Source organism: Carcharhinus amblyrhynchos, unplaced genomic scaffold (assembly GCF_965287045.1).
Source record: "Carcharhinus amblyrhynchos unplaced genomic scaffold, sCarAmb.v2.hapA scaffold_39, whole genome shotgun sequence".
In the NCBI taxonomy this organism is placed as follows: domain Eukaryota; kingdom Metazoa; phylum Chordata; class Chondrichthyes; order Carcharhiniformes; family Carcharhinidae; genus Carcharhinus; species Carcharhinus amblyrhynchos.
In genome coordinates, this window is record NW_027649780.1 from 3,636,083 (window position 1) to 3,708,171 (window position 72,089).

Consider the following 72,089-nt stretch of genomic DNA (forward strand, 5'->3'; position numbering starts at 1 on the left):
GATTGGGTAAACTGAGGTTGTTCTCCCTGGAAAGACGGAGAATGAGGGGAGACCTAATAGAAGTGTACAAAATTATGAAGGGTATAGATAGGGTGAGCAGTGGGAAGCTTTTTCCCAGGTCGGAGGTGATGATCACGAGGGGTCACGGACTCAAGGTGAGAGGGGTGAGGATTAACTGAGACATTTTTAACACAGAGGGTCGTGGGGGCCTGGAATGCGCTGCCAAGTAGGGTAATGGAGATGGACGTGCTGGGGTCGTTTAAGACTTAGCTGGATAGTCACATGAGCAGACTGGGAATGGAAGGATACAAACAAATGGACCAATGAGGGGCACAGGCTTGGAGGGCTGAAGGGCCTGTTTCCTGTTCTTTGTTCGTAAATGTGAGGAGGCAGGCAGAGTTTTGAATAGTAATGGATTGGAGCATGGGCTGGGGGTCCTGTTCGTGGGGGAGAAGGTAATGCTTGGTAATGGGAAGGGGGGCTAGGTAATATCGTACTTGCTGCACCCCTGATAGTTATGGGTTTCCCCGGCAATTGTCCAGAAGGCTTATTCCGCTGGAGAATTGTGCTGTGCTTGTCACCATCTGGCAAACTGATTTCAATCGCTTACTTCAGATCATAGTTAGACTGAAAGAAATAGAAGGCGGTGGGGGGGGGACCTCTTGTAACTTCGGAATTTATTTTAAAGATGCAGACGGTGCCCCATATGGGACAGCTCCACACACCCTACCCCCCACCCACTCCGCTCCCCACCCCAACCAACCATCGGCATTCCATGTACATCCAGCAGAAGGGATTCTTCAGTTCTTGGCAAGAAAATGAAGCAAAACTTACTCCAACGTGTAAAGCAAACAAAATGCTTTAATAAGGAAACTTCAAGACTCTAACACTCGAGTCCTCTCCCTGGGCCATTCCAAGCTCCCACAAACCCCAGCACCTTCTTACTTGTAGTGGTCAGCTGACCACCACATCATTTTCTCATTGGTTAGATAGCTTTCAGCTTGTTCCCATTGGTCACTATAACAGATCTAATGCCATCCTGCCGGTTGTTACATTGGTTCCATTCTAACATTCCACTCAAACCCACCTCTGCCATGACCTGATCCCTGCCAACACTGAGCACTGGTGAGGCCACAGCTGGAGTACTGTGTGCAGTTTTGGTCGCCGCACTTGCGCAAGGATATTTTGGCCTTGGAGGGAGTGCAGAGGAGGTTCACTAGGCTGATACCGGAGATGAGGGGGTTGAACTATGAAGAGAGGCTGAATAGACTGGGTTTGAACTCGTTGGAGTTCAGAAGGATGAGGGGGCATCTTATAGAGACGTATAAGATAATGAAGGGGATGGGTAGGGTAGAGGTAGAGAGGTTCTTCCCGCTCAGAAAGGACAGCAGGACTAGAGGGCACAGCCTCAAGATAAGGGGGCAGGGGGCAGTTTAGAACGGAGTTGAGGAGGAACTTCTTCACTCAAAGGGTGGTGAATCTCTGGAATTCTCTGCCCATTGAAGTGGTGGAGGCTACCTCGCTAAATATATTTAAGACACGGGTAGATAGGTTTTTGGTAGGCAAGGGAATTGAGGGTTATGGGGAGAAAGTGGGAAAGTGGAACGGATCCACTTCAGATCAGCCATGATCTTATTGAATGGCGGGGCAGGCTCGAAGGGCTAGATGGCCTACTCCTGCTCCTATTTCTTATGTTCTTACGACCAACCCAAACCCATCACTTCCCCGTCATTTCCCAGTTACTGTGATCCCACCAGTTCACCAGATTCTACTTCTCTTCCCTGTTCTTGGTGTCATCATTGTTTGAGATCTGACCCACTGCAGTGGTGTCAGCAGCAAACTTGGATATCAAGTTGGAGAGGAATTTGTCTGCACAGTCATTGCTGTATAAGGAGTATAGTAAGGGGCTGAGGACAAAATGTTGTGGGACACCGCTCATGAGGGTGATTGTGGAGGGGGTGTTCTGACTGTCCGTATTTATTGCTGTCTGTCAGGATCAGATTGCAGAGGTAGGAGCCTAGCCCCAGACCACCGACTTTGTACATGAGTTTCATTGGAATAATGATGTTAAAGGCTGAGTTGTAGTCGATAAACAGGAGTCAGTGTTACAATGTTGACTGTAGGGCCAGGAAGATTGCATCTGTGGACTTGTTGCAGAGATAGGTGAACTGTAGTAGACCCAGGAAATCTGGGAAGCTGGAACTGACTCACGCTGTAATTAATTTTTTGCTGTATCATATAATAATGGATATAATTGTCACTGGACAATAGTCATTAAGGCAGGCTGTTTGGTTTTACTTTGATAGTGTCGTGGTTCCCCAAGACGACAACTTATTTAACCCGATTGAAACAGAGAGTCTGAGTTGTAATCCTCCAAGCAGTAGACTTTATTTTCCAGCACAAGAGAATAAAGCCGGGATGTCCGGAACACTCCAACGAGCCATCGGCTTTTAAGCACATTTCAGCTCCATACCTCAAGATCCTTATCTCGCTTTTACGACCCACTGACCCTTTATCTGTTTTGCTTGAGATTGGTCACTCCCTGTTTCCTCTCTTTTCTTCTTGAAACCATGGTGGTTATATCCCTTGCTTTTATCTTTACGACTCTGCTTGTATAATAATAGTGGTTTAGCTGACTTAGGCCGAATGTGAAGAAAAACATGCTCACTTTATTACTTCCTTTTTATTACGGTCAATCTCAAGCTGGACAGCTGGGTTGTGTCCATTGTCCCCCCAAGGGACTATTGGTTGCATTTGCTAATAAGTAACTGCTATACTACTTCTCTGGGTCTCCTGCTTTGATCACATTTGCTACACTTGATTATATTAGGTTACAAATCAGCTATACTTGATTACCCATCCTAATTCTACTTCAAGGAAGACATTCTAATACTATCCGTGCTTCCGTATTTCATATCCAGTTTAGGTACAATTATTCAGTACAAATTCTCTAAGTACTAACATGCTTACATATTGAGTACAAATTCCTTACAATAGCAGCCTTGGTTTGAGCTTTTCTTACCTGGTGCATAGATCAGCAACTTTCCTACTGAAAGAGGACTCACTGTGCTTCATGGGCATAGTGGGGCAGCAGCATATACACTGGGCACTATGAACGGTAGCTATACACTGAACCTTGAAGCTTTGAAAGCACACCCTGGTAGTTATGTTCTGTACCATTCGAGTGCGAGCTTACTATTTCTTCCTGTGTTGTGCAAACAGCGGTCACAATGCTGAGGTTTCCAGGGTACAGTCCTGTGTAAATATAATAGAGATTCTGAGCCATCGAGTCATTAGGATCTTGCTCTGCCAACTGCTGGTACTGTCTAGAGGAAAGGGTGAAACCAGCACTGTTTGGTACCAGCTCTGTTGCAGGGGTTGTCAGTAAGCTGTCTGAAAGGTGACAGGTTATTACTTACAGGACTCCAATCTGATTTTTTTTTTCAGGGTTACCCCCACAACCTTCTCACTCTCCAAATCCCCCACAAGGTAGAGAGACTTTTTACCTGCAGCTGAGTGAGGGTCAATGCTGAGGACCCCCGGAAAACTCTTTCCAAAATGAATACCATGTTGTCCCTACCCTAGAGCAGCATGGTGGCACAGTGGTTAGCACTGTGACTCACAGCATCAGGGACCTGGCTTCAATCCCAGGCTTGGGTTACTATCTGTGTCAAGTTTGGACTTTCTTCCCGTGTCTACATGGGATTGTCCAAATGTTCCACTTTCCTCTCACACTCCAAAAGACGTGCTAGACCATAAAAAAGAGATTTAAGTGATTCAGTGTATGTGCACGTTTTTTAAAATTTTGTCCCAGCTTCAGTCTAAATGGTAACTTCTTCCCCTGAATCATATCTAATTTTATCTTTTATTTCCTTCCTGACAGTGAACGTAATCACAGTTGTGACACTGACAAGCAGAAACTGTGGTCTGTCCAAATGTGTCACTTGTTACCTAGTGGCCATGTCAGTGGGGGATCTGCTGGTTGTCATCCTCGATCTGATATTGAGACACATTCCCATTGTTTATTGGGAAACGTTTTATTTCCTGCGCTCGGTCCCCGTGTGTAACATCCACGCTGTCCTGCTTTATGCAGCCACTGACTGTTCTGTCTGGTTCACCGTCACTTTCACCTTTGATCGATTTGTGGCCATTTGCTGCCCCAAGCTGAAAAGTAAATATTGCACTGAGAAATCAGTGTCTCTGGTTCTGGGAGCAGTGACAGCGCTGAGCTTTTTAAAGAACATTTTCTGGTATTTTATGTTATTAAACACATATCTGCTGGCGAACAATCCCTGGTTTTGTGATTTCACATGGGATGTTGTGTATTCTCCGGTCTGGACAGCAATCGAGTTCCTCCACAACATTCTAACCCTGCGTGTCCCATTCGTCCTGATTCTGCTGCTCAATGCTCTCACCGTCAGACACATTTTAGTGGGCAGCAGAGCCCGCAGGCGACTCCGGGCTCACAGCAGTGGGGAGACTCCTAGTGACCCAGAGATGGAGAGTCGAAGGAAATCCATCATTTTACTGTTTCTTATCTCAGCCAATTTCATTGTCTTATGGTCGACATTAATGGTTTATTCAATATGGATGCGGATGTATGGTTTGGGCTATCAGTCAGTAAATTTGCATCTTTTTGTTATGGAATTGGGTTTCATGCTGCAACTCACAAGCTGTTGCACAAACACTGCCATTTATGTTGTGACACAGACTCATTTCAGACAGCAGCTAAAAGATCTACTGAAATGCCCCCTTACTGCAATTCTTCAACTCAATACACACTGACAGGAGACTACAACCGCAAGACCCCTGCCTCTTTCTGTTGGGCATTCATGCTGTAAACAACAAAACACCCTCACAAACAGAAATAGTTAGAGATAGAGAGAAAGGAAGAGGGAGAGAGGACAGTGTTAGCAACAGTGAGAGTAATAGCGAGAGATTGGCAGAGAGAGGGAAAGGCATAAACACATAGAGAACAATTGAATTGAAAGAGTTTCTAACAGGTACAGGGAAAGAAACAGACAGAGAAAAAAGAAACAGTCAGAGAGACTTTCATAGAGCAAGAGAGACAGGGATAGAGAGTGGAAAAAATGGCGAGGGTGATATGCAGGGAATGAGAAAGGGAGACAGAGGAAGGCAGGCTGGAAGTTGTAATAAGAGAGACGGAGATGAAGTGGTCACGGAAGACAAGAAGCGAGGCAGAGGGAAATAGCCAGAGACAGGAGAAACAGAGATATAGAGAAATAGAGCGGGAGGGAAAGGGAAAGAGTAAGACTGAATGAGTGCAATGGAAACAACAAGAGCAAAAGATAGAGTGAGAGGGAGAGTGAGGGGGGGGAGGGGGAGAGGGGGAGAGAGAAGGAGACGGACAGACAAGTAAGTAAAAGGGGGTCAGAGAGTGAGAGAAGTAGACTGAGACTGAGAGGGGGCAGGAGAGACAGAGGAATAGGGTAGAGAGTGGGAGAGTGGAGGGGAGGTGAACAGACAGAAAGAGACAGACAGAAACATTGAGAGACACAGAGGCACAGAGGGACATAGAGAAGGAGTGACAGAGAGAGTGAGAAGCAGAAAAACAGAAAGAGGCAGCTAGATATGTTTAATGACTTTAACGATAACCATCAGGTGGAATTATTGGAATATGAGCTCCCTGATTGAAGAAGATAATGCTGTCCAATCCGGGAGCCCTGCAGACTTATATAATATGGTGTGTCTTGGTTACCGGAATTCAGGGTGTGTACACTCAGGATGTGGACTGGTGTTTTTTTTCACTCGACTATTAATACAGAAACTCAGCTAATGTATTGGGCACCCGGGTTCCAACCTTATCACAGCAGATGGTGGAATTTGAATAAATCGATCTGGAATTCAGAATCAGCTGGTGACCATAAAAACATTGTTGATTGTTGGAAAACCCCAACTGGTTCATCAGTGTCCCAGGGAAGGAAATCTGTCGATATTCTGAACCAGATGAGGTTTCTCACCTGTGATACTTTGAAGAACAGATGTGTGCAAACTCGTGGAGGATTTGAAAATGGGGAGATCACTCCCCCATCCTTCACACAAACAGCCTAACCCCCATTCCTCAGCACCCAAACCTGTCCCCAAAACACTACCCCAAATTCCCTGCACTTTGATCATATTCCAAATGCTCCTTATGTCCACCTGTACCCTTTTTTCCCCATGCCGTAAGATACAGGAACAGAATTAGGACACTCAGCCCATTGCGTCTGCTCTGCCATTCAATCATGGCTGATATTTTTCTCATCCCCTTCTCCTGCCTTTTCCTCATAACCCCTGATCCCCTTATTAATCAAGAAGCTATCTATCTCTGTATTAAATGCACTCAATGGCCTCCACAGTCTTCTGTGGCAAACACTTCCACAGATTCACCACTTTCTTTCTGAAGAAAGTCCTCTTCATTTCTGGTTTAAAGGATTAGTGTGAGGTTGTGCCTCTAGTTCTAGCTTTTCCTACTAGTGAAAATATCCTCTCCACATCCGCTCTATTCAGGCCTCACGTATCCTGTAAGATTCAACAACATCCCCCTCATATTTCTAAACTCCAACGAGTACAGACCCAGAGTCCTCAACGACAAGTTCTTCATTCCAAGGATCATTCTTGTCAATCTCTTCTGGACCCTTTCCAAGGCCAGCACATCCTTCCTTAGATATGGGGCCCAAAACTGCTCACAATACTCCAAATGCGATCTGACTAGTGCCTTATAGCCTCAGAAGTCCATCCCTGCTTCTGTATTCTAGCCCCCTTGATATTCCATTTGCCTCCCTAATTGCCAACTGAACCTGCATATTAACCCTACGAGAACTTTCAACAAGAACTCCCAAATTCCATCGTACATCTGATTTTCTAAGCATTTCCCCATTTAGAAAATATTCTATGCTCCCATTCCTTCTTTCAAAGTGCATAACCTCACAATTTTCCTCATTATATTTCGTCTGCCACCTTTTTGCCCACTCTCCTAATCCGTCCAAATCCATCTGCAGCACTCCCCACCCACCCCCGCTTCTTCATTAATACCTGTCTGTCTACATATCTTTGTATCATCTCAAACTTAGCAACAGTGCCTTCATTTCGTACTTCCAAATCGCTAATGTGTGTTGTGGAAAGTTGTGGTCCCAGCACTGACCACTAGGGCGCACCACTAGTTATCGGCTACCACCCTGAAAAAAAACTCCTTCATCTCCACTCTCTTCCTTCTGCCAGTCAGCCAATCCTCTATTCATGGAAGAATCTCACCCTCAACACCATTGGCACCTTACTTATTTAACAGTCTCCTGTGCTGGAAATCTACATAAATCACATCTACTGGTCCTCCTTTATTTAATGTTCTTGTTACCTCCTCGAAGAGCTTTAACAGATTTGTCAGACATGCGCTCCCCTTGACAAATCTGTGCTGATTCAATCCTACTTTATCATGCACTTCCAAGTACTCCGCAATCTCATCTTTAATAATAGACTCGAAAATCTTGCCAATGATCAAAGTCAGGCTAACTGGCCTATAACGTCCCGTCTGCTGCTTCCCTCCCTCCCTTAATCAGCGGTGTTACATTAGTCACTTTTCAGTCCTCTGGTACCATCCCTGCCTGCACTGATTCCAGAAAGATAACCACCAACGCCTCCACAATTTCCTCTGCTATTTCTTTTAGAATGCTGGCAATGTAGTCCATCCGGTCCAGGTGACTTATCCACCTTCAGACCTTTCAGTTTCCCCAGAACCTTCTCCTTAGTGATGGCCACTACACTCGCCTGTGCCTGCGGACTCTCCTGGAGATCTGGCATCCCACTGGTATCTTCCACCATGAAGACAGATGCAAAGTAACTGTTCAGTTCCTCTGCCATTTCTTTGTTTCCTATTATTCCTTCTCCAGCCTCATTTTCCAGTGGTCCAATGGCTATTTTTGCGTTTCCCTTAGCTTTTATGGATTGAAAAAAAACTCTTCCTGTCTTATTTTATATTACTAGCTAGTTTACACTCATATTTCATCTTCTCCCTCCACCTCCCCCCCCACCCCGCCCATTGCTTTCTGGTTGTCCTCTGCTCACTTTTAAGGGTTTCCCAATCCTCTGCCTTCCCATTAATCCTTGCCACTTTGTATCCTTCTCCTTTTGTGTTTATGCTGCCCTTGACTTCCCTCATCAGCCATGAATGCCTCATCCTCCCTGTGGCATGTTTCCTCCTCCTTGCAATGTATTTCTGTTGCGCCTCCTGAATTTCTCTTGTGTCTCTCAATAACTCCTGCCATTGCTGTTCCACTGTCGTCCCTGCTAGGCTCCCTTTCCAATCAACTCTGGCCAGCTTCCCCCTCATGTCCTTGTAGTTACCTTTATTTAATTCGAACACTGTAGATCTGATATCAGCTTCTTCCTCTCAAACTGGTGAATTCTACAATTTGCAGACACTGCTCCTTCACCTTAAACTTCCTGATCAATTCTGCCTCAATACATATCACCAAATCCAGAACTGCCTATTCCCGAGTAGATTCCATCACAAGTTGCTTCAAAAAGCCATCTCCTGGACATTCCACGAGTACCTTTTTGTTGGGATCCGCTGCCTACCTCATTTTCCCAGTCCACCTATATATTGAACACCCCCCATGATTATTGTATCGTCGCCTTTTGTACAGGCCTTTTCTATCTCCGGATTTATTTTCTGCCCCTCATTCTCTCGCTATCCTCATCACTACCCTGAGCCCATTATTCCGCCAATCATTCCTGACATTTACATTTGAAGCCCAGCTTCCAATGTTCAAAGTCTCTCCACTTCTCTTTCTCCCTTTCCCTTGCCTCCTTTTATTCCCTTTGCCCTGTAATTCAGATCATTTTAATTATTTTGCTCGCTGTTCGTCCATTTCCTTTCTCCTGTAATTCAAAGAGTTTAAATTATTTTTCATATCCAGCCAGCTTAATTTGTAACTGAATTCTCGCCAATTCCAGTGAGTTCCTCCACCCGCAAAAAACTTCTGGACCTCTGAAAGAGCCATTAATCCAAACCACACTCCCTATTTAAACGTTAATACAGCAGCTGAAAAGAAAACACAAATCTGTGCACCACTCACTGTCCAAATCAATCAAGATATACAGATTTCAATTCTGGAGCCCCCAAATGTTATGTCAGATTGGATGCTTCCAGGTGTTCCACGACTGAACTGTAATGCTTTACATTGAATTTAGCAAGAAGGAGCATGAGAGGTTTCAAAAGAACATGAGAACTAGGAGCAGGAGTAGGCCTTCTGGTCCCCCGAGCCTGCCCCGCCATCCAGTAAGATTATGGCTGATCTTTGTGCGGCCTCATCTCCACTTACCCACCCACTCACCATAACCCTTAATTCCTTTAATTTGGTCCTTGCCTTAAACAAAGAAAAGTGAGGTAGCCTCAACTGCTTCATTGGGCAGGGAATTCCACAGATTCACAACCCTTTCTGTGAAGAATTTCCTCCTCAACTCAGTCCTAAATCTGCTCCCCCTTATTTTGAGGCCATGCCCCCTAGTTCAGGTTTCACCCGCCAGTGGAAACAACTTCCCTGCTTCTATTTTATCTATTCCCTTCATAATCTTATATGTTTCTATATGATTTCCCCATATTCTTCCGATTCCCAATGCATATAGAACATAGAACATAGAACATTACAGCGCAGAACAGGCCCTTCGGCCCACGATGTTGCGCCAACCAGTTAAAAAACAATGACCCACTAACCTAAACCAATCCCTTTTCATCCATAAACCTATCCACAGATCTATCCCTGAGGCACATCACTCGTAACCGAACTCCATGACGAATATTTACCATCAACCACCACCCTCTGTCTCCTATCTGCTAGCCAATTCCTGATCCAATTTCCTAGATTACCCTCAATCCCATACATCTGCATTTTCTGCAGAAGCCTACCATGGTGAACCTTATCAAACGCCTTACTAAAATCCATATATACCACGTCAACTGCCTTACCCCCATCCACCTCTTTATATAGCCCCAGTCTACTCAGTCTCTCCTCATAAGCCAACCCTCTCAACTCAGGAATCAACCCAGTGAATCTCCTCTGCGACCCCTCCTGTGCCAGTGCATCTTTCTCAAGTAAAGAGACCAAAACTGTACACAGTACTCCAGGTATGGCCTCACCAGCACCTTATACATCTGCAACATAATGTCGCTTTTTTAAAAAACTTCATTCCTCTAGCAATGAAGGACAAAAATCCATTTGCCTTCTTAATTACCTGCTGCACCTGCAAACCAACTCCTTGAGATTTCTGCACAAAGACACCCAGGTCCCTCTGCACAGCAGCATGCTGTATTTTTCTTTACCATTTAAATAACAGTCCATTTTGCTGTTATTCTTAACAAAATGGATGACTGTATATTTCATTTCGGGTGAGTGAACTAACAAACGAAGAGCTTTTATTCAAAACAAAGTTTACTTAAGAATATTGTTGACATGTATAGTTTAGATAGATCGCAAGATCTTTTAACAATTACAAACAAGAACCACGATAACCACGATAATGTATAACTGTGAAGGAAATATCTGTAGTGTGCTCCAAGCAAAGCCAACATCAGATCCATAAAACCCTCCAAATCACCAACATACAGCATAGGTTAATGCCTGCGTATTAAAGGTGTCCAGCCTCCTGCACTGAATGCTCAAAATCCCTTGGAAAGAAGCTCAGAAGAGGTTGTGTGTGAGTTTGTGTGTGTGTGTGTACGTGTGTGTGTGTGTGAGAGAGAGAGAGCGCGTTTTGGGAGAAACGTGTCGTATCTTAAGTCAGAGTGCTGTCGGTTCCATGGTGCAACAGTTCACACTCTGGCCTCTCGCCCGAACTCTTGTTTAAATTGGGACAGATGAGTGAGTGAATGACACGACACATGAAGATGGACCCCCCTGTCTACTGTCGCTTCCCTGCCTCTCAGCACTTTGTCTTCCTGAACAATCATCTTCTGGGGCTAATGCAATGACGCCAGGAGAGTCATTCGCTTCATTCTGCAAAGTGATTGCATGGAAATTGCTCAGATTTTGTTAATGCTTAAACTTCCACTTCCTGAGAAGTTAAAATAAAATGCCCCCAGCAAACACATCATCGCCTTTAGCGAAAAAAAAACAAAAATCCGCCACGATTCAAGCGCCAACAGTTAGGTTCTGTGGTGTAATGGTAAGCACTCTGGACTTTGAATCCAGCGATCTGAGTTCAAATCTCAGCAGGGCCTGGTTTTAATCTGTCAATGCTGATTTGCTGAAGGACATTTCGTTCAGGTTTTTTTTCACGAAGTAAGAATCGAGAGGAAATTTGTCAGGCAGTTCAACTGCTATTACAATGCACATTGCTGAGCCTCTGGAGCCAGATGTCTGCAACATCTGTGTTTGTTTTTCATCTTTTCTCTTCTCTTTAATTCATCTGTTGAAAAAAATGAACAGTTAGTGTCACACAGCAACAACCATTTGAGTGGAGTCTGCCAATTATTGAGGAAGTGTGTGTGTGTGTGTGTATGTGTGTGTGTGTGTGTATGTGTGAGTTTGTCTACGATGTGTGCGTGAGTGTGTGTATGTGTGCTTGTGTGTGAGTTTGTGTGTATGTGTTTTGTGTGTGTGTGCGTGTGAGTTTGTGTATGAGTGTGCATGAGAGTGTGTGTGTGAGTTTGTGTGTATATGTGAGTGTGTGTATGACTGTGTGTGTGTGTGTGTGAGTTTGTGTATGAGTGTGCGTGAGAGTGTGTGTGTGAGTTTGTGTGTATATGTGAGTGTGTGTATGACTGTGTGTGTGTGTGAGTTTGTGTATGAGTGTGCGTGAGAGTGTGTGTGTGAGAGTTTGTGTGTATATGTGAGTGTGTGTATGACTGTGTGTGTGTGTGTGAGTTTGTGTATGAGTGTGCGTGAGAGTGTGTGTGTGAGTTTGTGTGTATATGTGAGTGTGTGTATGACTGTGTGTGTGTGTGAGTTTGTGTATGAGTGTGCGTGAGAGTGTGTGTGTGAGAGTTTGTGTGTATGTGTGTGTGTGTATGACTGTGTGTGTGTTGTGAGTCTGTGCATGTGTCTGTGTGTGTCAGAGAGACTGAGTGTGTGCGTTTTGGGAGAAAAGTCCGGTGTCTTCGGTCAGAGTGCTGTCGGTTCCACGGTGCAACAGTTTACACACTGACCTCTCGCCGCCCAACTTTGTTTAAATTGGGACAGATGAGTGAGTGAGTGACACGACACATGAAGACGGACTCCCTGTTCATTGTGGCTTCCCTGAGCAATTATCATCTGGGGCTGATGCAATGACACCAGGAGGGCCATTCGCTTCACCGTCTGCAATTTGATTGCGTGGAAATTGCTGAGATTTCGTCAGTGCTGAGATTTCCATTTCCTGAGAAGTTAAAATAAAATGCCCTTCAGCAAAACCATCATCGCCTTTAGCAAAAAACAAAAACAAAAACCCGCCACGATTCCAGCACCAATTGTTGGGTTCCGTGGTGTAATGGTCTATACTCTGAATCCAGCAATCCGAGTTCAAATCTCGGCGGAACCTGGCTTTAATCTGTCAATGCTGATTTGCTGAAGGACATTTTGTTCAACTTTTTCACAACTTACGATTCGGGAGGGCAAGTGGTCAGCCAGTTCAACTGATATTACAATGCACATTGCTGAGCCTCTGGCGCCAGATGTCTGCAACGTCTGTGTTTTTCTTTCCATATTCTCTTTTCTCTTTATCTCCACTGTTGAAAGAAATAACAACATATAACAACAAGCCTTCAACTGATGCCTATCAATTATTGAGCAACTTTGTGTATGTCTGAGATCTGGGTGAAAGGTTTCCTGCCTTAAACCATGGTGTAACAGTTAGCACTCTGGTCTTTGATCAGATAATCCGATTTTGAATTGCGGTGGAACCAGAATGCTCATCGATCCAACTCTAGATTAAATTGAGACAGATGGCTCAGTGTTCGGCATCGGTAGGGGAACCCTGACTTCTGTGGCTCTTCTGGTACGGTGGCAGAGTGGTTTGCACTGCTGCCTCACAGTGCCAGGGACAGGGTTCAGATCTCTCCTCACGTTACTGCCTGTGTGCAGTTTGCACTTTCTCCCCGTGTCTGCGTGTGTGGAAGGAAACTGAGCACCCGGTGTACAACTCAGTGAGGTGTGGGTTCCATTGATTGGCCGTGCTAAATTGCCCATAGCGTCAGGGGGATTAACAGGGCAAACACCTGGGGTTACGGGGATAGGACCTGGGTGGAATTGTTGTCAGTGCCGTCTCGGTGGGTCGAATGGCTGCCATGTACACTGTAGGGATTCTGTGTCTGAGCGTTTTGTCTTCTTGAGCAATCGTTCTCTGGGGCTGAAGAAATGACATCAGGAGAGTCATTCGCTGCATCATCTGCAATGTGATTGCGGGGACATTTTCTGAAATTTCCTCAGTGTTTAAAATACCACTTCCCGAGAATTTTAAATAAAATGTCTGTCAGCAAACCCATTACTGGCTCCACCCTGAGCAAAGATTCACCACTTTCTGACTAAAGAAATTCTTCCTCATCTCTGCTTTAAAGGGACATCCCTTCAGCCTGAGGTTGTGCCCTCTGGTTCTACTTTTTCACAAGAGTGGAAACATCCTGTCCACATCCACGTTATCCCGGCCTCGCAGGACTCTTAAGTTTCAATGAGATCCCCATCTCATCCGTCCAAACTCCAAAGAGCACAGAATTCTCAACCGTTCCTCATACGACAAGCTCTTCATTCCAGGGATCATTCTTGTGAATCTCCTTTGGACCCATTCCAAGGCCAGCACATCCTTCCTTCGAGATGGGGCCAAAACTATTCACAGTATTCAAATGGGGTCTGACCAGAACAGTGTAGAACAGTAGAAACCCTACAGTGCAGAGAGAGGTCATACAGCCCATCGAGTCTGCACCGACAACGATCACATCCAAGCTCTACCCCTACACATTTACCCGCTAATCCCTCTAACCTACGCATCCCGGGACACTAAGGGGCAATTTAGCTTGGCCAATCCACCTAACCCACATACCTTTGGACTGTAGGAGGAAACCTATGCAGACACGGGGAGAATGCATGAACTCCACACAGACAGTGACCCGAGCCAAGAATCGAACCCAAATCCACAAAGCAGCAGTGCTATATGCTCCCGTGCCGTCCACATTATGCAGCCTCAGAAGTGCATCCCTGCCCTTGAATTTGAGCCTTCTCGACATCAATGGCAACATTGCATTTGCCTTCCAAACTGCCGACTGAATCTGCACGTTAACATTAAGAGAATCTTGGACAATGACCCCCAAATCCCTTTGTGTTTCTGATTTCCTCAGCATTTCCCAATATGGAAAATAGTCTGTGCCTCCATTCCTCCTTCCAAAGTGCATAACCTCTCATTTTCCTACATTGTATTCCATCTGCCACTTCTTTGCCCACTCTTCTGACCTGTCCATGTCCTTCAGCAGCCCCATTGCCCCCTCTACATATCGTTACCATACTTACCCTCCATTCTCACAGTAATGTACCAGTCTTGAATTGCTATCAACTTACACTTGAAAGCCTCCCACACGTCAGATGTTGTTTTGCCTTCAAATATCTGCCCCACATCTATACTATTTAGTTCATACCCAACATTGTTGTAATTAGCCGTTCCATGAATTTAGTACCTTCACTTACACTTAATGTCCACCATTACCTTAAAGCTTCCTGAATTGTGGCCACTGTTTCCGAACTGCTCCCCTATTGAAATGTCGACCACCTGGCCAGACTGATTCCCCAATACCAGGTCCACTACGGCGCCTTCCATAATTGGCCTATCTGTACACTGTTTCAAGTAGCCGTCCTGTTTGTTCCTTCCAACCTCTGTCCCATCCACACCACTAGCACTAAGTGTGTCACAGTCAACATAAGAAAGTTAACATCTCCCACCACAACAACACTGTTACTTTCACACTTGCGAAAATCTGCCTACATATCTGTTCCTCTATCTCCCGATGGCTTTTGGGCGACCTGTAATAAACCCCCAGCGTTCTGACGACACCGTTCTCATTCCTGAGCTAGACCCAAATTGCCTCACAATATGGGCCTTCTGAGGTGTCCTCCCGCGGCACAGCTGTGATATTCACTTAACCAATAGCCCTGCTTCCCCACGCCTTTTACATCCCCCTTTATCCCAAGTCAAACATTTGTACCCTGGAACCTTAAGCTTTTACTCATATCACATTGAAACAAATGCACTTCAGTCCACCTTTTTAGTTAGCAGCCAACCCTGCCCGCTCTTCCTCTGAGTCTTACTGTCTCGAGTCTACAGTTCCCCTTCAGTTAATTCACCTTTGCTATGGTTCCCTCTTCCCTGCCAAACTAGGTTAAATCCTCCCGTGTGAAACTAGAAAAGCCCTTGGACAGATTATTTATGTCCCTTCAGTTTAAATCCAACCCATTCTTCTTGTACAGATCTCACCTCCCCGGTAGAGATCCCATTGTTCAGATATCAGAAACCCTCTCTTCAACACCAGCTGTTTAGCCATGAACTGAACTGAAGTTTATTCTAATTACTAACCTCATTGGCACTTGGCACAGGGAGTAATCCTGGCAATACAAACTTAGAGGTCCTTTTTTTAAAACTTTATACCTAATTCCCTAAACTGCTGCCGCAGGACCTCGTCACTCTTCCTTCCTATGTCGTTCGTACCAAAATGGACCATGACTTCTGGCTGCTCACCCTCTCCCTTCAGAATGCTTTCTGCCCGTTTAGAGGCATCTTGGACCCTGGTACCAAGAAGGAAACACCTGAAGTCTCGTTCATGTCGACAGAAACGCCCATCTGTACCTCTAACCATATAATTCATTTTAACTATTGCTCTGGTACGCTTTGTTCATACTCACTTAACACCAAAGCAAGCCACGGTGGCACTGCCCTTGGTGCTGCTGCTGTTATCCCCCAATAGGCCATCCTCCCCAACAGGATCCAAAACGTTATAATTGTTATCTAGTGAAGATTAGAAAATCGTCCTCAGAGCATCTGCTACCTCACCCCTGATCTCGGCAGGGTGGCAAAGTGGTTAGCTCTGCTGCTTCTTAGCGTCAGGGACCCGGGTTTGATTCCCGAGTTGGGTCTGTGTAGACTTTGCACATTCTCCCCGCGTGTGCATGTGTTTCCTCCGGATGCTCCGGTTTCCTCCCAGTCCGAAAATGCGCGGGTAAACTGGATTGGCCGTGATCAATTTTCCTTCTTGTCAGTGGGATTAGCTGGGGTAACTGCATGTGGTTTCGGTGATAAGGTCTGGGTGGGATTGTGGTCGGTGCAGACTCGATGGGCCAGATAGCCCCCTCCTGCACTGTAGCATTCTATGATCCTCATTCAGCAGCCTCAGAAACAGTCCATCTGGCCCTTTGAGAAATTCCTTACGATTATTCTGTCCATTATCTTAGCGTGTTCCTCCTGGACGCATTAATCTGCATCACACTGTTCCATTGCAAATATGGAGACAAAATATTCATTCAAAATTCTTCCCACGTCCTCTGCGTCTCCACATGAGCTTCGTTCTTCATTGCTGATAGATCACAGATTTGCCTTAACTTTTACCATTAATATCTTGGCAAAACATCTTTGGGTTTTCTTTAACTTTATTTGCTATTTTTTCATGCCGTCTCTTTGGTTTCCTTACTTCCTTTTCACTTTGCCCCCGCAGTTCCGATATTCATCGAGGCTATTAGCAGTGATTCCTTCTTAATGCCTATCATACATTTTATTTTCCTGTTTGATCATCCCCTGCAATTCTTGTAGACAACCAGGGGATCTAGAGTTCGCAGAACCAGTCTTATTTTTGGAGGGAACATGTCAACTTTGTACACTTTCTCAAAGCACCAGGGACCCAGATTTTATTCGGGCCTTGGGTGACTGACTGTGTGGAGCTTGCATATTCTCTCCGTATCTGCTTCTATTTCCCTGGGTGCTCCAGTTTCCTCTAATGGTCCAAATATGGGCTGTTTAGGTGAGTTGGCTACGACTCAAATCACCTCCTTCTGCAGTGTAGGGATTCTATGATTCACAATCTCACTTTTTTCGTGTTTCCCACTGTTTTCCACTGATTTATCCCCTAGCAATGCTGTCCAGCACATGTCAGCCAAGTCTCATCTCATTCCTGCAAAATTTGCCCTATCTTAGTTCGAAATTTTTATTCCTGCTTTATCTCTGTTCTTTTTCATGGTAAGGCTAAATACAACTGAATTGTGATCACTATCCCTGATATGGTCACCAACTATCACTGCACCCACTTCCCCTTCTTCGTTCCCAAGGCGAGGTCTAGAATTGCATCTTCTCTTATTGGGTTTTGGTTGAAAACATTTCCTGGATACACGGAATGAATTCTCTCTCAGTGCCCCTTATATTGTTTGAATCCCAGTTGATAACCCAGCCCAAAGATGTGCTGGCTCGGTTGATTGGCCATGCTGAGTTGTCCCTTCGTGTTGGGCAGTTCCCATGCATAGATGTGCTGTCTGTTATGCCTTGTGAGACTCAGCCACGTTTTACACAGTCCCTGCCAAACCTTCCCCAACACCCATCAGACTTTTAGTGCAAATGCCCCCCACTCGCACTGATTGTCCCACAAACTTGTGCCCCCCCAAGCCAAACTGCTATGTGGGCCAAGTTGGCAGCGTGCATTTGGAGAACATGTCGGAGTCCAACTTGAATGGCACCAGGGGCAGGATCCCAGTGAGCACAACCGTGAGTCGCCGTCATCCTCCAGCCTTCAACCAAGACTCACAACCATTGCCAACCCAGGCCCATTAACAGGTTTGGATGTTTCTGGGAGACAGAGTGCTGGGATGACGGGATTGGGAAGGGTGATGTGGTTGAAGGCCCAGGTCACTTACAAGATGGAATGGCGGCTGCACTTCCCACTGTGGGAATGGTTTCTCTGTCCCGCTACTCTGTCCAGGTGTCTCAGAGTTTTAAAATCTCTCTTGAACCCTCTCTCCACACTCTCCACTCGTGCTAACAGTCCAACTGTTTCCACAGTCTACCCACAGAACGGTACTTCCTTATTTCTGAAGTTATTTTTGTGAACCTCTTTCACACTCTCAGCCATACTTTCACACCCTCCCTACAGTACAGTGTGCCGAATTCGGAATAAAAAATGTTCTAGTTGAGGCAGAAACAGTTTTTACAATCGTGTAAATTATATTTTAACTCATTTGCGCACATACATTAAGATATTCTCTTTATACCTTCCTCATTAGCAAGCACAGACTGTTAATACACGAAAGAATCATATTGGAAAGCAAATCTCATACTGATATAAACCTAAAGCTCTGATCAACCTAGACAGCTGAGAGCAAACAAAGCGGGTTTTTATTTGGAGTGCAGTCAGTGTTGCAATGTTAGACATGGCACAGCTAACTCGGTGCAGACTCGATGGGCCAGATAGCCCCTTTCTACACTGTAGCATTCTATGATCCTCTTTTAGCAGCCTCAGAAACAGTCCTTCTGGCCCTTTGAGAAATTCCTTACGATTATTCTGTCTATTATCTTAGCGTGTTCCTCCTGGACGCATTAATCTGCATCACACTTTTCCATTGCAAATATGGAGACAAAATATTCATTCAAAATTCTTCCCACGTCCTCTGCATCTCCACATGAGCTTCGTTCTTCATTGCTGATAGATCACAAGATTTGCCTTAACTTTTACCATTAATATATTGGCAAAACATCTTTGGGTTTTCTTTAACTTTATTTGCTATTTTTTCATGCTGTCTGTTTGGTTTCCTTATTTGCTTTTCACTTTGCCCCCGCAGTTCGTATATTCACCTAGGCTATTAGCAGTGATTCCTTCTTAATGCCTATCGTACATTTTATTTTCCTGTTTGATCGTCCCCTGCAATTCTTGTAGACAACCAGGGGATCTAGAATTTGCAGAACCAGTCTTATTTTGGGAGGGAGCATGTCAACTTTGTAAATTTTCTTAGAGCATCAGGGACCCAGATTTTATTCGGGCCTTGGGTGACTGATTGTGTGGAGCTTGCATATTCTCTCCGTATCTGCTTCTGTTTCCCTGGGTGCTCCAGTTTCCTCTAATGGTCCAAATATGGGCTGTTTAGGTGAGTCGGCTATGACTCAAATCACCTCCTTCTGGAGTGTAGGGATTCTATGATTCACAATCTCACTTTTTTCGTGTTTCCCACTGTTTTCCACTGATTTATCCCCTAGCAATGCTGTCCAGCACATGTCAGCCTTCTCATTCCTGCACAATTTGCCCTATCTTAGTTTGAATCTTTTATTCCTGCTTTATCTCTGTTCTTTTTCATGGTAAGGCTAAATACAACTGAATTGTGATCACTACGCCTGATATGGTCACCCAACCGTCACTTCACGCACTTACCCTTCTTTGTTCCCAAGGCGAGGTCTAGAATTGCATCTTCTCTTATTGGGTTTTGGTTGAAAACATTTCCTGGACACACAGAATGAATTCTCTCTCAGTGCCCCTTGTATTGTTTGAATCCCAGTTGATAACCCAGCCCAAAGATGTGCTGGCTCGGTTGATTGGCCATGCTGAGTTGTCCCTTCATGTTGGGCAGTTCCCATGCGTAGATGTGCTGTCTGTTATGCCTTGTGAGACTCAGCCACGTTTTATACAGTCCCTGCCAAACCTTCCCCAACATCCACCAGATTTTTGGTGCCAATGCCCCCCTCTCGCATTGATTGTCCCACAAACTTGTGCCCCCCAGGCTAAACTGCTATGTGGGCCAAGTTGGCAGCGTGCATTTGGAGAACATGTCGGAGTCCAACTTGAATGGCACCAGGGGCAGGATCCCAGTGAGCTCAACTCTGAGCCACCGTCATCCTCCAGCCTTCAACCAAGACTCACAACCATTGCCAACCCAGGCCCATCAACAGGTTTGGATGTTTCTGGGAGACAGAGTGCTGGGATGACGGGATTGGGAAGGGTGATGTGGCTTGAAGGCCCAGGTCGCTTACAAGATGGAATGGCGGCTGCACTTACTCCTGAGGTGCGATGGATGTGTGTTGGTTGTAGCCTCCTCATTGTACGCCAGCTACGTGAAGCGGGCCACGTTTAAGGCACCGTTCATTGCCCTTCCCTGCCGGACACCTTCTATCGCTGCCTGTCCCGTTTCCCCTGGCTCGTCATATGGCAGGATGTCCACCCCACCCCCTCGCCACCCTTCCTCCTCCTCCTCCTTCTCCAGCTTGCCTCCCCACTGCTGGGCAATGTGGGCGGCACAGTGGTTAGCACTGCTGCCACACCCAGGTTTGACTTCCAACTCGCATCACTGTCTGTGTGGCGTTCTCCCCGTGTATGCGTGGGTTTCCTCCATTTGCTCTGGCTTCCTCCCAGAGTCCAAAATTGTACAGGTTAGATGCATTGGCCATACAACATTCTCCCTCTGTATAGCCAAACAGGCGCCTGATGGGGCAACTCGGGCATTTTCATAGTAATTTCATTGCTGTGTTAATGTCAGTCTACTTGTGACTAATAAAGAAAGCTTTTAAAAACTCTATGTGGTGCAGAACGCAGCAAACTATGATTAAGCATGAAGCACATACAGGGTCCCAGCAGGTGAACCGCATTTTAAACAGGTCGATGCACCACTCCACTGTGGACTGAGAGGCTGTGTGGGCCTCGTTGTACCAGGTTTCTGACTGGGTCTCGGGCCTCTGCACAAACATCAGCCATGACCTTAGGTGGTAACCCTTGTCACCCAGTAGCCATCCCAGCAGCATGGGCTGGTCTTGAAAGAGATCAGAAGTATCCGACTTCCTGAGGGCAAAGCTGTCATGGGTACTCCCCGGGTAGAGACCATCGACATGCATGATCCACATGACATGGTCACACACCATCTGCACATTCAGGGAGTGGATTCAAAGTTTATGTACTGTCCTTCCCAGTCACAAAGGACATCTGTGACCTGCCACACTCATCTGGCAGGATGGAAAGCCTGTGTACCCCACTAAGGTCTCCATTGGGTGCCCGAAATGACCCGATGCAAAAATGTTCAGGGCAGCCGTCACTTAACCTCCACACTGAGTCGATGACCATCCCACCCCTGAGGTTCCAGATCTGCCTCCGAGACAGTCTCAAATAAATTCCGGGGCCTGTACCTCCTTCCCAGCTGCACCCTCCACCTTCTATGCACCCTTTTGGGAGACTGCTCACCCACCTCCTGGACCTCAGCGGCAGACCCCTGCCCTCCTTCCCGAGGGACTGGTATTGACTGCTCACCACACCTTTCACCTCCTGAGCCACCTCCTTTGCCTCCCGATCCACCACCATAATGGCCCGGTCCAAATCTATCAAGGTCCGTCTGTCTAAGATCCATCTGCACAATGGGGTTTGGAAAGAGCAAGGAATGACAGATTAATGTCATTGGCTGCTTACACCCAGCACCATCCCAATCCTCACTTGGGCCAGCAATCCCACTTGTGGGTGCTGTCATCACCACACAATCCATGGTGCCACGCGTGACCTGATTAGGGTCTGTGAAATGTCCCATCATGACAAATGCTGGCACAGATTATGCATGTGACTGTGAAGGTGTGGGCACTGCGCACCTTGAACAATTGCCATGCTCCGTTGCGGGTATGGCCAGTGTTGCAGGGCAGAGGTAGGCTTAAGTCATCACCAGATGGGGGCCCGGTGACAACAGATGCTGTGCACTCTGTGTGTGAACCTCGGCACCCCGGGTCGGCAGTACAAAGATCGAAGATGTATCACTGAAGATGCTGGACTGGTGTTGGTCAAGGCCCAGTGTGTTGCCAAATTAATTAGAAGCCAACATTGTACACTCAGTGACTTTCATATGCAGCCATATACACAGACAGGAGTTGGGAGCAATCTGTAACAAGAAGCATAGTGCAATGACCATTTGTATTGGAATCTGTAACCCACCATTCAGGCTCCTACTGACAGTCTCAGTCCAATGGACTGGAGCTAATTTCATCGTGCTGTTAATGGTTACAGGTGTTTTGTATGCTTCTGAACATGACCTGGACTGAAGAAGGTTGCGCGCTAGTTTGCAGTCTTTCTGTCTCATTTCAAATGGAATTATCCTCACCCATTCTGTTTATCTGTATTTAACTTCTAACTTGGGAGTTGCTAAAACATTGGGATGATGATCTGGGATGAGCTGCAGAGCTTGATATATGGAACCTGAGTTAACCTGAGAGGGGATTAAGGGTTATGGGGAGAAAGCAGGAAAGTGGAACTGATCCACTTCAGATCAGCCATGATCTTATTGAATGGCGGGGCAGGCTCGAAGGGCTATATGGCCTACTCCTGCTCCTATTTCTTATGTTCTTATGTGGTTAGGCCTCTGTCAGCACATGGTGCACTCGGAAGCATCCCCCCCACCACCCATGCTCCCCCGGCACCCCAGCACTCAGCGCAGTCCCTAATCACACTCCAGGCAGACAGTGCTACTCAAGGGGGAAGGTTGAGCAGTACTCGTTCAGGCCTCTTCATCACTCAGGGAATGGCTGAGCAAGACATCAGGGCCCTTGCCCCAGTGAGCTGTAAGGAAATGGAAGCCTCCCGCCGCCACCCCCACCCCAGCTATCACTGGTCCACCAGCCAGCACCTGGAGCCAGCCAGGAGGAGGCTCAGGAAGTATCTCCAGGGATTGCCTGGAACATCCCCCTGCTTGCTTTTGGTCAATAGCACTCATGAAGCTCTGCAGAACATTCCTTCAGCCTCACTAGATCCAGGGGGGCGACACTCCCAAAAGAACTGAAGTGTCACATTCACTGGAATAATGCATGCTGGGTTAATGATGGGATTTAGAACATAGAACATAGAACATAGAACATTACAGCGCAGAACAGGCCCTTCGGCCCACGATGTTGCGCCGACCAGCTTTAAAAAAAAAACAACACTAACCCACTAATCTAAACCAATCCCATTTCGTCCATAAACCTATCCACAGATCTCTAGGCGCATTTACAACTGCAGCTGGCAGGGCATTCCAGTCCCTCACCACCCTCTGGGTAAAGAACCTACCCCTGACATCAGTCCTATAACTACCCCCCCTTAATTTAAAGTCGTGCCCCCTCGTTTTGTTGCAAAACAGAGGCCACCAGACTGAATATCATTAAATTTCAGGGGGTTGGGATCTTGTCACAACAGAGAGGCTGAGACAGCAAACTGCTCTGTCAACCATGGCTGGTTAGTCCGAGACCCCCGCAGTGCTGCAACCCCCAAAACTCCCCACAGCACTAGCGTGCTCCCCACCCATGTAGGGACCAGTCCCGAACCCCCCCCCCCCCCACAACACCATCCCTCTGCCCCCGACCCCGTCGCAGCCCGATCTCTAGTCCACCCTCCCCCCCCGTCCCCTCACCCAATTCCCCCATCAGTGATGATCTGCTCCACTCCTTGGCAGGCAGATACCTCCCCCCCCAAAAAAAAAACCCAGACGGCAGATCCTACCCCCAGAGGAGGCAGATTCCCACCGGCAGGACCCCCCCGGCTGGCCACGCTCTCCCAATCCGCTCCCATCGCCAGGCTTCCTCCTGCGTGCACCAGATCCCAATATAGAGTGGCAGTGGGATCCACATGCCCACCGATTGCCCTTAGACCCTACCACCAGCTGCCCCCACCCCCCCCATCCCCAGGCTCTTTGGCACTTATAAATACTATTTAAATGCTCGCCGCGCCTCCCAGCAGATTCGCAGCGTGGTACAGACACTGCTGGAGATCCGGGCCCGGGAGAAGCAAACACAATGCAAACGCTTTCGGGAACCCCACGAATCGGCCGTTGCGTGTTTCTCCCAGTCCGCTGTGCTGTCAAAAGAATCAGGTTTCACAAGAGAACCTCAGCAAACAGGCCCCTCCCGTTGACCTACAATCTTTACTCTTCCATCAAATATCCAATTTTCTTTCCAAGATGTCAATTGATCCTGTCTGCACTAAATTTTCAGAAAGAGCCATAGGGAATCTTAGAATTGGGCATGTGAAGATCTTGTTCTTGTCTCATTTCTCCCTTTTTTCGCCAATGACTTTCAATCTGGATCCTTCCCACTGTGGGAATGGTTTCTCTGTCCCGCTACTCTGTCCAGATGTCTCAGAGTTTTGAGATCTCTCTTGAACCCTCTCTCCACTCGTGCTAACAGTCCAACTGTTTCCACAGTCTACCCACAGAACGGTACTTCCTTATTTCTGAAGTTATTTTTGTGAACCTCTTTCACACTATCAGCCATACTTTCACACCCTCCCTACAGTACAGTGTGCCGAATTCGGAAAAAAAAGTGTTCTAGTTGAGGCAGAAACAGTTTTTACAATCGTGTAAATTATATTTTAACTCATTTGCGTACATACATTAAGATATACTCTTTATATCTTCCTCATTAGCAAGCACAGACTGTTAATACACGAAAGAATCATATTGGAAAGCAAATCTCATACTGATATAAACCCAAAGCTCTGATCAACCTAGACAGCTGAGAGCAAACAAAGCGGGTTTTTATTTGGAGTGCAGTCAGTGTTGCAATTTTAGACGTGGTACAGCTATGTTCTGCAGAGTAATATCGCGCAAACAGCAATGTGAGACAAGGGGATCAACTTTTTTTTTTATCTTTCAAAGCTATCGGCGTGGAAGCACTGATTGTCCCCAGGAAACAAAAGCAATGTCACAACACTTACTCATCGCCCTGTTCACAGTACTGACCCTGTGACCTTCACTGAGTTACAAACTGGAGTCTAATCAAAGGTTTTCGAGCGGCTTAAATGTAGACTGAGCTGGGAGTGAATTTGTAATTATCTCCCTTCCCAAGTCTATCCTGTTTCCTTACACTGTTGTCTTAAGTGTCACTTCCTCAGCTTCTGCTGAATACGTGACTGCACTTCGACCATCAGATCCCTGTCGGTTGAGGAGTTGGTAGTCAGCATCTTTTGGTCTTTTCATCAGTTTTGCGTATGTTGAGTCTTGTACCGCCGGGGGAGTGTCAGGCTTAGCCTCATCCTGCATTTGGACGTTTGCAGCAGACCCAGCCTCAGTCTGCTCTCTTATTGACCCTGTGCTAGGCCCAGTCTCGGCCTGCTTTCTGACACTTGCAGCAGACCCAGCCTCAGTCTGCTCTCTTATTGACCCTGTGCTAGGCCCAGCCTCAGCCTGCATCCTGAGGCTTGCATCAGCCCCAGTCTCGGCCTGCTGTCTTATTGACCCTGTCACGCCCTGCATTCTGCGTCCTGCAGCAGGCTCAGCCTCGATCTCCACTGTCAGTTGGGAAGACTCCTTTGTCCTGCCCTGCCCCGATTTGCCAGTGGCCTGGAGTTGTTCTTTGGTGTCAGGTTGAGTTTCAGGACCTAGCAAATCGGAATAAATTCCTTCTTCTCCTGCAAAGAGAAAAGATTAATTTCAGTCGGAAAAGAGAAAGAACAAGGAGCAGTTGGATGCCGTGAGCTTGGTTCTCCTGATGTGTTTTTATTATGCTGATCCTATCAATTCTACTCTCCCATCCCCTCCCAATTCACTTTGAGAAAATGCCAAAAATCTCTCAACATCTGTCTTGAATCTACTCAATGACTGATCATCTACCGCTCACTGGTTAGAGCATTCCAAAGACTCATAAGAACATAAGAACATAAGAAATAGGAGCAGGAGTAGGCCATCCAGCCCTTCGAGCCTGCCCTGCCATTCAATAAGATCATGGCTGATCTGTCGTGGCTCAGTTCCACTTTCCCGCCCTCTCCCCACAACCCTTAATCCCCTCTCTTATCAAGAACCCATCAACCCACTTCTTAAAAATATTTAGCGAGGCAGCCTCCACCACTTCAACGGGCAGAGAATTCCAGAGATTCACCACCCTTTGAGTGAAGAAGTTCCTCCTCAACTCCGTTCTAAACCGCCTCCCCTTTATCTTGATGCTGTGCCCCCTAGTCCTACTGTCTTTTTTGAGCGGGAAGAGTCTCTCCACCTCTATCCTATCCATCCCATTCATCATCTTATACGTCTCAATGAGATCTCCCCTCATTCTTCTAAACTCTAACGAGTACAAGCCTAGTTTATTCAGCCTCTCCTCATAGTTCAACCCCCTCAACTCCGGTATCAGCCTAATAAACCTCCTCTGCACTCCCTCCAAGGCCAAAACATCCTTGCGCAGGTGCGGCGTCCAAAACTGCACACAGTACTCCAGCTGCGGCCTCACCAATGCCCTATACAGCCGCAGCATGACCTCCCTACTTTTATATTCAATCCCCCTCGTTATGAAGGCCAGCATCCCATTCGCCTTCCTGACCACCTGCTGCACCTGCAGGCTGGGTTTTTGCGACTCATGCACAAGGACCCCGAGGTCCCTCTGCACCGTCGCCTGCTGCAGTTTTTCGCTCTCTAACTGAAAGGTCTGAATTTTGATTCCTTAACCTGAAACTGTGACCCCCATGTCCCAGACTCTGCCCGTGATTATTTTTTTGTGTCAAAATGTGAGAGATCTGCACACGTTCCAAATAGATCACCTCTGACACTTTTACCTTCCAGAATACTAATCTCACATCAGACAACATCCCTCAGCCCTGGGGTCAGCAGCAAAATGATTTTATCTGTCTGGCTGGAAGGTGAGTTAATTTGGTAAGGAGACCAAAACTGCTCACAGAATTCGAGGTGTGACAATACTGTGGCCAAACGGGCCAGCTAAAATGGTGTTTTGTAAAGCACCCTGGGACCATTGGGAAGAAACTAAACCGACAGGCTGCAGTTTAAAGACAGAGACAAACAGGCTGCAACCCTGACGAGTGAATACACAGGACATGGGTCTTCTCCAGGACTTTACAGCCACATTGGTTTGTTTCATCGCCAGGGTGAAAGAGACTTTCTGGTCACACTGGGGGTTGTGTACCAGACATAAGGGCACTGTGAACCCTTATTTACCTCTGTGCCTCCAACACCTACAGACATGGCCGCTGGGGACACACCCAGAGATCGGTGCGGTAGCACCTGATTGGACTCTTATCGATCAGGGGGATCAGGTCCTGATCGATTGATTGGCAATGGCCAAAAAGGGGCGTGAAACCAAGCGGGGTATAAAGGGTGCTGCACAACCAGGAATCTCTCTCTCTCTCTCTCTGACCCTACGAACAGGCTACAACAGTGGTGAACATCGCCAGCAAGAGGAGAGCCACCACACCCGAGAAGGAAGGAAGAAAGACCACAGCCAGACCAGACCAAAGGACCAAACTACGCAGACAACTACCAAGACCAGCACGGAGATAAAGGCCAATATCTGTCTGGGTACTTGCCAGTAACGCAAAGTTAAGTCAAGGTCTTGTATTGGACTTGAATTCTAGTATTTTATGTAAGATAACTTATTGTTGGTCAGGTGGGTGATTATTGATTGTGTGGGTTTAAATAAATATTGTTTGTACTAATATGACATCTACTCATTGTTATTTGTCCACTGTATAAGGGTTAAAACACACTGAGCAGCAGGCAACAATACAAAGTAGCTATACCAACAATACCTCACTCTAGTACACCAAATGTTTGTGTAAAACAGGCAAAAATGTTTCAAACTGATTCCTGTACCCGCCTGTTGGAAAATCTCCAGGCAAGGGAGATCGGGAGGCAGATTGACACAGAGACAATGTGAGCATCACCAAAATGATAAAATTACACTCAGTGATCTGATCAAAATAAAACTCCCTCTTACACTGACCCACAATCAAACATTCCCAGAACAGGAACAGCGCAAATCACGGTGTACGCAGTTCCCATCAAACACTCCCAGGACAGGTTCTCCACAGGGTTAGATGCAAAGTAAAATCCCTCCACACTGTCCCCATCAAACACTCCCAGGACAGGTACAGCACGGAGTTAGATACAGAGTAAAACTCCCTCTACACTGTCCCCATCAAACACTCCCAGGACAGGTACAGCACGGGGTTAGATACAGAGTAAAGCTCCCTCTACACTGTCCCCCCATCAAACACTCCCAGGACAGGTACAGCATGGGGTTAGATAAAGAGTAAAGCTCCCTCTACACTGTCCCCCCATCAAACACTCCCAGGACAGGTACAGCACGGGGTTAGATACAGAGTAAAGCTCCCTCTACACTGTCCCCCCCATCAAACACTCCCAGGACAGGTACAGCACAGGGTTAGATACAGAGTAAAGCTCCCTCTACACTGTCCCCCCCATCAAACACTCCCAGGACAGGTACAGCACAGAGTTAGATACAGAGTAAAACTCCCTCCACACTGTCCCCCCATCAAACACTCCCAGGACAGGTACAGCATGGGGTTAGATACAGAGTAAAGCTCCCTCTACACTGTCCCCCATCAAACACTCCCAGGACAGGTACAGCACAGGGTTAGATACAGAGTAAAGCTCCCTCTACACTGTCCCCCCATCAAACACTCCCAGGACAGGTACAGCACGGGATTAGATACAGAGTAAAGCTCCCTCTACACTGTCCCCATCAAACACTCCCAGGACAGGTGCAGCACGGGGTTAGATACAGAGTAAAGCTCCCTCTACACTGTCCCCCCATCAAACACTCCCAGGACAGGTACAGCACGGGGTTAGATACAGAGTAAAGCTCCCTCTACACTGTCCCCCCATCAAACACTCCCAGGACAGGTACAGCACGGAGTTAGATACAGAGTAAAACTCCCTCTACACTGTCCCCCCATCAAACTGTCACCGTTTTACTGGTAGGAAACCCCTGACCTTCTCCTAACAATAGAAAGGAACCATGTAAATCAGAAAGAGGCCATTCGGCCCATCGAGTCTGCACCTACGACAACCCCACCCAGGTCCTACCTCCGTATCCCTAAATATTTACCGGCTAACCTAAGCATCCCGGGACACTAAGGGGCTATTTAGCATGGCCAATCCACCAAACCCGCACATCTTCGGACTGTGGGAGAAAACTGGAGCATCCGGAGGAAACCCACGCAGACACGAGGAGAATGTGCAAACTCCATGGACAGTGACCCGAGCCGGGAATCGAACCCAGGTCTCTGGAGCTGTGAAGCAGCAGTGCTAACCATTGTGCTACCGTGCCGCCCAGACGTGTGTCCCTACGCACAGTAACGGGTAGCAGCTTGTTAGTTAGAGTTAGACAGTTTTGGGATACCCACTGGATTGAGCACATACCTTGCTTCTGCTTCCTTTTCTTTTCATTGTTGCCTGGACACAAGAGGCAAAATAAGAGAAAGTCAGTATCAGATGGTATTGAATCTGTGTAATCTCTCCCTCCCTCTCCCCACTCTCTCCCTCTGCTGCCACCACCCCGCCCCCCCCCCCCACTAAAACCCCAGTCCCAGTGCAAGATCTCCTTGCCTTTCATACACCCAGTGCTAGATGCCCTGTCTCCCAAACCCGCAATGCGAGATTCCCTGTCCCTCACACACCCAGAGGGAGATCCCCTCTCTCACACCCCCCCGTATGAGATCCCCTGTCTCTCACACCCTTGTGCGAGGTCCCCTGCCTCTTCTATCCCCAGTGCAAGATCCCCTGTCTCTCACACTCCCAGTGCGAGATCTCTCACTCTCAATGCTCAGGAAGCATTCTGAGATTAAAAGGAGATTGTTTGCTGCTATGAGAACCGACCCAATACTTAACTGTTCTGCTGACGGCACAGATAGAAGGTGATCAGCAAGGCTGCCATATAAGCGGCCAAGAAAATTGCAGTAAGAATAATCTTCACTTTCTGGTACTGAATTGAGGAAATGTCTGCAAATAGAACAATATGAAGAAAGGAACTCGTTCAATAGCAAATGACAACAGCAGGATATTCTCTCACATGCAGTGTGTATGTGCTCCTGTATATGCGTACACGTGTGTGTGTGTGTGTGTGTGTGTGTGCGCTGCCTTCTTGAAACGCTGCAGTCCTCGTGATGTGAGTTGACTCACAATGTTATAGAAATTGATAAAATTGAATGTTTCGCTGGGCTATTTCTAGCAGCAGTTGAGAGTCAACCACATTGCTGTCGCTCGAGTCACAGGTAGGCCAGTTAGGATAAGGACGGCAGAGTTCCTTCCCTAAAGGGCAGTAGTGAACCCAACGTTTTTTTTCACAATGGTTTCATGGCCATCAGTCGATACTTAAATCCGGATTTGTTTTTATTACTGAATACAAATTCCACTGTCTGTGAGTGAGTGTGTGTGTGTGTGTGTGTGTGCATGCACGGGTCTGTGTGTACGTGTGTGTGTGTGTGCATGCACGGGTCTGTGTGCACGTGTGTGTGTGCATGCATGCACGGGTCTGTGTGCACGTGTGTGTGTGTGTGCATGCACGGGTCTGTGTGCACGTGTGAGTGTGCATGCATGCACGGGTCTGTGTGCACGTGTGTGTGTGCATGCATGCACGGGTCTGTGTGCACGTGTGAGTGTGCATGCATGCACGGGTCTGTGTGCACGTGTGAGTGTGTGTGTGTGTCTGTGTGCACGTGTCAGTGTGTGTGTGTGCATGCACGGGTCTGTGTGCACGTGTGTGTGTGTTTCTGTGTGTGTGTGCATGCACAGGTCTGTGTGCACGTGTGTGTGTGTGTGTGTGTGCATGCATGGGTCTGTGTGTACGTGTGTGTGTGTGTGCATGCACGGGTCTGTGTGCACGTGTGTGTGTGCATGCATGCACGGGTCTGTGTGCACGTGTGTGTGTGTGTGCATGCACGGGTCTGTGTGCACGTGTGTGTGTGTGTGTGCATGCACGGGTCTGTGTGCACGTGTGTGTGTGTGTTTCCGTGTGTGTGTGCATGCACGGGTCTGTGTGCACGTGTGTGTGTGTGTTTCCGTGTGTGTGTGCATGCACGGGTCTGTGTGCACGTGTGAGTGTGTGTGTGTGCATGCACGGGTCTGTGTGCACATGTGTGTGTGTTTCCGTGTGTGTGTGCATGCACGGGTGTGTGTGTGTGTGTGTGTACGCGTGAGAATATGTGTATGAATGAAAAACAACACTCACAGTCCTGACGCTGTGCCTCCTAGATGGTGGACAGACTTTGGCGAATTAGGAGGCGAGTTAATTGATACGATACTATTTCATAATGTCTGAGCCCTATCCTTCCACATATCATGATACAGAATATATTACAGTGACGGTGGTACAATCGATCATCAACCCCCAGGACAGGAGGAGATTGTTGGTAACGTCATTCAATAGCAAGGGGTTGTTCCTGCATTTGAGATGTAGTAAAATGATAGGTTGTTACCTGATAGAAGTTTGACATTGTTGCTATAGCCACACGTTTCTCCCAAATCAACCGTCTGTTCGATTCCTGCTCCAGCTTCCTTGCATGTATAGACCGTCTCTCCAAGCTGGGAATCTAGTGCGACATCCAAAGTCATCCCACCAAACCCCACCTTATGCTGCTGATCATCGACAACCTTCTTGCCCCCTCTGAACCACTCAACAGCCGAGTCATCCAAGCTGGAACACGTCAGTTCCACTTTGCATGTCCCACTGCTGACCTGCTTTCTCTCGAAGCAAACCTGATGCGCCCCAGCAGTACCTAGTGTGAAAAAAAAGATTAGTACCTCGAGCAGCTGGCTGCAAGCAAAGATGTATTTTCATTCTCTCACAGGATGTGGGTGTCGCAGGCTAGATCGGCATTTATTGTCCATCCTCTTGAGAAGGTGGTGGTGAGCTGTCTTCTTGAACCGCTGCAGTCCCCGTAATGTAGGTATACCCACAGCGCTGTTAGAGAGTGTGTGACCCAGCGACAGTGAAGGAACAGTGATCTATTTCTAAGTCAGGCTGCTGAGTGATTTGGAGGGGTACCTCCAGGTGGTGGTGCTCCCATGTATCTGCTACTTTTCTAGACAGTAGAGGTTGTACAATTGAAGGGTGCTGTCTAAGGAACCTCAGTGAGTTCCTGCGGTGCATCGAGCTGAGGCTACCAATGACTGCCACTTTGTGTCAGTGGTGGAAGGAGTGAACGTTTTTGGAAGGGCTGCTTTAGTTTTGGTGGCGTTAACCTCTTTGGGTGTTGATGGAACTGCACTCACCAAGGCAAGAGGAGACTATTCCATCATGCTCCTGACTTGTGCCTGATGTTGGATCTATCTTCACAAAGGAAGACATGAATAATGCACCAGAATCTCTGAGAGAAACAAGTTTTAATGAAATGCTGAAGGAGATCGGTAATAATAGAGAAATGGTTTTGGTGAAAATAATGGGATTGAACAAAGAACAAAAAAAAATACAGCACATGAACAGGCTCTTCAGCCTTCCAAGCCTGTACCGACCATGCTGCCCGACTGATCTAAAGCCCATTACCCTTCTGTGCACATAATCCCTCTATTCCCATCCTATTCATGTCTTTGTCAAGTCACTATCATATCTGCATCCACTTCCTTCGCCAGCAGCAAGTTCAGGCACTCACTACCTTCTGTACAAAAACAAAATGCCTCATACGTCTCCTTTAAAGCTTACCCCTCGCACCTTTAACCTATGGCCCCGAGTAATTGACTTTACAGTATGGAAAAAAAAGTCTGACTATCCATTCTGTCCATGCTCCTCATCATTTTATAGACATCGATCAGGTCGCCCCTTCAACCTCCGCTGATCCAGTGTGGAAAAAAAACTAAGATTCTCCAACCTCTGCTCACACCTAATGTCCTCCATACCTGGCAACATCTTGTTAAAAGGGTGGCAGGTAAGAAGATAGGACAGGATAGGGTAGGATGGGATAAAAACAGCAAAGAATGACCAAAAGATTAATAAAGAGGGACAATGAGTGAAAGTTATCTGGAAATATAAGAAATTGAAATATAGTATATAATTTAATAATTTCCACAGATACTTAGAAAAGAAAAGTCAACAAAGTGAGCATTGTTCAGTATAGAAAGTATGTCTGGGGCATTGAAAACAAAAAAAAAGGAGATAATAGATGAACTGAACCATTTAAAAAACAGTTGGTGGCACAGTGGCACGTTGGTTCGCACTGCTGTCTCACAGTACCAGGGACTTGGGTTCAATTTCGGCCTCAGGTAACTATTCATGTATTTGTCAAGATGTCCCTGAAAAGTCACTACTGTATCTGCTTCCACTACCTTCTACTGTCTATGTGGAATCTGCATGTTCTCCCTATGTATGTGTGGGCTTCCTCAGAGTGCTCCCTTTCCTCCCACAGTCCAAAGGTGTGCGAGTTAGGTTGATTGGCAATGGTAAATTGACCTTCTGGTCAGGGGAATTAGCAAGGTAATTAAGAAGGAGGAGGGGAATACGGTCTAGGTGAGATTGTAGTCGGTGGCAGACTTGATGTGCTGAATGGCTTCCTTCTGCACTGCAGGCATTCTATTCCATGCAATTTCTTTTGTACCCTCTCCAAAGTCTCCACATGTTCCTGGTAGCGTGAAGACCAGAATTTAACACCATATTCCAAGTGTGGAATAAGGTTCCATAAAGTTGCAACATGTCTTGCCAAAATTTAAACTTAATGACTCGGCCGATGAAGGTAATCATGCCGTATGCTTTCTTGATTAACTTCTTCACATGCATTGATACTTCCAGTGACCTGTATATCTGTACACCCACATCCCTCTGCCTATCAATATTCTTAAGGGCTCTGCCAGTTACTGTATATTTCCCATTTATACTAGACCTCCCAAAATGCATTACCTGATATGTGACCATTAAACTCCATCTGCCATCTCTCCGTCCAAGTCTCTAACCGATATATATCCTGCTGTATCATCTGAAAGTCCTCATTGCTATCTGCAATTCCTCCAACTTCTGTGTCATCTGCAAACTTACTAATCAAACCAGTTACATTTTCCTCCAAATCATTTATATATATGATGAAATATATATCGAAAAGCTCGATTAACTAAGCGAGACACGGCCTCCCCATCACAAAACTATGTTGTGTCTCACTAATACGCACAGCTATTTTCAAGTGGGAGTAAATCCTGTCTCGAAGAATCCCCTCTAATAATTTCCCCACCATTGGCAGAAGGCTCACCGGTTTATACTTACTACCCTTCTTAAACAAAGGAACAACGTTCTCCCATCTTCTGGGACCTCCGTCATGCCAGCGAGGATACAAAGATTTCTCGCAAGTCCCTAGCAACTTCCTTCATTGCATCTCCCAGTATTCTGGGGTGTTTCCCATCAGGTCCTGTGGACTCATCTAATTTAATGTGTCTCAAGAACCCCAATATCGCCTCCTTTTTGGTCTCACCATGACCCAAACTATCTACTCACGCTTCCCCAGACTCATCATCCATCAAGTCCTCTAATGGTGAAACCTGACGCAAATTATTCATTTAATGCCACGCCCATTTGTTTCTTCTTTCCCCTCCAGCTCCACGCATAGATTCCCTCCCCTTTCCTCTCCCAGACTAATTGTTTGCTCTTTATACACGCATAGAAAGGATTGTCCTTAATCCTGCTGGCTAATGACTTTTCGTTTCAGCCCTCCTTACTCCTTGCTTAAGTTTATTTTTACTTTTCTTGTATTCCACTTTTCCTTTGGATGTTCCCATTCTCCTAGCCTTGACAGATGCTTCATTTTTCTCCAGCCAAAAGAGAAAATGCTGGAAAATCTGAGCACGTCTGGCACCGTCTGTAAGGAGAGACAAAAAAAGCTGACGTTTCGAGTCCAGAAGACCCTTTGCCCAAGCTAAAAGACATAGAAAGTGGGAGATATTTATAGTGCATGGTGAGGAAATGAAAAATGAGTCATTGCCACAGGAATCATGGACTTCCTTTTTTCTCTTTGACTAGGCTCACAATATTTCTTGCTATTCGAGTTTGCCGAAATTTGCCATAATTATCCTTCTTCCTTGTAGAAATGTGCTTGTCCTGAGTTCCTATCAAATTGCGCTTGAAAGCCTCCCACATGCCAGACATTGATTTGCCCTCAAATATGTGCCCCAACCAACATTCTTTAATTCCTGCCTGATAATGTTGTAATTAGCCTTCCCCTAATTTAACACCTTCACTTGAAGACTGCACTTATCTTTATCCATCAGTACCTTAAAGCTTACTGAATTGTGGCCACTTTCCCCAAACTGCTCTCCTCCTCAAACGTCGACCCCTGGCCAGGCTCATTCCACAATACCAGGTCCTGTACATCTCCTTCCCTAGTTGGACTATCTAAATAATTCTTCAAGAAGCCCTCTTGGATGTGCCTTACAAACTGCCCCATCCACAGCCTTAGCACTAACTAGTCCCAGTCAGTATAGAGCAAGTTAATAACTCCCTCCACAGCAACCATGTTACTTTTACACTTTGCCAAAATCCGCCTACATACCTGTTCCTCTATCGCTGGGTGTTGGGAGGTCGACAGTAAACCCCCAACATTGTGACTACACCCTTCCTATTCCTGAGCTATACCCATATTGCCTCACTGTATGAGCTCTCTGAGGTGTCCTCCCACCGTATAATTTTCATATTCTCCAGTAGTGTAACTCCCCCATCCCTTTTAAATCCCCCTCTATCCCACTGAAAACATCTGTATCCTGCCACGTTAAGCTGCCAATCCTGTCCTTCACTTAATCAAGTCTCTAATGGCAACAACATCAGAATTCCAAGTATTATTCCAAGCCCTAAGTTCTTACCTGTTACACTTCCTGCATTGAAACACGTGTATGACAGTCCACCACACTCTCTTCGATTAGTAAGCACACTCTGCCTGCTCTTTCTCTCAATCTTACTGGCCCTACTCTCTAATCCCCTAAAGCGTGCGGCACAGTTGCACAGTGGTTAGCACTGCTGCCTCACAATGTGAAGGACCGGGGTTTGATTCCCTGCTTGGGTTAGTGCCAGTGAAAGGCCAAAGTGCCCGTTTCTGTGCTTGTATGGTTCTATGCATAGAAAGCTGGGTAGCAGGCAGGAAATAAAGAGTTAGCATAAATGTGCTTTTTTTTTCGATTAGCAAGCAATGACTCGTGGTCTACTGCAGGGACCTGTGCTGGGATCCCAACTGTTCATTTTATAGATTGTTGATTCGGAAGAGGGAGCAAAATGTATTATCTCCAAATTTGCAGATGGCAAAATATGGTGGGAGGGTGAGCTGTGAGGAGGATGCAGGGATTCTTTAACGTGATTTGGATAGGTTGAATGAGTGTGCAGATGCAGTATAATGTGGACAAATGTGAGATTATCCACTTTGGTGGCAATAATAGGAAGACAGATTATTATTTGAATTGGCATATATTGAGAGAGGTGGATTCTCAGTGAAAACTTGTTGTCCTCATGCATCAGTTACCAAAAGAAAGCACTCAGGGACAGCAGGCAGTAATGAAGGCAAATCACAGCGAGAGGATAAGCGTGTTGGAATAGGGATGTTTTATTGAAATTGTGTAGGGTGTTGGTGAGGCCACACTTGGAGTATTGTGTGCAGTTTTGGTGTCCTTATCTGAAGAACAGCGTCGTTGCTATAATGAGCAAACAGCAAAAGTTTACCAGGATCATTCCTGGATTTGCAGGTCCGTCATGTGTGGAGAGACTAAATCAGTTAGGCTTAGATTCACTGGAGTTTAGAAGAGTGAGAGTGGAACTGACAGAAATTATTAAATTCTAACAGCATTAGTTCGGGTAGCTTCAGAATATTCCCAAAGGTGGGGGAGTCCAGAATTAGGTGTTGTACTTTGAGGATAAGGAATGTACTGATTCAGACTGAGGTGGTTAAAAATGTCTTCACCCAAAGAGTGGTGAATCTATGGAATTCAATATCTCAACAAGAATTTAAGGCCAAAACATTGTGTGATTTCAAGGTATTAGATATAGCTCAAGGGTTCAATGGATATGGGGGGTGGGGGTGGGGGGGGGGAGGGGTGATCAGTTTCTCAGTACCTGACTGAGAAGATGAGGGTTAGAGATTATGCTGTAACAATGACAGGCAGACATAAGAAATATTTTCAATAATCAACAAATGAGACCACCATCAAATAAGAATTTCAAATTGAGACTGAGAGAGTTTTTTTTAATTAAAGAGATTTCAGGAAAAGATGAGTAGATAGATTTTGATTCCCAAAGTAGATAAGATCACATTATAGAACTCATAGAACCCTACAGTGCAGAAAGAGGCCATTCGGCCCATTGAGCCTGCACCAAACACAATCCCACCCAGGCTCTACCCCCATATCATACCCACTAATCCCTCTAACCTACGCATCCCTGGACACTAAGGGACAATTTTTTAGCATGGCCAATCAACCTAACCTGCACATCTTTGAACTTATCGAAAAGCTTAACAGCTTTGTACTGCCTGTCCTCAGATGCCTCATACTCAGACCCTCCCTCACACTCACATAACGTCCCTCTCACCCTTCTTCACACACCCTCTACCTGATAAGCAACTTCCATCACAAGCTCACCACCACCCCCTCACATCGTTTCCCTCAGACACCCCTACCCCTTCTCCCATTCTCCTTTACCCCTTCAAACACCGTTCTTTATGGACCCTCATTTACACTCTGACATGCCCTCACAATCAGGCCCACCCTTGCACACTGTCCTTCTCGTACATTCTCCGTCCCTCACACCCTTTCCTTCACACCAACTTCCCCATGTGTGTTCTCTTTCATACTTCCCCCTCTGCCACACTCTCCCCCTTCCTCTGCCTCATACTCACACCATCCTTCAGACTCACTGTACTTCTCCCTCTCACACATTCACTCACGCTGGTGCTCACTCACAACTCACACCCATTTCTCTGATACCTTCTCCCACCGTCATATCCTTTCCTGCACATTCGCCCTCCTCCACAACTTCGCCGTCCCATGCCCTCATCCCCTCTCCCCACCCTCACCCTCTCTCCCGCACTCTCGCCCCCCCGTGCCCTCACTCGCCCTCACACCCTCCCCCACCCTTCCCTGCACTCACCCCTCCCTCACCCCTACCCTCCCGCTCCCTCACTCCGTTCCCCACACACTAAAGTTGTGGGTTTCATAGAAACATGTCCTCCTGCCCAAACTGTCCTTGCCGCTCCTTTTTAAACCAGGAAGCTCATCCCAAATGCTTGCATTTGGCCCATATCTCTGTACACCCATCTTAACCATGTAGATTTCTAAATGTTTTTTTAAAGACAAAATTGTACCCTTCTGTACTACTATCTCTGGCATCTTTATCCAGATACTCATCACCCTCTGTGAAAAACTTGCCCCTGGACCCTTTTATATCTGTCCCCTCTCACCTTAAACCTATGCCCTATAGTTTTCCCCTACCTCTGTGAAAATATGTTGATTATCTAACTAATCTATGCCCCTCGTTATCTTATAGGCCACTATTCTCACCCCTAAGTCCTTCTAAGTCTCCTGCTCTTCTGGGAAAAATGTCCCAGTCTACCCAGCCTCTCCTTATAACTCAAACCATCAAGTCCCAGTAACTTCCTAATAAATCTTTGCTACATTCTTTCGCGTTTAATATTCTCCTTCATGTAAGAGGATGATCAGAATTGTATACAGTATTCCCAGTGTGGCCTTACCAATGTCTTGTACAAATTCAACAAGACGTCCCAACTACTGTACTCATTGGTCTGACTGAGGAAACCAAGAATACCGAATGCCTTTTTTAACCACTCTGTCCACCCCCTCCTCTGCACTCACCCCCCCCACCCCCTGCACTCTCACCCGCCATCACAGGCTCTCTCCATCACAGACACTCTCCGTTATAGTCAATCTCCATCACAGTAGCCCTCTCTCACACACCCCTTCCTCACGCATCCTCTGCCACTCCCTCTCTCTTTCAGTCCCTAACTCAATTCATCTGGTTCAGTCCATCGTTTCACTTTCTCTCCTCACATTCTCCCCTCGAGTCTCTCACCCTTGCTGAGAGAGTCTCATAAGAACATAAGAAATAGGAGCAGGAGTAGGCCAACTAGCCCCTCGAGCCTGCCCTGCCATTCAATAAGATCATGGCTGATCTGTCGTGGCTCAGTTCCACATTCCCGCCCTCTCCCCATAACCCTTAATCCCCTCTCTTATCAAAAACCCATCAACCCGCGTCTTAAAAATATTTAGCGAGGCAGCCTCCACCACTTCAACGGGCAGAGAATTCCAGAGATTCACAACCCTTTGAGTGAAGAAGTTCCTCCTCAACTCCGTTCTAAACCGCCCCCCCTTTATCTTGAGGCTGTGCCCCCTAGTCCTACTATCCTTTCTGCGTGGGAAGAGTCTCTCCACCTCTATCCTATCCATCCCATTCATCATCTTATACGTCTCAATGAGATCTCCCCTCATTCTTCTAAACTCTCTGTGACTCCCTCCCTCTCAATGCCTCTTTCTCACTCATCATCTCTCACTCCCTTCCTCCTACTCCCTCTCTACACTCACACCCTTTTCCAATTTCTTGCTTTCCCCCCTCACTGCACTCTTCCTCATTCACCCCTCCTTCATACAAAACTCCCTCTCTTACTACTCACTCTATAACTCACTCACCACTCCTTCCCTGTCCCTCCCTCACCCTATCCCTGACACCTCCACCTCTCCCTCCCTCCATCACTTTTTCTCTCTCTCACTCAGAACTCCTGCCTTCACTCACCACTCCCTCCCTCACTCACTACTCCCTCCGTCACTCTTACCCTCACTCACCATTCCCTCTATCTTTCACTCACTCGCCAATCCCTCCATCACTCTTTCCCTCCTTCACTCACCACTCCACAGTGACAGCAGGATCAGAGTTCCCCACAGATTTCTCTGCATTGGATCCATTGGTTGATTCCTGCAGATTGGAAGGTGCAGAGAGACAGTGGACGAAAGAGGCTGAGCGAACCTTCAGAGACTGCTGATGAATTGAATCCGTTTGGTGCAAGAATTGAAGGGTTAAGTCAAGAAACTTGCGATAGCATTTGAGACTCGGGTCACTTCCTGAGAAAGGATGTCAGCTGATAACATCCACACAACCAAAATAAACCCCCAGACCACAAAATTTATCTCGGAACTGGCCAAGATAGAGTCTGAGTGAGAGGGAGAAAGAGAAGCAGAGTTAAAACAACAACAGAGTGGGAAAGAGAGAAGCAGTAGCAGAAAGAGGAACACAAAATGGAACAGACAGGAGAGATGAAAAAAAGTGGTGACAGAGATTGAGAACAGAAATAGAGATAGAAAGAAATGAAATGGCAGAGAAGGATGTGGAGAGAAATAGATTAATATAGAAACGTAACCAGAGACACACGGGCAGAAAGGAGCAGAGGCCAAAAGAGACAGTGGGTGAGAGAGAGAGAGAGAGAGAGAGAGTGAGAGGAGGGGCGGGTGGGGTGTGGTGCAGGGATACAGATGCAGGGGCCAGAAAGGAGAGAAGAAACAGAGAGAGAGAGAGAGAGAGATAGAGGCAGGGAGAGAGAGGAAGAGAGGCAGGGAGAGAGGGGGTGAAAGAGGCGGGGAGAGAGAGAAGCAAGGGGAGAGAGGCAGGGAGACCGAGCGAGGCAGGGAAAGAAAGAGAGGGAGGGAGAGAGAGAGAGAGTGGGGCAGGGAGAGAGAGAAAGAGAGAGGGGGAGGCTGAGATTTGGAGGGGGGGGGGGGGCAGTGCGAGAGAGACAGAGAGAGAGAAAACAGAGAGAACAAAAAATAAGAGGCTGGATGGCAGGTAAATTGTGTGGTGAAAAGGGCAAATGAAACATTCGCCTTTTCCAAAAACAGTGCTTAGATTACAAAAACATGGAGGTCATGATGGAGATGTATGGAACTTTGTTTAGGCTATAGCTGGAGTGCAGTTCTGATCGCCACATTATAGGAAGGACACGAATGCTCTGGAGGGGGTAAAGAGGAGATTTACCAGGATTCTGCCGTGGATGGAACATTTAAGTTATGAAGAGGGTTTGCGTAGCCTTGGGTTGTTTTCGTTGGAGCAGAGCAGACTGAGGGGGTGACCAGCTTGAGGTGTTCAAGATCGTGAGGGGCATGGACAGGATGGGTAGGGAGTATTCGTTCCCCTTATTTGAAGGGTCAAGTACGAGGGGACACAAGTTAAATGTGAGGGGTATGAGGTTTAGGGGGATTTGAGGGGGGGGGGGGGGATCTTCTAACTCAGAGGGTGATGACGGTCTGGAATGTGCTGCCGGGGAGGCTGGTAAAAGTGGGATACCTCATATCTTTTGAAAAGTACCTGGATCAGTACTTGGCCCGCTATAACATTCAAAACTATGGGACAAGCGCTGCCAAGTGGGATTATGTGGGGGGGTAAGGACATTTCATGCGTGGGTGCAGACTCGATGAGCTGCTGGGCCTTTTCTGCACCGTAGGATGCTGTGATTCTGTGAAAGCGAGACAGATACAGTGAGGGACAGAAACAGTGGAATACAAATAAAGCGGCAGACACAGAGGTTGGGAAACAGGAACTGAAAAAGAGAGCGGAGAACAAAGAACAAAGAACAACCCAGCACGGGAAACAGGCCCTTCGCCCCAACGAGCCCGCGCCGCCGCATCCTCCTACACCTACCCCGCCCTGTGTGTATGTGAGTGGAACCCCTAATGTAGCCAGATTCAGGGGAGAATAGTGTCAATTTGGTACACCAATCAGCCTAAGAGCACATCTTTGGGGTGTGGAAGGAAACTGGAGCGCCCGGAGGAAACGCACGCAACCACAGGGAGAATGCGCCAACTCCCACAGACACAGGCCCAAATCCATGTATCTGCACAGCTAGCAGTGATAGTCACCGAGCTGTTGTGGCGCCCGTCTACCGGTCCAGGATCAAGCACACACAACGACACGAAGTACTAGGCCACTCCCGGAACCTCCAAGAGCAGCCCACGCACGACCCACCGTGTGCATGCCCCTCGTTTGACAACAAGGTGGACTGACACCTGTGGAATAAAAAGACAAAACGAATGAGACAGAAAGAACAAGGCAGTAAAAAGGAGCCAAAAAGGATCAAAAACAGGGAGACACTGAGTGACACAAAGACAGCACATTCCAAACCCACAACCACCACCATCTAGGACAAGAGCAGCAGATGCTGGGGAAACCAGTTTATGGAGGTTCCCTTCCAGGTCACTCACCAATCCGAACTGGAAATATATTGCTGTTCCTCCATTGTTGCTGGGCTAAAATCCGGGAATTCCCGCTTATATCGGATGCAGCATATGACATGATATGAGAATGCCAGTGCGAGTGTGCAGATATGATTTATTACCTGTAGAGTAATTAACATGCAGAAATGCTTGATGAATGCCAGTGCGAGTGTGCAGATATGATTTATTACCTGTAGAGTAATTAACATGCAGAAATGCTTGATGAATGCCAGTGCGAGTGTGCAGATATGATTTATTACCTGTAGAGTAATTAACATGCAGAAGTGCTTGATGAACGCCAGTGCGAGTGTGCAGATATGATTTATTACCTGTAGAGTAATTAACATGCAGAAATGCTTGATGAACCTCTCCTGAAGGACAGGCCTCAGACTTGCTCAGCTACTGGACAACAGATAATACAACAGTTAAAAGGCTAGAAGAGTGTATCACTTTTTGCAAGTCATTAAGACATGCTCCAGTAAAAAAAAAAATGAATTGGAAACTATTAGGACAGTGGTTTGAAGGAGGGAAATTAAAGTAAAAGGGATTGGGACAATTGAAGGAATTCTTAATAAGAATTAAATCCAAGATGGATACAGGAGAATGGAGAGCTGGAAATTTTTTTAAGTCCATGCTTGATCTGTTGTTTCCAGTTAACATTAAAAAAAAACACTCGTGGGTCCTGGGCGTCGCTGGCAGCATCTATTGCCCATCAATCGTTGCCCTTGAGAAGGTGGTGGTGATCTACCTTCCTGAATCACTGCAGTCCATGTTTAGCAAACACTCACTACAAAAGGATAGTGAATATCATTGAATGGTGGAGAGCATAATCCACATCAATCACGTCTTCAAAATCTATTCCTGTACCTTGTGGTGCATTAAGACAGGCGCGTGTCTGTTTCCATAGCTAGTTATACCAGGAATAGTCGCTCATCTGTTTTCAGGGCATTGTAACTTGAGAAACAACACTCCGCAACAACATAACCATCACATCTTTGGAGTATGGGAGGAAACTGCGCACCGAAAGGAAACCCACACAGACACAGAACATACAAACTCCATGCAGACAGTCACCCAAGGCCAGAATTGAACTAGGGTCCCTGACACTGTGTTAACCATTGTGACACATTTTGTTAATAGTTTCTCAGAGATCAGAGTCCTCATTGATTTGAGGCCATAAGACCATAAGATATAGGAGCAGAATTAGGCCATTTAGCCCAGAGAGTCTGCTCCACCATTCAATCATGATATGATTCTCATCCTTATTCTCCTGTCTTGTCTCCATAACCCAATATTCTTTCTTAATCGAGAATCAATCTAACTCGGTCTTCAAGACACTCAATGACCGAGCTTCCACAACATTCTGTGGCTATGAGTTCCACAGATTCACCCCACCCTGGTTGAAGAAATTTCCCCTCATCTCAGGATCTCTACAGTAAAAAAGTAGGCTATTCAGCACATCGATTCTGTACCGACCACACTCCCAACCAGGCCGATTCCCACCAGCCCACACACTTACCCTGCTAATCCTCCTGACAATCAGGCCAATTTAAATATAGCCAATTGACCTAACCCACACATTGTTGGTCTGTGGGGAGAGACCGCAGGACCCAAAGGCAACCCACGCAGCTATGGGGAGAAAATGAAAAATGCAGATAGTGAGTGACCTGAGGCCAGAATTGAACCCAGATCCCTTGTGCTGTGAAGCAGCAGTGCAAACCACTGTGCTGTCTCAGTTTTAAACGAGCGATCCTTCACTCTGAGGTTGTGGCCTTGAGTTCTCATCTCTCCCACCAGTGGAAACACCCTGTCCACATCCCCTCTATCTAGGCCTCTCAGTATTCTGTAAGTTTTAATTAGATCCCCCCTCATCCTTCAGAACTCCATCGAGTATAGATGTAGACTCCTCAACCACTCCTCAAATGACAAACTTTTCATTCCTGCGATCATTCTTGTGAACCTCTTCCGGACCACCTGCAAGGCCAGCACATCCTTCCTTTGTATGAAGCCCAAAACTGCTCACCATATTCCAAATGGGGTCTGAGCAGAGCATTATACAGCCTCAGAAGTATATTCCTGCTCTTGTATTCTACCTCTCCAGAAACGACAGCTGACATTGAATTTTCCTTCCTAATGGCCAACTGAACCTGCACGTTAATGTTGACAGCCGTGAACCAAAACTCCCAAGACCCTTTTTAACTTCAGACTTCCAAAACCTTTGCCCATTTAGGAAATTGTCTACCCCTCTATTCTTCCTACCATAGTGCATAACCTCACACTTTCCCCCTTAGCATTCCACCTGCCACTTCTTTGACAAATCTCTTCACCTCACCAAATCCGTCTGCAGACTCCCCACATCCTCAACACTTCTCCAGACTGCAACTTCTTATTTATTGCCCCCCCAATGATCTGAGGTGAACCACCTTCCAGTGGCTGTGCCAAGATGGGACCATTAACATGGGCCTGCAGCAGCAAACCAGGCAGCTGACCCTGCGTCTGAAGGGTTTGCCGATCCGCAAAGTTTTTCCGAACCCTCACATTTTTAGCCCCGCCCCCCTATGTCTATTGGTTGGGAGCTGGCCGTCAATCAGTCACCGGGCATTGTGACGTGGGACAAACCCCTTCAGCATCATTGTCAGCTCCCTGGTTGGCAGCTGCAGGGCCTCAGCGCCCCCCCCTCCCCACCCCCCCCAAACCCTCCCACCCAGGATAACGGGTCCATCCGGGTTTGCAGTTGGAGCATGCGCATCCTTGGAGACAGACGGTAATGAGCTCGAGCTCATGCCCTGTGAACCAAGACCCGGTCGGGACGCAGAGCCGGAAGTAAAACCGGAAATGGATATTCAGTCGGTGAGTGGGTTTCTGAGACAAGCGGTATATCGGCGGCAAACAAAATCCTCGGGCTTTCCGGAGGTTGCAAGCCCGAGTTAACATCCGTCATCTTGAAAGATGGCGGTTAATTTTTTTGTTTATATTGTTTAACTTTTTATTTATAGTTTTAAAGTCGCGAGTTTCGGCGGTTTTTTTTTAAATTAGTTAGAAACCGGAAGTCGTCACCAGGACGCTTGCCGGGAGTTGTAGTTTTTTTTTCTCGGGCTCCTAACCCTATAAACTAGTCCAGAGAGGATACCCGACCCTCTACACTGGTAGAGAATCCCACCCTCCCACCTCCTCTAACCTAATTATAAGTGTGGGGGAAGTTTTTTTTTTAATATTTTTATTTTTCTGCTGGTAATTGTTTCAGGGATGGCGGTTCAGGCGGTGTGCTGCATCTCCTGCGGGATGTATGTGGCGAGGGACTCCAAGTAGTGTTTCAGGGGATTTTACTTGTAGGAAGTGTGTTAGATTGCAGCTTCTGGAGGAGCGTGTAAAGGAGCTGGAGGTGGAGTTAGAGGAACTCCGCATAATTCGGGAGGCGGAGGAGGACATCGATAGGAGTTATAAGGAGATAGTCACTCCCAGAAATGAGGCTTGGGTCACTGCCAGGAAGAGGGGAAAGAAGTAACTGGGGGGACAATCCCCTGGGGCTGTTCCCCTCCAGAATAGGTTTTCGGTCCTGGAGGCTACAGTTGAGGAGGAATCAACTGGGGATAGCCGAAGGGAGCAGGTCTCTGGGGGTGAGCCTAGTGTGAAAGCTCAGGTGGTTAGGGGATGTAAAAGATTGGACCTCGTGATTGGGGACTCTACAGTTAAGGGGACGGATAGGAGAGTTGGAAGTAATGGTAGGGACTCGGGGCTGGTGTGTTGCCTACCAGGGGCTGGGGTCTGGGATGTATCGGAAAGGGTATTCAGGACTCTTAGGGGAGAGGGAGATCAACCCCAAGTTATAGTTCATGTGGGGACGCATGACATAGGGAGGTTAAGGGAAGGGGATATTAAGCAGAGATTTATGGAGTTGGGGTGGAAACTAAAGGCCAAGTCTGATAGAGTGGTTATCTCCGGACTCTTGCCTGTGCCACGGGATAGTTTAGAGAGGAATAGAGAGAGGGAAAGTTTGAACTTGTGGCTGAGGGGATGGTGCAGGAGGGAGGGGTTCAGGTACTTGAGCAATTGGGGCTCGTTCTGGGGAAGGTGGGACCTCTATAAGAGTGATGGTCTACACCTGAATCAGAGGGGAACCAATATCCTGGGGGGTAAATTTGCAAAGGCTATGCAGGGAGGTTTAAACTGATTCGGAGGGGGGGTGGGATCCTGAGTAAAGGGGGTGAAAGTGAGGGGGGCATAGATGGGGACTGCAATGCATGACATTGTGGGGGTGGGGCAGAGCAGGGTTTGAAATGTGTATACTTTAATGCGAGGAGTATTCGCAATAAAGTGGATGAACTTGCAGCGTGGATCAGTACCTGGGACTTTGATGTTGTGGCCATTTCAGAGACATGGATAGAGCAGGGTCAGGAATGGTTGTTGCAGGTCCCGGGGTTCAAATGCTTTAGTCGGAGTAGAGAAGGGGGGGAGGGGTAGCATTATTGGTCAAGGACTGTATCACAGTGTCAGAGAGGAAGTTTGATGAGGACTTGTCTGTTGAGGTAGTATGGGCTGAGATTAGAAATAGGAGAGGAGAGGTCACCCTGTTGGGAGTCTTTTATAGACCTCCTAAAAGTTCTAGAGAGGTTGAGGAAAGGATTGCGGAGACGATCCTGGTTAGGAGTGAAAGTAATAGGGTAATTGTTATGGGGGACTTTAACTTTACTAATATTGATTGGAATTGCTATAGCTCTAGCTCGTTAGAGGGGTCAGTTTTTGTACAAAGCGTGCAGGCAGGTTTTTTGACTCAGTATGTAGATAGGCCAACTAGAGGTGAGGCTATATTGGATTTGGTGCTGGGAAATGAGCCAGACCAGGTGTCAGACTTGGAAGTTGGTGAGCATTTTAGTGATAGTGACCACAATTCGGTTACGTTCACCTTAGTGATGGAAAGGGATAGGCATGAACCTCGGGCCAGTAGTTTTAGCTGGGGGAAGGGTAATTATGAGGCTGTTAGGAGAGAATTAGGAAGCATAGGTTGGACTAGGAGATTACAGGGACTGGGAACGTCCGAAATGTGGAGTTTTTTCAAGGAGCAGCTACTGCGAGTCCGTGATAGGTATGTCCCTGTCAGGCAAGGAGGAATTGGTAGGGCTAGGGAACCGTGGTGCACTAAAAAAGTTGATTCGTTGGTTAAAAAGAAAAAGGAGGCTTATGTTCGGATGAGACTTGAGGGCTCGGGTAGTGCACTAGAAAACTTTAGATTGGCTAGGAGGGAGTTGAAGAGTGAGTTAAGAAGGGCTAAAAGAGGACATGAGAAGACTTTGGCTGATAGGATTAAGGAGAATCCTAAGGCGTTCTATAGGTATGTCAAGAACAGAAGGTTGGTTCGGGCAAGATTAGGGCCAGTTATAGACAGCAGAGGGAAGTTATGTGTGGAACCGGAAGAGATTGGAGAGGCATTGAACCAATATTTCTCTTCGGTGTTCACGCAGGGGGACATGAATATAGCTGAGGAGGACACTGGGTTGCAGGGGAGTAGAATAGACAGTATTACAGTTGATAAGGAGGATGTGCTGGATATTCTTGAGGGTTTGAAAATAGATAAGTCCCCTGGTCCGGATGGGATTTACCCTAGGATTCTCTGGGAGGCAAGAGAAGTGATTGCAGAGCCTCTGGCTCTGATCTTCAGGTCGTCGTTGGCCTCTGGTATAGTACCGGAAGATTGGAGGATAGCAAATGTTGTCCCATTGTTTAAGAAGGGGAACAGAGACTTCCCTGGGAATTATAGACTGGTGAGTCTCACTTCTGTTGTGGGCAAGGTTTAGAAAAAATTATTAGGGATAGGATTTATAGTTATTTGGAGAGTAATGAATTGATTGGAGATAGTCAGCATGATTTTGTAGCGGGTAGGTCGTGCCTTACTAACCTTATTGAGTTTTTTGAGAAAGTGACCAAAGAGGTGGATGGGGGTAAGGCAGTTGACGTGGTATATATGGATTTTAGTAAGGCGTTTGATAAGGTTCACCACGGTAGGCTTCTGCAGAAAATGCAGATGTATGGGATTGAGGGTAATCTAGGAAATTCGATCTGGAATTGGCTAGCAGTTAGGAGACAGAGGGTGGTGGTTGATGGTAAATATTCGTCATGGAGTTCGGTTACGAGTGGTGTGCCTCAGGGATCTGTTTTGGGGCCACTGCTGTTTGTAATTTTTATTAATGATCTGGATGAGGGTATAGTTGGGTGGATTAGTAAATTTGCTGATGACACCAAAGTCGGAGGTGTGGTAGATTGTGAGGAAGGGTGTCATAGTTTGCAGGAAGACTTGGACAGGTTGCAGAGCTGGGCCGAGAGGTGGCGGATGGAGTTTAATGCTGAGAAGTGTGAGGTAATTCACTTTGGTAGGAATAACAGATGTGTTGAGTATAGGGCTAACGGGAGGACTTTGAAGAGTGTGGATGAACAGAGGGATCTAGGTGTATGTGTACATAGGTCCCTGAAAGTTGGGAATCAAGTAGATAAGGTTGTTAAGAAGGCATACGGTGTCTTGGCGTTTATTGGTAGGGGGATTGAATTTAGGAGTCGCAGCGTCATGTTGCAACTGTACACAACTCTGGTGCGGCCGCACTTGGAGTACTGTGTGCAGTTCTGGTCTCCACATTACAGGAAGGATGTGGAGGCTTTGGAGAGGGTGCAGAGGAGGTTTACCAGGATGTTGCCTGGTATGGAGGGGAGGTCCTATGAGGAGAGACTGAGGGATTTGGGGTTGTTTTTGCTGGAAAGAAGGCGGCTAAGAGGGGATCTTATTGAAACATATAAGATGATTAGAGGTTTAGGTAGGGTGGACAGTGATAGCCTTTTTCCTCGGATGGAGAAAGCTAGCACGAGGGGGCATGGCTTTAAATTAAGGGGGGGTAGTTATAGGACGGATGTCAGGGGTAAGTTCTTTACCAGAGGGTGGTGAGGGATTAGAATGCCCTGCCTGCTGCGGTTGTAAATGCGCCGAGTTTGGGGGCATTTAAGAGATCCGTGGATAGGTTTATGGACGAAAAGGGATTGGTTTAGGTTAGTGGGTCATTGTTTTTTAACTGGTCGGCGCAACATCGTGGGCCGAAGGGCCTGTTCTGCGCTGTTATGTTCTATGTTAATGCAGGGCGCATGCGCGTGTGTGTATTATTTATGGGGCAGTAAATTGCAGGACACATGCATGTCCGCCATCTTGAAGTTGGGCAAAGCCAAATGAATAATCCACAGAGGACCAAATATCAGAGATAGAATGCGTGGTGAAATCAATGCATTGTTGTAAAACAGGACTCCAGGGTTACAGTCGGCACTGACTTATAGCACCTTTAACATCATCAATCACCGGTGCATTTTACAGGAATTATATTAAAAAAAATGAGGAAGTCAGAAACATCAGGACTTTGTAAAACAAGTAATCTAAAGTTCGTGAAAAGTGGTTTATTTTAAGAGTTCTTAAACCGTGGGCAGGCAGGACAAAACCTAAGTATTGCTGAAAAACGAAGCACGGTGTTAAAACTTTCCACGTTGCCCTCACGAGGACTCCAAAGGGAACAACGATACATAATGTGTAAGCAAAGGACAACCATTGGTTGGCCAGTCAGCTGTTATTAGTCTCGACATTGCTGGGGAGAACAAATGAGGGAGCAGTCACCGCCCCCCTCTCCCCCCGCCACTCCCTCAGACTTCTTCTTTGACCTACAGAGGACAGATTCTTGTTCATGAATATATGTAGCTTTGGGCAACTGTAAATGAGCCCGAGTGATATTTTTTGAAATTTGGTATTCTGGAGTCTTCTAATGAGCATAAGAACAGCATACCATTTTTTACAGCTATATGTATATCTATATATAAATTCTACGGTGCAGAAGGAGGCCATTCGCAATATTGAATCTGCACAATCTGCAATTCCACCCCGGTTCTATCCCCATAACACCATGAATTTATGCCAGCTAGTGTCTTGACACTAAGGGTCAATTTAGCAAGCCAATTCTGTGTGGAGTTTGCACATTCTCCTCTGCGTGGGTTTCCTCCGGGTGCTCTGGTTTCCTCCCACAGTCCAAAGATGTGCAGGTTAGTTTGATTGGCCATGCTAAAATTGCCCCTTAGTGTCCTGAGATGAGTAGGTTAAATGGATTAGCGGGTAAATGTGTGGGATATGGGGGTAGGGCCTGGGTGGAATTGTGTTTGGTGCAGACTCGATGGGCCGAAGGCCTCTTTCTGCACCGTAGGGTTCTATGATTCTATGAATTCACCTAACCCGCACATCTTTGCACTGTGGGAGGAAACCGGATGACCTGGAGTAAACCAATGCAGACATGGGAAGACTGTGCAAATTCCATATAAGAACATAAGAAATAGGAGCAGGAGTAGGGCCCTTGAGCCTGCCCTGCCATTCAATAAGATCATGGCTGATCTGATAGTGGTTCAGTTCCACTTACCCACCTGCTCCCCATAACCCTTAATTCCCTTATTGGTCAGAAACCTATCTATCTGTGACTTAAACGTATTTAACGAGGTAGCCTCCACTGCTTCAATGGGCATAGTATTCCAAAGATTCACTATACTCTGAGAGAAGAAGTTCCTCCTTAACTCTGTTCTAAATTGACTCCCCTTACTTTGAGGCTGTGCCCCCTAGTTCTTCTTTCCTTTCTAAGTGGAAATAATCTCTCTGCCTCTACCCTATCTAGCCCCTTCATTATCTTATATATAGACAGTAACCGAAGCTGGGAGTCAAATGCAGGCCCATTGGAGCCAAGGAAATTGATGGCCTGGTCACTAATGGTGGAGGGATTAAAATAGGTAACGCACAAGAAGCGAAATTAAAGCAGTGTAGATACTTTGGAGGGCAATGAAGGGAGAGGGGATTTGAGAGAAAGAGAAGAATGAGGCCCTGGAGTGATATATACAGATTAGTCAAAAGGATACTGGAAACTATGCAACACATTATTTGAATTTGAGCCCGGGGTGGGGAGTGGGGGTCATTTGGAACAGAGATTTACAGATTTGGGGGGAACAAAAGAGGAAAACATGTTCCAGATATATTCGAATTTTCAGTTTTGAATTTCATTCCTGAACTGACAGTAATTTTGTAAACTCCTTTTTTGCAGGATACTTGAAGTGAGAATACAAATCAACACTCACACCAAGATTTAACAGTGGCTCGGTTCATCAGCTCCTGAACACTGTCAGCCTTTGTGTGCGGAAGGAGAGATGTTTGTCTGTTCTATCCATGGGAAAAGATTTCAAACATCAGCGTGACTGGAAAAGCACTCATTGTCTCTCTCATACACACACACACACACACACACACACACACAAATGAGAGTTTTCCAGTGAATTGGCTGTGGAAATAGATATAACCTGTTACACAGTATGGCAATTTGAGAACAGGTGCCTGTGTTTGAGACCAGGGAGAGATAAACCATGATCTGATCCAATGGCGGAGCAGGCTCAAAAGGATGAATTTGCCTACTTATTCCTATGTTCGTATTCAAAAAAAATCACACCATTTGCAACGAGGAGATATCGTATGTATGTTTCAACCAATCATCTAATATGGAGTGATGTGATGGTATTGACACCATAGAGAAACCATGGATATGTGGGGACTGTGGGAAAGCATTCACTTTCCATCGAAACTGGCTTGCTACCAAACGCCTAAAGTGAAATGCAGGAAGCATCTGGTGGTGTTTTATTTTCAGTAAATCAAAGGCGTATTTTCTCAATACTGACTGCTTGGCTGCAAGCCAAATTCAAGCAGTCAACATTGTCAGTGAGGCCTATTTATAAATAAACCTACCCAGCAACAGTACTGGGGAAAATCTATCTTTAAAAGTTATAAACCGATGTGAAATATTGCCACCTCCCAGGAAATAAAAGTTATCCAGCTTCACTGTTAGCAAAAATGATGTTTCTTTCCCCCTGAACACATGAGGGTATTATAATGGATGGATAGAAAAGAAATGTATAGCCAGACTGCGAGAGATGATTCAGGGAGACGAGATGTGTTGTAACACATAAGCGTGTATGTTTGTGTTCATTTTCCCTTCATCCTTCCATGGGAAGTGGAAACTGGTGGAAAGACCAGCATTTTTTGCCTATCCTCAGTTCCCTTGAACTGATGGTTCTGAGAAGACATTGAAGAGTCATCCATGCAGCCTGGAGCCACATCCTGGTGAAATCACATAAGGAATACAGATTTGCTTCAAAGGGGAATCAGAGAGGTTCCCTTGGTCGCTTTTACTTTGCATTCCAGATTTATTAATTGAATTGAAATTGAAGTTACAATGCAATTGTAATTAGCAATTAATTGACATTGCATAATCATGCTGTGTTGGAATTATCTGGAGGTTTTACCAGTCCCTTGATTATAGTATGATGTGTCCACCCTTTTTCAGCAGTCCTGATTACTGTCTCAGTTGTTAGGAGTGCTTGATATGGTTCCTCCCATTCCGGTTGCAGCTTAGTTTCTTTCCATGACTTTACCAGGACCCAATCTCCTGGTTGAATTGTATGTACCGTGAAGTCGAGGGCTGGAGTCTGCGACAATAATCCTTGTTTCCTAAGGGAAGATATCGAGGAGGACAGGCCCAGTATATATTTCTTTACAAATTGATCATTCATTTCAGGAACCGGTAACTCCCCGACTGCCCCCATATAAGGTAGTCCAAATAGCATTTCATAGGGGGATAAACCCAAATCCTTTCGAGGAGCTGTACAAATACGCAAAAGTGCTTTTGGTAAGCACTTAGTCCAAGGGAGTTTCGTTTCTATTATCAGCTTAGATCCTCTGTCCACTTTAAAACATTAGGTTCTTCTTCTAACAGTTTCAAATATAGTTGTTTAGTTTTCTGTGCGTACCCTTTGATCCACAATCTACAGTATCCTACTAATCCCAAGAACCTCCTAAGTTCCCTTTTAGTCCATAGTATATTTAGATCTAGGATTCCTTGTATTCTTTCTCGATCTATTCTTCTCCTTCCCTCACTGATTAGGTGTCCAAGGTATTTAACTTCCTTCTCTACGTACTGCAGCTTTTTCTTTGACACCCTGAATCCCTGTTGTCCCAGATAATTCAATAAGCTATTTGTGGCTTCTATTACCTTTTCCTTTCCTCCTCCTGTTACTAGTAGGTCATCTACATATTGTAGTAACGTGATTTCATCAGGCTTTTTAAATCTTTCTAACACCTGCTCTAAGACTTGACCGAAAAGATTTGGGGACTCTGTGAACCCCTGTGGGAGCACTGTCCACCTGAACTGCTGTTTCCGTCCTGTGATAGGATTTTCCCACTCAAAAGCAAATAAGTCTCGACTTTCTTCCACCAGTGGGCATGTCCAAAATGCATCTTTTAGGTCCACTACACTGAACCATCCGTGATCAGGAGGAATCTTGCTTAATAAAATATAAGGATTAGGGACAACGGGGTGTCGCATCGTCACTATCTGGTTCAGGGCCCTTAGGTCCTGTACCAGGCGGTACGTTCCCTCAGGCTTCTTTACAGGCAATATAGGGGTATTATAAGGGGACATGCAGGGTTCTAACAGTCCATCTCTAACCAATCCTTCAATTACTGGCTGTAATCCTTTTTTTCCTTGCAAAGGTATAGGGTATTGCTTAACACACACCGTCTCTCCTTTTTTTAAATTTATTTGCAGAGGAGGAGCGTCTAATCCCCCTCGGTTTCCTTCCCCTGCCCAGACTATCGGGTCTATTTGCTGTTCCTGTCCGTCTGTTAATACTGCCATGGTTACTGTTAATTGGTTTTTTTTCTACTCCAATTGCCAAACCCAATTTAATTATTAAGTCTCTGCCTAATAAATTACTGCCAACTTCTGGTATGTATAAGAGTTGACCCTCTATCCGCTCAGTCTGGTATTTAAGCATAATCGGTTCAAACATGGGGACTGTAAAACCTTCCCCTTTTACCCTGATACCATTAATTTCTTATCGATTAACTTTATTCCTCTCGGTATAAAATTCAGAGAGGATCTAGTGGCCCCCGTATCCACCAGAAACACCGCATCATCTTGTTGGGGACCCACCTGCAGATTTATCAAGGATTCCCGGTGGATCCCCGGGGGTAGGAACCCCTGACCTCCCTAGTCTTCATCCATACTCATGAGAGGGACTACCCTCTCTTTTTGTAATTCAGGGCACTGTCTTCTAAAATGTCCAACCATTCCACAGTGATAACACCCCTTTTGTTGGGTTCTTTATGTTACCCCACCTTTTAGTGCCCCACCTTTTCTACTTCCTCGTTCCTTCCTTTCAACATACTGATACCCTCGTGTCTTTCCCTCAGTTATTGGTTCCACCCTCTTCCTCACAATCTCATCTACGGCCGCTACCATTATCTTTGCCTTCTGTTTCTCTGTCTCATCTCAGTCAGCTCTTTTTTTTTCCTTTTCTATAAAGATTGGATTCAATCCACGGGGCATTAGGGAAATAAGGGCCTGCATCCTAATTGGTTGTGGGTTTAGGGTTGCTTCTTTTGCTATTTCATTGGCTAGCCTGTCCACGGGCATCTCCTTGATCCTTTGGAATATTAAATGTCCCAAATATAACACCTGTGCTTATCGTCTACTATAAAGAAAAACGTATCCTGTGAGTTCAAGTTCAAAGCTATATCTAATACTATAAATACTTCCTGGGACAATGATAATACCAAAATTTGGCCTTTGAACTCCAGGGCTGGAGTTTTCCCAGTGACACTAGGATCTGATGTCTTTCCCTGGTGTGAAGTATTTAAATTGGTCAATGGATTATTCACTGTTCCTCTCCTCGTTACCGGAGCAAGGTTAAAGACCTTCTCCTCAGTATTAAAGTCACCCCCAGGCGCTGTGAGTTTCATGGTCATACTGCCGGGGTAGGGAGGTAATGTCCCCCTGCAGTAGTCTTCTAACACTTGGTTTTGTTTCTCCAGTTCCCTTACTCTGAATTCTAATTCCTTAATCTTTTTTATCCCCACTCCACTTCTTAGTGGAAGTGACTACTTGTTCAATTAGTCCAGCTAACTGATGTATTAACAATACTGCTATTTTCTTTGTTTGGTTTCTCTTTTCTAACTCTCTAATCTGTGATTCTGACGTTTTAATTTTCTCCTTGTCGTCAGCCCAATATTTTTTTTACCCAAGACTGAGATGTGTTCAATTAATCTGGTTTAAACCTGTTCAATTAATTCAAACTAAGAGAATTCCAATTTTCTTAGTTCTGTCCTTTTTTTTTTCAATCATTTCCATTGTTGATCTAGTGGGTGAAATGGATCCCACCCCTAGGTCGCTCTTATCACAGTCCGGTGATACCTATCAGGGGTGATCAGTCCCCTCCGTACCACCGCTTACACTCGTGAGCTTACACCTTTAAGCTCACACTATTAAGCCGGCTTTCTTTCTTACTCACGTCTGAACATCACATCCCAGGCATCCTTCTCTAGCCTTTACACCCACTTCAAACTCCTGAGCTTTGCGTAGGGGGCTACCCCTCTTAACAACTGGTCTAGGGCTAGGTGTAAAGACAGATGCCTCCTTGTCTGTACGTGCTCAGCTCAGACCTCTCACACACACTCACACTTTTTCATCACAGATGAGCACCTACTGTACTTTGATTCACTCCCTTAAATTTGGTAATCTGTTCCGGAGCTCCAGTTGTGGCCATTCAACCGGACCCATAAACAGATCCCAGGTTTCAGCACCAATCCTTGTAGGTAAAGATACCTCTGAGACTAATTGTGGGTCAAAGTACAGCAGTTTAATTAACTAAAGCCTGATTCAGAAAATCCAAAATAAGATTTATTTTTATCACCATTAAATATCCTCACTAAATCAAGACCCTTGCACCTTCTTACAATTCTGGTACAATAAAACAAAACATCACTTGGAGCACAGATGCACGAAGAAATACTGAAAGCATTCTAATGTGCAATCTATATGTTTAATTATTTCTACAGCTCTGCCTTTGTAACCAACACAGGCAAGTACAAAATCAAATCTACTATGTGCCTAAATGGTTATCTCTCCTTACAACTTTAAGATGCAATATAGTGCCACCTTTCCCACTTGGCAGAATTCAAATCTCTGTCCGATCCCTACATAATTTAGTAAACTTAAAAACTTAAAGCAATTCACTTTGGCTATATCTATTACATCACATGAGGGTCTCAATTACACAGTTACACCCTCTCTCTCTCTCTCTCTGTACCATACAGAGTCAGCCTGCTTGTCTCTTTTTAACCCTTTACTGATGGGAGCTCACTGGCCTCTAATAAATTTGACCATGTTTGATTCGGGTGCCTCATGTCGTGACAAATCCCTTTCTCTCTCAAACAGTCATATAGTCATGCACAATTCCAAATACATAACCACTATTAGCGTTCTCCCCGCACCTCAGTAAAAGCCCATGTCAGGGTTCCCAGTTCCACTGACATACTTCTCTCTACCTCTTTCTGCTCAGACCAATTGTAGGTCCATCCCATTCATGCTGATCCATCTATATACTTCGTGACCCATCCACAAACTCCAGTGCCTCTAGGGGCACCTCCCTTATTCGACTTTCCTCTGCTCCCTCATCACATAACCTCCCCCGCAGCCCCTAAATTAACATTATCCAGCAACTTGCATGATCAATTCCTTCCTGGGACGCCGGCTGCTTCTGTCTCACATATTTATTAAGAATCTGACAAACCCAATCCTCAACCGAACCGTACTTTGGCCAGAAGACGGATGGACTCCTGATTGGTTCCTTCACCCAAACAAAACACAATATTTCATCATTGTCGTCTTGTTTTTATCCCTAGTACAAGTACTAGTGCCCAAACCTTCCAACATCCTTCCCAACGGACTTTCTGGAGGGATGTTCCCTGGGGCCCCACCCTTTCTCCGCGGATTCCCAGCACCTTTCCCGGGGGACTTTGTCCTACTACCCCCACTTCCCATGGTTTACCTACCACGACCCGGTCGCCAAGGCAATACTTAAAAGTCACTTTTCTTACCTTGGTCCGCAGCGTTGCCCGACCACACGACGGTGCCTATCGTTTCCCACTTACTCGTTCAGAACAACTTTCCTAGGATTCTCAACAGTCAGTGGCAGAGAAGTCCACCGATGAACACCTGGGACCATTCAATTTGGAACGGGACGCGTCTTCCCAGTTGTCACCGGCAACCTCCCTACCAGGGATGTTAGGATACCGGACGAGCCCCCAATTGTGAGAAACACAGCTCACAGTTAAACAATTTAGTCAAGTCAAGTTCTGAAGGAGCAAGATTTTATTTGTCGTTCTTGCAAGACCGGGTGTCTAGTCAAAATAGGCACACCTTACATAGATTTGCAGCACATTTTATACTGTTTTTCAAACATTGTGATGGCTTGTATTGTGTTATTCCCCCTTATTTGGCTGTTAACCTTGTTAACTTTAAACACTGTAAATGGCTTGTATTGTGTCATTCCTTCAATTAACACTCTCTCAACTCCCATTTTGCGCTTAATCTCATCACTGCGGTTATCTGTTTCGTGTAACCTAGTTAACTGTCTGTCATGTGCCTCCCCCTTTCTGTATGCTGCTGAACTCGTCCATCACTGCTGATTGTACTGTTAGCTCTTGCAGCCTTAAAAATTACACTACTTCTCACACCTGCATTAATATTACTCCATCATCTTTCCTAAAATAAACAAATGACTGTGTTGATGCAGGAATGAATGATATTTGGATGCCTGATTATTTTGACTGAGGAACCATTGAATGGACTGGTGGATATAAGATCGATAATTTTTGAATGTTGCTGCTAGATTTTTATATTTGTGCTTGACTACTACAGAAATTGATGCAGATTTTGTATTTCATTTGTGTCAGTGTATAAACTGCAGTCCATCCAGCTTTCCTGGGTGAATTTCACTCCCTGCCAATCGGGAACAAACGAACTGAACCTCTTTGAGATGAGCCTGGATATTTTCCTGTGGCATTGATGTTTATTTATTTCCTCTGCTGATGACGAGTCTTCCTATCCAACATAGAAAGAGAGAACAGAATTAGGTTGAGGTGGGAGGATTGTAATATTTGGAACATGTGGCCATTTCATGTGCAATAAATCGCTCACCTTATCATCAATCATTTTGGGGAAGTAACAGGCTAAAAACTTAATAATATGGGGACAGGAATATCGCTAATGTGACTGGACAGATGCAATTTGTTAATTGCATTCCACAACAATGTAACAGCAAATCGGGATGTTAAGATTCCGAACTCCACAATAAGTATCGTGAGTTTCTGTGTGATGATGAGGTGATCACTTGTCACTGAAATGCAGAGGCTGCTCGGTAGCTGGTCATTATCCTCGGTCTGAATTAATTTGTTTTCCCATTCTGGAACAGATTTGATTCATAAAAAGACGAATGTCGTCTCAATAAGCTCGAATCTCAATTAATTATATCAAAAAGGTGCATGGTCAGCTGTTATTTGTTATTTATATTCATGGTTTAGATGAGAATTTAAGGGTCATGATTAGTCAGTTTGTAAGTGACACCAAAACTGGTGGCATAGTGGACAATGAAGAAGGTTATCTAGGATTGCAACCAGATCTTGACCAATTGGACTGTTGGGCTGATGAATGGCAGGTGGAGTTGCATTTAGAAAAATATGAGGTAATGCATTTTGGTAGCTCGAATCGGGGCCAGACCTACACAGTTAATGTTAGGGCGTTGGGAGGGTTATAGAACAAAGAGATCTAGGAGTACAGGTTTATAGCTGCTTGAAAGTAGAGTCACAAGTAGAAAAGGTCATGCAAAATGCATTCAGCATGCTTGGGTTCATTGCTCAGAATATTAAATACAGGAGTTGGGAGCTCTTGTTGAAGTTGTACAAGACATTGGTAAGGCCATACTTGGAATACAGTGTACAGCTCTGGTCAGCCTATTATAGAAATGATATTATGAAACTAGAAATGGTGCAGGAAATGTATTTACTAGGACGCTACATTGACTTGATGGTTTGAGTTAGAACGAGAATCTAGATCGACAGCACCTTTTTTTCTCTGGAGAGTCTGGGGCTTAGAACGGGTCATATAGAGGTCTATAAAATAATGAGGGACATAGCTAAGGCAGATAGTCAGTATAATTTCCCAAAGGTAAGGGAGTCTAAAACTAGAGGGCATACTTTTAAGGTGAGAGGGGAGAAATACAAAAGGGTCCAAAGGGGCAATTCTCGTGACTACCTGGAACGAGCTGCCAGGGGCATTCATAGAGGCGGGTACAATTTTGTCTTTTAAAAAGCAGCAAACCTTTGCATGGTTCAGATGACTATAGAGGGATAGGGGCCAAATGCGGGCAATTGGAGCTGGCTTCGTAGTGAAATCTGAGCGCATGGACAAATTGTGGCGAAAGGCCTGTTTCCATATTGTAAACCTCGATGACTCTACAACTCTAAATGGATTGAAATTACATTTTGCATGAAATAAAATGCTGCAAATAAATGGTGATTTTTGTATCATTGTGAACTGATGATAATTTACAATTTTTATTTATCTTTATGAATTAATAATGATTAGTAAACGTTTTTTAATCTTTTTGAATTAATGGCAATTTGTAAATATAATTATCAATCTCAGAAATGAAATAGGCATTTTTTTTTCACACGGAATGTGGTGAATGTCGGAGGAGGCGATGGAATCAGAATCTATAACAAAGGTTGAAGAGGTGTGTACACAGATACATGAATAAGCAGGGAATGTGGACCAGGTAGAGACAAGAAAATATTAGATTAGGGAGGCATTTGTGTCGGCACAAACTTGGTGGGATGAAGGGCCTTCTCCTGTTCTGTATTGTGCTTTGTTCTTTTGCAATCTTCACTCTCATCTGAAGAAACATTTCTCGCAATCAACATCTCAGACGTAAAATTTTGCATTTCAGAATAGCACTCTGTGGGTAAAACCATTCCTTTACTTTTCCGATTTTTCTCCCACTCAGAATTGCCAGTCCATCTCTCCATCAATTACCGTGCTAAAACAAACCCATTTCTTTTACGCATTGAAATGGGAATTGGAGATGAATGTAATGCTGAGACCAGCAGCAATCTGTGTGGTTGTTCGAGATGCTGTCAGAGTGAGTTCACCCTCACAGACAGGAAGTCTGTTCGTGGCGATAGCATCAAACTGACCCTGGTTCTTTCATTCTCAGGTGACACATCTTCCTGTTCCTCGGTTACAACCACACATCTCAATTCTGAGCAAAACATAAACCCAGGGACCGCAATCTGGTGGGAACATCTGTCAAGGCGGCCTCTTTCTGTGTACAGAGTCAGGGCAGTGTCACACAGGTCACATTGTGGTCACATTTACAAGTTAGCCTGTTGTGAACTGTTTAGAGCTTCCATTCCAGGGCATAACTGCACAGTTAGGGATCAGTCTCTGACCTTCCTTGCTCCCTGAGGCGAGAAATGAGATCTTGCTGACTTATAAATGTTTCTATCATTTATCTCTCTCTGTTGCATTCTCTTTTCTGATTCCCTGTTTTTAATTATCAACACCCTGTCTCTATTTCTCATTTCAATTCTCCTCTCTCTCCTGGTACCTCTCTTCATGTCCCTGTCAGTCTATTTGATATTTCTTTTCCAAAATCATTAAGGTGTGAATTGTCCCTCACCAGTGTGCACAGGTTATTAGACAGATGACGGTAGAAAACTAATTGTTTACTTTTACACAGCGAGTTGACATGAACTGGAAAAAAGCAGCCTGAAAGGCTGAGGGGATTAGATTTGACAAAATTTTGTAAATTGAATTTGATACATATTTGCCGGTGTTTAAATTTGACGTTTTATCGAAAATAGGACTATCTGGATAGTTCGTCTATATCATTGTCCAAGCATCATTTCTGTATCAAACGTCAAAAGAGTGATAAGGTCCCAGGAAGTCGTTGGAAGAAGAAATGTGGAGGGTTGTTTTCTTCTTCAGCTCCCTCACTCATTCTGAGTTTAAGAACACAACAGATTAAAGAAACAGAAAGAAATTGAATATAAAATATCATCGTGAACATTGGCTTTTATCATGTGGCCAACACTGAACTGAAACTTGAACCCAAAACATTCCGGGGGGCCTGTGTGTCTCCAGTTAGCCAGTGTCGATCTGGCCTGTTCTCAGTTCCCATTGCACAATTATAAAGGTAACTTGCCTCAGACGCTGAGAATCTGAAATGTAAATGTAAGGTGCTGAGAAAGACTCAACAGGTCACACAGCAGAAGAAAAATACGTTTGTTTTTGGCATATTCTTAACCTTTGCACCCTTACATTCCGGGTTTTGGAAATTCATTCATCATCAACATTGGTTTGAAACGTGAACTGTTCTCAGTCTCGGTGGTGCAAACGGCCAGTGTGTTCGGCTGTATTCTCCCTTCATCAGTATTCATTGTCGCAGTTCACTGTACTTGCGTAACAACAATAAAGATCTGATCATTTTTCCCTGCTCCGCTGTCATCTGGTTTATTTAATGATTTTTTTCTCAAACATTTGATATTTGATGACATCTCTGTTTCAAATATACTATTACATGTAACGATTGCTCTCGAAACTGTAGCTAGTGACAGATCTTTAGTTGCAGTTTCCTTTTCCAGTCCACAATCCTAATTCTTGGAATGACCAGGATTTTGTCCGTCCCAGGCTGAAATGTGTCCCACGTTGGAGAATCTAGAATCGTCCGGGCTACAGAATTCCAAAAAATCACAATCATTTTGAATGTTATAATTTATCCTCAACTCAGCCCCTATCCTGAGACCGTGCCCCGTGGTTTACATTTCCCTCGCCCAGCAGAAAGTCTCAATGCGTCCATCCTATTAACACATTCAGCATTGTGTAGGCTTCACTGAGACCGTTTTCTATTCTTATAAACGCCGCAGAATTTCAAGTCTTAAAATAGCGTTAAAAGCTGCTTAAAATATATTGCAAAATCCAAATGCTGGAATATGTTTCAGCCACTGACATTAGCTTTGTTATATATAAACAAGTATCTTCGTGCTATTAGTTATCATGACAAAGTTGAAAATATTTTAAGAATCATTTATTTCACGTTCTGTGGTTTACTTATTCGTTAAACTTTATTTTTAAACTGGTACAAAAAAACCCAAAGAATGTCTCCTGAGCTGCAGCTGGGTGTAAAATTAAAAGTACAAACAAATAGGGGAAAACTCACCTAACAACAACACAAATGCCGGAGGTTTTGATACAATTGCAGCTTAACGCTTCAGGACCGGCAGGTTTTAGAACTTCAACAGGAGGTTTAAAATTGGCTGAAAATAAATTACTGCGGATGATGAAATCTGAACCCAAAAGACAGAATGTTGGAAAATCTCATCAGATCTGACAGCATCTATAAGGAGAGAAAAGAGATGATTTTTCGAGTCCAAATCACCTTTAGTCAAAGCTTTGTGAAAGGGTCATCCGGACTAGAAACAAATGTTATTTTCCCACCTAACTGATGCTGCCAGACCTTCTGAGATTCTCCAGCGTTTTCTGTTTTGGATTAAAAATGGGGCTGTGTCTTTCAGCGTAAGTGCCCAGACTTTCGTGATGTGCCACCAGCATGTCTGGCAATTTGGACTGGAAGTTACACCCCAGTGCCTATTGGGTCCCTGATTCTGATGCTTCTTGATCTGGCTCCCCTATCTCAACTTTGGGTCTATCTTTATTTATCAGTCCATTTAGAATTGTTACTAACTCGATCAGATTCCCCCCTCACTTCTAAACTCCAGCAGTTTATGAGACCATTTCACCTCACTACCAATTCCATGGCCCAGCTCAATCCGTCTTGTCATTGGCTGAACGAGGCAATAATGTTCCATCCAAACAGGACATGTTGGAAATGGAAAGTGTCAGAAGTGAAAAACAAATGATCTAAGATGGAAATAAGAAGCAAAGAGATTTGTGTTAAGTCAGTTTGGAAACTACTGTTCACTGGTTTCCCTGGTAGTCCAGTAGTTTGTGCTCAGCACTTCCCCACTGATGGGTAGTTTCAATTCACTCTGAGGGAAATAAGATTAGTTGATCTCAGCAAACCATTAATAATAATCTGATTTCCTCTCTGATTAAAAGCAGATCTACTAGAATCAGCTGAGTGAGGTTTGCAAGATTGCATCAGAGCTGGAAATTTCCCCTGTGGAAGAGTTCAATAACAAACACAGAAAGAGAAGGATAGTGATAGACTGCAAACTCCTAACGATTGGGATGTTGTTGCAATGCAAAAGCTGTCTGCTAATGAGTCAGATTTCACCGTTTCCATTCACATTGAATAATGGACCTTTTCCCTCACTCTGCATTGAAAAGCGTTTGGAAATATTTCTGTTCAGTTTCCAACTGGCAGAAGCGGAAGTGAGAATTCTCCTGGAGTCTTCAGGGAATGTTTCCATTGGCTGAACACATCAGGGTTCAATCACAAGCTGTCATTTTGCGGCAGAAAGCAGTTTGTGATGACAGTGCTCTGACCACCGGGGGTCGCTGTAAATCCCCCGGGCGCTGCTCCGCCCAGTGTCACCTCTTGCCCACTCCGGCCCGTCGGCTGCTCGTTGGCGGAACATCCGGGGCCTCTAGAGAGGCGGAGCCAGCCGCCATGTTGCCGTGACGTCACCCCCTCCCCCGCCCCGTCGAGGAAAAAGCGGCGGTTCAGAAATGTAGAAAGTGAGAAAAATTCCCACCCGGAAATCCCGTCCGGAGCGGAATTAAAATTAAATAAAATACATATTTTTATAAAGAGGCAGGTGGCGGAACCGCGCATGTGCTGTAGTATTTTCCCAGAGCGCACCGCGCGGGTGTGATTGAAAAAACAGACGCAATTTAAATAAAAAAGAAACGATTTTCCCGAATGGAGAAGGAGCCGAAAGTCTGACGGGTGAGGATGTGAATAATAATCATCAAGATTCAAAATATTAAAAGATTAAAATGTAACTGTCTGGGCGCATGTGCAGAAGGGAAATTCCCCCAGAGTGCAGCGCGCGGGACGCCGTCTCCCCTGGCAACGCAAGATGGACGCTGGCCGTCTCCCCTGGCAACGCAAGATGGACGCCGGCCGTCTCCCCTGGCAACGCAAGATGGACGCCGGCCGTCTCCCCTGGCAACGCAAGGTGGACGCCGGCCGTCTCCCCTGGCAACGCAAGATGGCCACCGCCGGCGGCGGGTGTGATTGTGGCGCAGGCGCAGTGAGGTCTGCCTGCAGCCCATTGTCCAGATTGCCCCCCAGTGGATGTGGTGGGGATGGTGCAGCAGATGGAGCAACAATCCCAGTTTCAATGGGGGGGAGAGAAGCTGCAATGCTGCTCCCTGTTGTTCACTCCTCTCCCCAGTCTCAGCATTGCAGAGTGTTTAAACAAGAGGGTGCATTGTCACAGCAGCACCCAGACCTGCAGTTTAAGTTTATTTATTAGTGTCACTAATAAGTGGGCTGACATTAACACTGCAATGAAGTTACTGTGAGAATTGCCCTAGTCTCCACATTCCTGTTGGGGTAACACTGAGGGGGAATTTAAGCCCGGCCCAATGCCCCCTAACCCAGCACGTCTTTCAGACTGGGGAAGGAAACCCACACAGACACGGGGACAAGGTGCAAATGACCCACAGGTCCCTGGCACAGAGAGGCTGCAGTGTTACCCACTGTCCCACCATGCTGACACTGGGGATAATGTATTTGGGGGGGACACGGGGCAGGTGGGGGTATCGCTAACTCAATTTGATGGGGGGGACATCAGGAAAAATCAGCTTTGTCTCAAAAAATTCTTCCATTTTTCCTCTTGTTTCTTATTGAAAACCAGCTCACTCCCCCATTGTCCAGGTCTACATTAAAACAATGCTGCAGTCCAAGGTTAAAAGTCATTTATCCTGAAATTGGACATTGCCACTGACTCCCAATATAACCGAGAGATGTAAACTCACACCACACCCTGATGTGACGAAGGGGACCCCTGATACACACTCACACACCCAGACACGGAGAGACAGACACACACACTCATTGACACAGAGACAGATGCACACACACACACACACACACACACAGAGGCACTCACATAGAGATATATTCAGAGAGACACACAGACACAGATACACACTCACACACCCAGACACAGAGAGACAGACAGACACACACATTCACTCACAGACACACAGAAACACATGTTGAAAGACACACACACACATACAGAAACACACAAGCTCAGAGACACAGAAAGACACACAAGCTCACACACACACACACACACACACACACACAATCTTTGCCCTAAACTTCTCTCAGTTATTACAATCTGGGCCTTGTATCAGTAATCTCTGCCCTAAACCTCTCTCAGTTATTACAAGCTGGGCCTTGTATCTGTAATATCTGCCCTAAACCTCTCTCAGTTATTACAATCTGGGCCTTGTATCAATAATCTCTGCCCTGAACCTCTCTCAGTTATTACAATCTGGGCCTTGTATCTCTGCACTAAACTTCACTCAATTATTGTAATCTAAGGCTTATATCAGTATTCTTTGCTCTAAACCTCTCTTGGTTATAGCAATCTGGGCCTTGTATCAGTAATCTCTGCCCTGAACCTCTCTCAGTTATTACAATCTGGGCCTTGTATCAGTAATCTCTGCCCTAAACCTCTCTCAGTGATTACACTGTGGGCCTTGTATCAGTAATCTCTGCCCTAAACCTCTCTCAGTTATTACAATCTGGGCCTTGTATCAGTAATCTCTGCCCTCAACCCCTCTCAGTTATTTCAATCTGGGCATTGTATCAGTAATCTCTGCCCTAAACCTCTCTCAGTTATTACAATCTGGGATTGTATCAGTAATCTCTGCCCTAAACCTCTCTCGGTTATTACAATCTGGGCCTTGTATCAGTAATCTCTGCCCTAAACCTCTCTCGGTTATCACAATCTGGGCCTTGTATCAGTAATCTCTGCCCTAAACTTCTCTCAGTTATTACAATCTGGGCCTTGTATCAGTAATCTCTGCCCTAAACCTCTCTCGGTTATTACAATCTGGGTCTTGTATCAGTAATCTCTGCCCTAAACCTCTCTCAGTTATTACAATCTGGGCCTTGTATCAGTAATCTCTGCCCTGAACCTCTCTCAGTTATTACAATCTGGGCCTTGTATCAGTAATCTCTGCCCTAAACCTCTCTCAGTGATTACACTGTGGGCCTTGTATCAGTAATCTCTGCCCTAAACCTCTCTGAGTTATTACAATCTGGGCCTTGTATCAGTAATCTCTGCCCTCAACCCCTCTCAGTTATTACAATCTGGGCATTGTATCAGTAATCTCTGCCCTAAACCTCTCTCAGTTATTACAATCTGGGCCTTGTATCAGTAATCTCTGCCCTAAACCTCTCTCAGTGATTACAATCTGGGATTGTATCAGTAATCTCTGCCCTAAACCTCTCTCAGTTATTACAATCTGGGATTGTATCAGTAATCTCTGCCCTAAACCTCTCTCAGTTATTACAATCTGGGATTGTATCAGTAATCTCTGCCCTAAACCTCTCTCAGTTATTACAATCTGGGATTGTATCAGTAATCTCTGCCCTAAACCTCTCCCAGTATTCTCTCCCATAAACACAGGGAGAAATACAGAGAGGGACACACAGATACAGAGAGACACACGCAGAGATGCAGAGAGAGAGAGACACACACACAGATACAGAGAGAGACAAATATAAAGAGAGAGAGACAGAGGCACAGAGAGAGAGAGATACAGAGAGAAACAAAAACAGATACAGAGAGAGACACACACAGGTCTAGAGAGGGAGAGAGAGACAGATACAGAGAGAGACGCGGGGAGAGAGAGAGGGAGACACAGGGAGAGAGAGAGAGGGAGAGTCAGACAAACAGAAATACAGAGACACAAATACAGAGAGAGAGAGACAGACACAGAGAGAGACAGAAGACAGACAGCCCAGAGAGAGAAAGACATACACCCAGAGAGAGAGACACACACACACACACACACACACAGACAAGCCCAGAGAGAAGAGACACGCAAACCCAGAGAGAGAGAGAGAGAGAGATAGAGAGAGAGAGGTATAAGAGAGAGAGATGTATAGAGACAGACAAAGAGAGACAGACAGGGAGAGAGAGACGCACACACAGAAACAAAGAGAGAGACACGCATACAGATACGGAGAGAAAGACACACACACAGATACAGAAAGAGAGAGATAGACACACACACATGGATACAGAGTGAGATACATACACAGAGAGTGAGAGAGACAGAGTGAGAGACAGAGAGAAACAGATACACAGAAAGATGGAGAGAGAGAGACAAATGCAGAGAGAGAGACACACACACAGATACAGAGACAGAGAGAGGCACAGATACAGAGAGAGAGAGAGACACACACATTTGTAAATCTAAACGGTTATCTAATCTGAGTAAACTTTAACATTGCCCCATCGCCAACAGTAAACAACCAACAGATGCACAAACAAGAGGCAGAGACGGAGCAAATGTTGGGATATTTATTCAGAAAACAATGAAATATTTATTGACATGTTCAGATAAATCTCAATGATGGCCGTTGCCCAGGTCTACATTAAACAATGGTTCAGTCCCAGGTTAAAAATCATTGTAACAAAGTAGAAGTTTATCCTGAAATTGGACATTGCCGGAGATTCCCAATATAACGGAGAGATCCAAACTCATCCCACACCCTGATGTGGTAAAGGGGACACCAGGCTGAGCTCCAGACTGGGGATTAAAGAACCCCGAGGTGTGTTTGATTCTGGTGAGGCACCCACTCCGAGCCGGGATTGAGGAATTCTTAGGCAGAGAGACATCAAATTTCCTTCGGGTGCTCTGGTTTCCTCCCACACTCCAAAGATGTGCAGGTTGGGTACATTGTCCGTGCTAAATTGTCCTTAGGGTCCCAAGATGCATAGGTTAGGGGGATTAGTGGGTAAATCCATGGGGTTACGGGGTAAGCCTGGGTAAGGGTCAGTACAGATTTGAAAGGTGGAATGGCCTCCTTCTGCTTTGTAAGAATTCTATGAGTCAATGAAGTGAAACTCTCCAGATCGGGTAACATCATGGTAAATCTCCTCTGTACCATTCCCAGTGTGACCACATCCCTCCTGTCCCGGGGATCCCAGAACTGCTCCATTTTATCAAAGAAGTGACCAGATGTGGAGATGAGGGCAATGCTTTTGACGTAGTCTTCTTGGACTTCAGCAGGGCTTTGGACAAGTTCCCACACGGGAGACTAATCGGGAAGTGAAGATCCCATGGGATCCAAGGACATGTGTCCAATTGGATCAGGAATCGGCTGAGTGGCAGGGAGCAGAGGGTGATTGTGGAGGGGGGGATTTTCAGACTGGAAGCTTGTATCCAGTGGGGGTCCCACAGGGATCGATGTCGGGGCCCTTGTTGTTTGTGGTTTATTTAAATAACTTAGTCTTAAAACGCAGGAGGTTTATCAGTAAGTTTGTGGATGATAGGAGAATTGTTTGGGTGGTAAATGGGGGGATAGCCTTAGATTACAGGGGGATAGAGACGGGCTGATCAGTGGCAATGGGGATCAGTGTGAGGTGATGCACTCGGGCAGGGCTAACAAGACAAGGGAACTACACGATGAACAGCAGGATCCCGGGAAGCTCCGAGGATCAGAGGGAGCTCGGTGTGCATGTACACCGGTCCCTGAAGGTAACAGGACAGGTGGATAAAGTGGTTAAGGAGACACACAGTTCACTTCTTTATTATCCGAGGGACAGAGTTTAAGACTGGGGAGGTGATGCTGGAATGATATAAAATGTTGGTTAGGCATCAGGAAGGAGGAATGGGAGTGAGATGGAGAGGTTTGATTTTTATCCATCCATGGGACATGGACATGGCCGGCTGGCCCACCATTTATTGCCCATCTCTCGGTTCCCGAGGGCAGTTCAGGATAAACCACATTGCTGTGGATCTGGACTCACACGGAGCCAAACCAGGTAAGGACGGCAGATTTCCCCCCCTAAAGGACATTAGTGACCCAGATGGGTGTTTCTGATCATCGATTTACAGTCAAATTCCTGATATTTTTTATTGAATTCAAATTCCCCCAGCTGCTGTGGTGGGATTCGAACCCGGGTCCCCAGGAAATGAGCTGAGTTTGTGGAATGAATAGTCTAGCAATGATCCCACTGGGCCATCGCCTCCCCTTTAGGGAGGGAGTTACACAGTTAGGGGTCTTGACAGCTGAACACACAGCCACTGATGTTAGAATGAGTCCCCGCTCACCCTGTCTCTCCCCCAGTAGCAGGGACTGGGCCCTGAGATCCTTTCCCCCATGATTTACACACAGTTCAGTCCCACTGGGGAAAGGACAGATACTGACATGGAAAATGATCAGATGCTGAGCTGCTCAGGCAGAATCTGTGTTCCAGAGACACAGAGAATGGGAGCAGAGACACACAGACTGAGTGAGGAACACACCACCCACACACACAGACACACACACACACACACACACACAGACACACACAGACACACACACACACAGACACACACACAGACACACACACACACACACACACACACAGACACACACACACACACACACAGACACACACACATACAGACACACGTGTACACACACACAATTTCTGTCACGTACAAACCTGCACTCTCACGTATAGGCCCACAGATTGAAACGCAGCACCTATGCTCATATCCTCATATACACACATACATACATGCAGAATACACACCCAAATACTTATGCAGATCCCTCAGACTGATACACACGTACGCCCCGATACACACACACAGATACATACACTGATATACACACACTCACAATGATACATACACTGATATACACACACTCACACAGATACATACACTGATATACACACACTCACACAGATACATACACTGATATACACACACTCACACAGATACATACACTGATATAAACACACACTGATATATACACTGATATACACACACTCACACAGATACATACACTGATACACACACACTCACACAGATACATACACTGATACACACACACTCACACAGATACATACACTGATATAAACACACACTGATATATACACTGATATACACACACTCACACAGATACATACACTGATACACACACACTCACACAGATACATACACTGATATACACACACTCACACTGATACATTCACTGATATACACACACTCACACAGATACATACACTGATACACACACACTCACACAGATACATACACTGATACACACACACTCACACAGATACATACACTGATACACACACTCACACAGATACATACACTGATATACACACACACACACAGATACATAGCAATGGGGTGAGAGTCTCAGAGAGAGAGAGAGAGTAACAGAGAGAGGGGGGGATAGCAATGGGGTGAGAGTCACAGAGAGAGAGAGAGAGTAACAGAGAGAGGGGAGGATAGCAATGGGGTGAGAGTCTCACAGAGAGAGAGAGTAACAGAGAAAGGGGAGGATAGCAATGGGGTGAGAGTCTCAGAGAGAGAGTAACAGAGAGAGGGGAGGATAGCAATGGGGTGAGAGTCACAGAGAGAGAGAGTAACAGAGAGAGGGGAGGATAGCAATGGGGTGAGAGTCACAGAGAGAGAGAGAGTAACAGAGAGAGGGGAGGATAGCAATGGGGTGAGAGTCACAGAGAGAGAGAGTAACAGAGAGAGGGGAGGATAGCAATGGGGTGAGAGTCACAGAGAGAGAGAGAGTAACAGAGAGAGGGGAGGATAGCAATGGGGTGAGAGTCTCAGAGAGAGAGAGAGTAACAGAGAGAGGGGAGGATAGCAATGGGGTGAGAGTCTCAGAGAGTGAGAGAGTAACAGAGAGAGGGGAGGATAGCAATGGGGCGAGAGTCACAGAGAGAGAGAGTAACAGAGAGAGGGGAGGATAGCAATGGGGTGAGAGTCACAGAGAGAGAGAGAGTAACAGAGAGAGGGGAGGATAGCAATGGGGTGAGAGTCACAGAGAAAGAGTAACAGAGAGAGGGGAGGATAGCAATGGGGTGAGAGTCTCAGAGAGAGAGAGTAACAGAGAGAGGGGAGGATAGCAATGGGGTGAGAGTCACAGAGAGAGAGAGTAACAGAGAGAGGGGAGGATAGCAATGGAGTGAGAGTCTCAGAGAGAGAGAGAGTAACAGAGAGAGGGGAGGATAGCAATGGGGTGAGAGTCACAGAGAGAGAGAGAGTAACAGAGAGAGGGGAGGATAGCAATGGGGTGAGAGTCTCAGGGAGAGAGAGAGTAACAGAGAGAGGGGAGGATAGCAATGGGGTGAGAGTCTCAGAGAGAGAGAGAGAGTAACAGAGAGAGGGGAGGATAGCAATGGGGTGAGAGTCACAGAGAGAGAGAGTAACAGAGCGAGGGGAGGATAGCAATGGGGTGAGAGTCTCAGATAGAGAGAGAGTAACAGAGAGAGGGGAGGATAGCAATGGGGTGAGAGTCTCAGAGAGAGAGAGTAACAGAGAGAGGGGGGGATAGCAATGGGGTGAGAGTCTCAGAGAGAGAGAGAGTAACAGAGAGAGGGGAGGATAGCAATGGGGTGAGAGTCACAGAGAGAGAGAGAGTAACAGAGAGAGGGGAGGATAGCAATGGAGTGAGAGTCTCAGAGAGAGAGAGAGTAACAGAGAGAGGGGAGGATAGCAATGGGGTGAGAGTCACAGAGAGAGAGAGAGTAACAGAGAGAGGGGAGGATAGCAATGGGGTGAGAGTCACAGAGAGAGAGAGTAACAGAGCGAGGGGAGGATAGCAATGGGGTGAGAGTCTCAGAGAGAGAGAGAGTAACAGAGAGAGGGGAGGATAGCAATGGGGTGAGAGTCTCAGAGAGAGAGAGTAACAGAGAGAGGGGGGGATAGCAATGGGGTGAGAGTCTCAGAGAGAGAGAGAGTAACAGAGAGAGGGGAGGATAGCAATGGTGTGAGAGTCTCAGAGAGAGAGAGAGTAACAGAGAGAGGGGAGGATAGCAATGGGGTGAGAGTCACAGAGAGAGAGAGAGTAACAGAGAGAGGGGAGGATAGCAATGGGGTGAGAGTCACAGAGAGAGAGAGAGAGTAACAGAGAGAGGGGAGGATAGCAATGGGGTGAGAGTCACAGAGAAAGAGAGGCAGTGATTGAGATGGAGAGAGTCAGACAGAGTTGCTGCAAAGCTGAGTGCAGTGGCCTTTGAAGCTCCCACACAGAACATAAGAAATAGGAGGAGGATGAGGCCATTCTGCCCCTCGAGCCTGTCCCTCCAGT

The 72,089-nt window shown here is 45.9% G+C and overlaps 1 protein-coding gene and 1 non-coding gene across 2 annotated transcripts; one reads left to right on the forward strand and one right to left on the reverse strand.

The window, feature by feature from the left end:
- Positions 1 to 11,143: 11,143 nt before the first annotated feature.
- Positions 11,144 to 11,215, forward strand: trnaq-uug (transfer RNA glutamine (anticodon UUG)). The gene has a single exon. It is a non-coding gene; the product is annotated as a tRNA-Gln (tRNA).
- Positions 11,216 to 11,394: 179 nt separating this feature from the next.
- LOC145363526 (uncharacterized) lies at positions 11,395 to 39,786 on the reverse strand. The gene is made up of 12 exons (XM_080218715.1): positions 39,521 to 39,786; positions 31,130 to 31,429; positions 29,544 to 29,654; positions 29,076 to 29,108; positions 24,775 to 25,318; positions 23,636 to 23,767; positions 21,146 to 21,308; positions 18,201 to 18,222; positions 15,855 to 15,957; positions 15,601 to 15,737; positions 12,576 to 12,700; positions 11,395 to 11,403 (listed from the first exon to the last, which is right to left on the reverse strand). The coding sequence occupies exons 1-12, from the start codon at positions 39,576 to 39,578 to the stop codon at positions 11,395 to 11,397; spliced, it is 1,737 nt and encodes a 578-aa protein (XP_080074841.1). The 5' UTR covers positions 39,579 to 39,786.
- Positions 39,787 to 72,089: the final 32,303 nt, after the last annotated feature.

Excerpts from the sequence above, each read along its gene's own strand:
- LOC145363526 (XM_080218715.1), bottom strand. The coding sequence starts at position 39,578 with ATGGATCCAATGCAGAGAAATCTGTGGGGAACTCTGATCCTGCTGTCA. Across the intron at positions 25,319-29,075 it reads GAAAAGGAAGCAGAAGCAAG|GAGAAGAAGGAATTTATTCC; the intron begins GTATGTGCTCAA and ends TTCTCTTTGCAG. Across the intron at positions 15,958-18,200 it reads TGTGCTTGCTAATGAGGAAG|ATAACAATTATAACGTTTTG; the intron begins GTATAAAGAGAA and ends AATCTTCACTAG.